Here is a 52,100-nt window from a genome sequence, read left to right as displayed (position 1 = left end):
ATGTATGTCCACCGATTATTCCGAGACCCGTGGTCCGATTTGAGTAATTCTTTTTTTGTTCGAAAGGAGCTACTTCCAAGTTGGTCCCATATTAATCTGGTTCTGATCTGATTATGGGATCCCTGAGGAATTGAGGGAACTCCTCAATTTTTAAAGGCACATGTATGGTGATTTGGGTGTTTTCATAAGCAATTTGATTTATTTATTGATATGTCCAAATGTGTTAAGCCAGAGACTATACTACTACTGCCAATTCAACTATGGGAAAAATAGTTTGGGAAGTGATAATTTGCTATACAATTTTCTGCGACATAAAAGTAAACCCTATGTAGATAGTCCGTGGTTAGAAAAGCAAAGCTTAAAGCAGATTGCGATGCAATCGTTTAAAAAAAAATCATGTCTTTACATATGACAAATCCAAAGAAATATAAACAACAGACTAATGACTTTTGTTTGGTTCGAATAGGTACAGTTGAAATCATTATAATCTCTGGGATTTAAACCTCGTAAGAAGGTAGGTACGAAAGTTGCACGAATATGTTCGACTTCGCTTGATGTTGCTGCAAGCTGCAACCTCGAGATATCACCAGGACCGTCGAGCAACGTGGATTCTCTCTTTAGTGCCTCTCAAACTAGTAAAGGTTGGCAGTCAGCTCTGCATATTTCTCCGCTCCATTCCCTGATGATACGTACAATACAACAACATACATTCCCTGACGTACAACTTTAAGTCGGCATATCATATTAAATGAAGATCCAAATTCGTTGCATTATCTTTTCACATGTTATATTGTGTAACATAACGGCTACTAACTGAAGCCATAACTGGCCACGCCCTACTAAACAAGCACTTACTAACCATGCGTGTTACAGATAGCCCCCTTTGCAGGGCATGCATGGAGGCAGCAGAAACAGCCGCCCACGTCATCCAGGGGTGGCAGAATATCGGGCACAATACCTCGGTTCGCCGGGGTCTCTCCCAGAAGTCGTCGGCAACATCAAGGGTCTGCTAGGTTGGAAGAGTTGGGTTGGCAAGAGTAGTGCCGTCAACCCATCACGCAAAATAGGCGCAATATATGACGTCGAGTTGCGGAAACCAAGCCCGCGAAAACCTATAACCTACAACATTGAAAATAATGAAATTAAATAGTAAAGTCCGTGCCAATCTCCTATTGGCACTGCCATTAGGAGACTATGATATAAAATGAGTTTTCGCACTCTCGATAGATCTGTCTCCATCGATAAGGATTATCACTGGCGATTAGTTACAGGAGCGATTTGTCTCTTAATCTTGATCTGATAAAGGCTCGGAAGTGACGTAGTACATCAACATCGCGGGTATTTCGACCTTCTGGCATAGTTGGTGGTCAAATCCCGGCAAGGGCATTTATTTGTGTGATAACCAATATGTGACTATGTGTTCCTGAGTCATGAGTATTTACTATTTTGTGTTCATTGTATCTTCGTTGTGTCTTGTATTTATTGTATCTTCGTTGTTGTTTGAGCCCACAAATAAATCAGTCGTCGAGATATACCTGTGTTTTCTTATGTACCGATTTTTCCATGACGGCTTTTCGAGATACCCTAACCTGAAGAAATCGAGAGGGATTCTTCAAAAAATTATAGGCATAACTATAGTGAAAATATATTATTTTTACTGTATTTTTTAATGCACGAATCATTTGCTCTCGGGAAACAATTTAAAACATTAAAATATTATGATCTTTTTGGTTCTCTAAAACGCCCATACAATGTACCTACATACTTATACTTACAAAAATGGGAATATATACCTACTTACAACAGCTAATTTAATTAAATATTCTTACTCAACTGTAAATTGACCACCATCAATCAAATAGTAAAATTACAATACCCCATTCATTTCAATGCTATCACATTGTCCAATTAAATTAATAACATAATATCGCCACTGAAATTAAATTTTCAACCCTTCAAAGCTATAACGTGGGCTCAGAATAAACGTAGCCATTTCTCATTTTAACCGTAGCAAAACTTAATAACCTCCTGAGCTGTATTCATATCGCGTGTAGAGCTAAGGTCGCCTGACTGAACGGAACTAGTATAAGAGTGACTTTAAGAGGGAGGTAGGTAACACAAAATTGTAGTTTATACATTGAATTTGTTTACAAAGCTCATCCTCACTTTCTTGACAAGTGGCAAACCAAGAACAAGCGGGCATTTCGCTCGTTTTTACCCAGAACGTGCAAGTTGTGGAATGAGCTACCTTCCGAGGTGTTTCCCTTTAATTCCCTTGCTCTATGACATGGCGTTCTTTAAGATGCAGGTATTTAGGGTTCTCAAAGGTTGGCAACGCATAAGTGGCTCCTCTGATGTTGCTTATGTCCAAGGGCGGCGATGACTGCTTTACATCACGCGGCTAGTCTGCTCGTTTGCTTCCTATTTACATAAAAAAAAGAATTTTACCTACAAATTTTGTGAGTGACATAAATAGCTAGCCAAAACAGCTACCGCCAATATGGAAGAATCAAAAACCGTTATCTGCATCTCTGTCGCTCGAATAAGCAAGAACGATAGAGACAGATACCTAATAATTATAAATTTTCTGATATTTACGGTAGGCCCTTATCGCAGACCGCATGGGGACGTCCTAATACAACGCGATTATCGCAAGTTCCCACAAATTTTACTCGTGCGAACGCGCGACTAAACATATTGAACTCTCTTAATTGACAATCGCAAGTTCGCACAAGTTAAATTCGCGCGAATTTGCAATAACCGCGTATAGGACCCGGGTATGTCCTTAAACTACGTCCAAAAGAGAGGTATGGGCACTGTCAATGACATCTCGCTTTGTGTGGTAGGGCACAGGACAGCGGATGTCATTCCAGATCTAGAGCAGAGCCCAACTGGGGAGGTACCTCCACCTTACAGAATACCGCAGCCAAATAACACTAGACCCTACTAATAGTGTTGTGTTCCTGCCGGTGAGTAAGGTTGCCAGAGCTTGAGGGAGAGGAGTGTTAGGGTCGGCAACGCGCATGTAACTCCTCTGGAGTTGCAGGCGTACATAGGCTATGGAGACTGCTTAACATCAGGCGGGCCTTATGCTTGTTTGCCACCGACGTAGTATAAAAAAAAATAGTCGCGTTGTATTAGGACGACACCTTACGCATTCTGATCGTCGATGAGCGATAGGAATAACTCTCGAACAAACGCAATAATTACGGTGCTCAACTGCTCAGTGCTCAGTGCGAGATTCGGAGAAATAAATGAGCGTCATTAAGTGTGCTACGCTTAGATATTTCATCCCCCTTAAAGAAGACGTTAGCGCAACGGGACGGCACCGATGTGGATTGTTCTCACGCGACGTGGCAAAGAGGAATCAACCAGAAGGTACAATAACTATACACGAATAATATTTTTTCATATGTAAACCGAAGTATACACGGTGGCTAAAAAATAAGTGCATTCCCGTTGCCAGGGAGGTTTTGGGGTTATACTCCCATAATAAAAGTTGCTCAGTATAATCCCAAAACCTCCCAGGTAGCGGGAATGCACTTATTTTTTAAGCCACCGTGTATAGTCTGCATCTTCTCAAATGATTTTTACGTTTTAGACTATATATACCGAGTAGTGTTCCCAAAAAAAAAAAAACAACGAATACATTTGTTCACATGTGCTTGAAAATATACGAAGCAGGGAGGTCGGAGTCGAATCCCGGACCGGGATTCCCGGTAAAGGAATGGATTATTGTGTTTATCACAAATATGTTCCTGAGTTATGGATGTCATCTATGTATTAACGTACCTATGTATTTATCTATCTAAGTATACTCATACTCATACTCATTTATTCATAATATTCTTAAAATATTACATGTCAAACATCAGAATATAAATTATTATATACATACTTAGATAGATAAATACGTCGTCGTCGTAGATAGTATCGTCGCTTAGTACCCGTAGTACTAGGCGACGATACTATAGGTCAGGGCGATCTGTGTAAGACTGTCACTGAATATTTACATATATATGTTATGGGTATGGGTTTATTATTAGATGAGTAAATCAAAAATTTCTTCTTTTTATTCTGTCCCGTCAACCAGGCGACAATAGCTACCACAAAAATACATGTTTAGTCAATTAAAATGCCATGAAACCAGCATTTAAATATTTTAAAGTGACCCAGGCGACCGTAACCATGACAATGAGTGACAAGAACACGTTGATTCACCCAGGTATAATACAGAAGTTTTAATAGGATTCAAACCAAATCAAAACGCCATTAATTTACGTTAATCATCCGAACGTATGTATGTATTATAATTATGTATCTATATCTAGTCAGTTGTTACAGATAATGTCACATAATATCCGTTTGCATTATAATTTGATTTTAATTGATTTCCAAAAGTTAAGACGAAAAAAATAAATTATTCTTTTTTTTTCGAAGACATTGCTACATGCCGCTACTGATTTTACTCTTTGAACGGGACGAGGTATGTACCGGACAAATTATCGGCGCTCAGAGGCGATTCCCGCGTTTGTTTTTGCCGACTGTGTGTTTTTGCGGCTGAAGACTAATGGCCTATGTTCTCGTTATGCTTACATATGTTACATTCTCAAGCAAAAGGTACCACATTGTCGCTTAACATAAGGACGAAATTTGCTTATATCTTTATACAAATAACCTGTCAGAGTTCCTGTTATGGCAAGCGACAATGTGGTACCTTCTACTTGAAAACGACACATATGTTTCAGTGATTATTATGGACTTACATTAATTTACAGGGATTTGTGAGGGATATTCCGGATTTTTTGAAAAGGTTAGCTAAAGATAAAAACGCCTTATAATTTGCCGACAAAAAAAAAAAGAAAATAGTAGATACTAGTATACCTATATGTACCTATAGATATAGGTACCTATAACATAAGAAATACACCTAAGTGGGTTTCATGGAAGTTATCTTATCTTATAGTTTCGGGGGCCCTTACGGATACACTTCGACCCATAGGGATCTTTTGTGCAGTTACCCCCTAGGAAAGATCCGTCCGCTACTCAAGAGCCTTCCCCACCATCTCCATATGCCGGATGATGGACCTTATGGGTAGCTTTTTGAATTCCTTTGGTACCAGGTAGCCTGTTCCAAAGTCCTTCATTCTTTGTCTGGCGAGGGCGTGACATTCACACATAAGGTGTTCTATTGTCTCTTCCTCTTCGCCACACATACGACAATCGGTGTTGTCAGCGTGGAAGCATGGAAGTTACTTGTACCTATATAGGTATATACACCCAGTGACGTTCGGTAATTGAATAAGTCCTTGCCTTTACGATATTTATTCATTGGTTGATCGCTCAACTTTTCGTTCCTATTTAACAATAACTATTGTAAAGATTCGTATGCATATTATGGGATGAATAAATTAATTCGACTTTAAACGTCCCATTCCACTCAATCTACCTTGATCCCCCCTTGGAAAAAGGAATAATTCAAATGAATAAAAATATTTTTCCGAGAAAGTATAAAACATCATTTCAAAGTGTGTTTGTCAATCTGAATTTCCAATTTCAGGTGGCATGGGAACAATAGTGCATTGTACACAAAAGAGTGTTGACAGCCGGATTGTGAGCGAAACAACGCACGCGGAAGAGCTCAAATTAACTTCCATTTACTCGTATTTTGCTTGAAGCTATGCTCGGAAATGCAACCTTGTCCGTTGCATTTAAAGTTTTAATTTGTGTTGAAGCTGTTTGCAATATTGACTCTGCTTAAGTTTGTGCAAGGTTGTTTGCTCATGGAAAAGCGACGCCAAATTTCCAACAATTTGACGTATTTTGCCATTTTTATTCAGCCAAGTGCTGGGCGTTTATATGTTTCGTGTTGTACATAGAGTAACTTATACTAGAGCGGTACTGTCATAGTAAAATTTGTAACCCCAGTAAATTCACTGCCATCTGTCGACACACTTTAAAACTAAAAATAGATATTTTTAAAAATAAAATAAAATGTATTTAGATATGGATAAATGATTTTTTTTATTTGCATTAATTATTTTTATGATTTTGACCCATGTTCTTTCACTGATATGCGTAAAATTGTTAAATAACAAACGAAACCGTCAACGCTATCTATACGACAGTTGGCCAAAGCTAGTAGCGCCCTCTGAACGAGAATCAAATTTTCTTGATTTTCGAGGCACGTTTTTTCCTTAGACTGTATCCATCTATTACGGAGTTATATCTATCTTTGGTGTTGTATAATACCTAAGTGCATGATGTTATCGATATTCTGTATTTGATTAGCGTTTTTAGACAATTAAACAATGCCTATGTTTTTGCGCGTTTTTTATGATAAATGAATAAAATAATGTTCTGAGTGAAATGTACATATAAGTAAGTAATTCATAATTAATTTATTTGATTTTTCCACTTATTAGGTATACCTACAAGGTATATTAAATGTATAGGTATATTAGACTCGGCAAGGTCTCTTCTTAGTACTGGTCACATTCACTTTATTGAAATTGAAATTATTTATTTCAGGCACAAATGCCATGTAGTGTTAGTACAAAAATATTATTTAGCTACCTATATCTATGTTAGTGACTAGTGTACAATAAATTTTATTGGAACAAATTAAATAAAAATATTATAGTAACAAAACTTATAAACTAAACGTAACTAAAATATACTACCTATCCTAAACCTTAACTAAAATAAAAATTCACCCCTCGGTAAGGTGCCGTAGATGCTGGCAGCATTACCCCGCTGAATTGCAATACTAATGCGCTGTGCGAGGAAGCTGCCAGCCCTACGGTCCCCAGTCACTTCCACCAGCCTCTTTGATAATGCTCCGAAAAATTTCAGGGCACCGGGACCCCACGGGCCGAGTGTTTCCACACCAAAAGGGGTAAAAAGATATTCTTGGCCGACACAGCTGTACTTGGCCCTTTTGTAATATGTAAAACAATATTAAACCCCAAACTAGTGAGTAGTAGTAGTACTATAATAATGTATAAATATATTATTGTCATGTCTCGTTTGTTTGTGCTTACGAATAAAATTTTATTCTATTCGATTTTATTCTAAAACTACTTAATACTATTTATTTGGATGATGCGTTGGGTTCGTGTTATTGACTTGACTCCAACGCCTCATCAGTGGGCAGTCTACTCTGTCAACAAATGCGTTTAGGACTTTAATGTGACCTACGTTCGTTATGAAAAACTGAGTAGGTACCTATCTACCTACTTAATTTACTTCAAAAACAAGCGTAAAACCAATTTTCTAATTAAATTCATATTTATTTATGGACTGGTAGATATTTGGAATATAAATACTTGGAGAATATATGTTTTATTGGTCCACGTTTCAATCACAAATCAAAACCACTTCTTACCCCAATATCCGCTCGGGGTTGCGGACGTGGAAATTTGTACCAAACTAAATTATTCAAACTAGGCTGTGAGCTGGGAACATAACAGGAAAACATAAAAAGTACGATATTTTGAAACATTGGTGGTGTAAGATATCATGGTGTGACTCGATTTTAGTAAGTCTTTATTTTCAATAGTTATCTGGGGGCACGGCAGTGCCCCCGCCAGTTCGAGCACCACAGAGAGGCATGGCCGTACCATCTTTTTCTCGAAGCCACTCAGGCCATTTTCAACGTTCTGTAATTTTGTGTTAGTTTAAGCTAGAACCCTGAATTTCCCTGAACCCTGAAATTATAGAGAATACATGCATGGACAAGTACGAGCGAATTGCACGATAACTAAATGACATAATTCAGATATCATTCTGATGTCAGTGTACGTTCGAATAGGCCTGTAAGATTGCCCACAAAATGTCTAGTCGGCGCTACGTAAACTGCATTAAATTAATATCCGTTTTACAGGCGACAAGTTTCACTCGTAACGGTTCTCGAGGCGTACCACAAAAGAGCTGTTACATTTTATGGCCGCAATCGCAACCTCCAGATAGTACTCCTGCCAACAATTAAAGGGTAAAGATAAACCCGAGGCTTTTCAGCCTTTGTAAATAAGACTGCTGTTATAATTTTAGACACGCGTGTTTCATTCTGTCTTTGTGTGTTGAAATATAATTTATTTTTAGTGTTACACTAACAATATGATTTGGTATTATAAGATTTGTTTAAGGATAAAGACAATAGTTATTTGTGCAACAAGAGAGGAAAGCTGGTTTTTCTTGCGAGTGTTTACTTTGAGTCCCGAGAAAGCGAAAGATTCTATGTTAGAATCTTGAGCGTAGCGAGGGACTCAAAAACACGAGATGTAAAATAACTTTGCTCTCGTGATGCACACATAATTTTCCACCTCAGTAGTGAGAACATATTAAAGGTTTAAATGTATTTCGAATTACACAGAATAATTCAGAGAAAAAAATTATCAAAGTATGAAGTTGCAGTTCATGGCCTTCACTAAATTAAAAAGCTACTTTGTTTCACTCCCTGGAGTGAGGAAAGTGTCTTCATTATCATATTATACATATAACCTAACATTTTTATGTGGGTTGTTTCCACTGAAATATTACGTATGAAACAAGTAGAGTAGGTAAGGAAGTAAATGATCGTTTACAAATAAAGGATGACTCACGTTAGACCGGACCGTGACCGGGCCGGAGCTTCCGGCGCTTACTTTTCTATGACATGACAGGTGATCACGTGATGCTTTCCATAGAAAACGAAGCGCCGGAAGCTCCGGCCCGGTCACGGCCCGGTCTAACGTGAGTCATCCTTAAGGCACAAATAAAATAAAATTAACAATTAAATATCACAGAATATAGGCAACAGCGGCGGATATATTACTAAAAAGCAATTTCAGACAACCTATGGCATCGGTAGATAAAATAGTACTTTTCACCGTGACTGTGCTCGCAATTTAAAAGGATTTACCCCAAAGTCTGTGTTGACCCGACCAATTGCTGGCAATTACCGTACCGTAGGTAACTATCGTCCTGACTTGAAACATGGGGGCCTCATTGCCGAATGTACGAGTACATTTGACGTGCTAAAATTAGATCAAAAACGTATTTGTCGAGTGCATGTTTATGCAAGCGAATGTTTAATAATACTTACCTACTAGAAAGTCCTTGTTTTTACAAACTTTTATTTAACTTACGTTTGTTTTTAATAAGTTTGTTCGGGTCAAACATGTAAGCCAAATTAAAACTTCACAAAAACATAAATGTAGTTGGTCAAACCAAATTGTCGGTAAATAAGAACAAAAAAAAAACTATACCTACTCATCCTTTTCTTTTGGGCGCTAGTACTAGTGTAAGACAAAGATAGTCTGATTCTCTCTGTCTATGTTTGAAATGAGACAGTCCTTTGACAAACCATAGTTTTATATAATAAGACCATAATGTTATATCCGCAACGCAGAGATTTTAGATTTAATTGTAGTTTTAGGTAAAGTTTGATCTCACTGCGATGCTATTAGTCAATGTTATGTACACCATAATATAACCTTTTAAAATGTTGTTAGTGTAAGTTATAATATGTATATAAAACGCAGGCTTCGTCAGGTGAACACAAACTCACAATCAGCTACAGGCTACTAGGTACGTCATAATACAGCGGTAAAATCTGCAACAGGCTTCGTCACCTTACTCTAAAAGTGTACATAAAAAAAACCCTACAAATAAAAAAATACCTTCTAACACAAACATACAATCACACACTTCAGAAACATATGTAAGTTGGGTGATTCGATGAGGTTCTATTCATATTTCTATTTTTATTAGGTATCAAATTTCACTGCCAGTTTTCTTTATCAAATTTCATATACGCCTTACAGACAGACGGACGGACAGACATGATGAAACTGTAAGGGTTCCGTTTTTAACATTTTGGCTACGGAATAAAACCTTCTACTGCATGAAGCATATTATTAAGACTAATGAAGATATATTATGCTAAAAGTAAAACCTCGGTAAAAGTTATCCCAAATTCATTCAACAATTTCAAAATTCGAACGTCATTTTACCGAATGCATTAAAATGACAACAAAGAAAGAGGCATTAAATCAATTACATAAAATTAATGCGTTCGATTTAAACCAGTAAGGGCTAATAACCGCTAATTCCTACCACCCATTGTCCGCGTGATAAAATTTTATCAAATATCCACAAGTAATTCCTTGTAGCTCGTATGTCAGTAAAAACAGTTATAGTAAAAAGTGCCCTGGTTAGTATGATATAGAGTTTAATTTTGAACCGAAATGGAAAAGTGAAATGAGATTGAGACAGTATTGAGTGATACGCCGCACGATCCCTTTGATTGTGCACACAAATGGATTGGATTGGTAGTAAAAACCGGCCAAGTGCGTGTAGGATCACGCATAATAGAGGCCTTAGAGGGTTCCGTACCTTCATAGAATACCTACAAAAAGTTAAAAAAGCAAAATGACGTATTTTCGCGGTACATAAGTCGTTTTAATACAATAATTCTTTTAAAAAAAACTAAAATCTCATTAAGACGATAGGGGACGACGGTGCGAAAACGCCTTTTCATACAAATGGAGTCCCCATTTTCCTTTCTGGATATAAACATTACCTATAGAAAATATTTTTACACAATGTAAATTAACCATAGCTATGCCCCTTTGTTCGTTTTTTTCCTTATTCACAGTAAGGAGCATTTAACAATTTGTATGGTTTTTTTTCGGTCCTTTACTGAATTATATGTATTATTACCAAATCGAAAAAAGTCAAACGAAGGGTTAAGTCAAGTTAAGTTAAGCTATGGTTAATACGTATATATCAAAATGTGTAACACGTAACAATTATCAAATGCTTACTCAATTTAATTTTAATGGATCTATCTTTTATACTATTTAATTATTGTACAGTGGTACTACGTAAACGAAATTAATAACTAGCTTAAATCTAAAATAGGCCCTTGAGGCATTGTACCAAGGATGCTGGCGGCATTTCCCCGCTGTATCGCAATGCTGATACGTTGTGCGAGAAAGCCGCCAGCTCTTCGGTCACCAGTTACGTCAACCAGACGCTTCGCGATTTCTGCAAACAACTTATGCGCGCTGGGACCCCATGGACCTAGAGTTTCAACTCCAAATGGAACGAAATGATACTCTCAAATAGTAACGTAACAATAGTTTTCATAATGTCAATATCCAGAGAGGAAAATGGGGACTCCATTTGTATGGCGAAGCGGTCTTCTATTAATGGCTCAACCGATCATAAAAACCTTTCAAAAATAACAAAGGATAAGTCTTCACGAAATAGGCGAAACAACACATTGAATTTTAAGCTACCTCGAGTATAGGAGGGATTCATTTGCATCGCTTTAATTTACAATATCTGGGAGACCGAGCTGTGCTCGGAAAACATATTAAAATGTGCGTTTTCCCAGACATAAGACCTAGCTAGATCGATTTTTCGCCCCCGAAAACCCCCAAATAGCAAATTTCGTCAAAATTGTTAGAGCTGTTTCCGAGATCCCCGAAATATAAAAATATATAGATAGATATATACAAGAATTGCACGTTTAAAGGTATAAGATTTACTCGCCAAATGAACCCTCCACTGGACGATGTCTTATTTAACCAAAAAGGTTTTTACCCCGATACAATCCCAATTAAATCTTGGAAATCGAGCATAAAGCAAACAGTTTAGACACGTGTAACAATTAACAAATAACTGGGGCTGTTTTCGTACGGGTTTCCCTAATGGATGCCTCGTGACAATTTTCCAAATCCGCAAACATGAGAAGCAACGTTTCCGATACAATGAGTACGTTATGCTAGGGTTACTTAACAGGTCAACGACCTTTTTTAATTCAGGCGGTCACTAATTTATTTATTTAAACCTTTGGGAAACAGCCGAAAACAACACACATAGAAACTCAGATAACACATTCACAAGCCACACAGTTTCCACTAATGAATGATAACAGTTATTAATGAGTGCTATTGTGTTTTTGTAGTTTTATTTGCACTCTGTAACTGCTGGTTTGGATGTCTGGGTATAAAATAATAAATCGTCAATAAAATCACCATTATATAGGTTGAAAATATGAGCAGTTTGCTGTTTTTATTATAGCAGACAATAGTATTGTGGCGTCCCCACTAGCTGCCACTGTCGACGTCATCTAACAGATGGCGTTAGGGAGCTAGAACGCAATTAGCTAGAAACCTACATCGCGCTTACGAAGTTTCAAATGTCACTTACTATATATATACTCCTTCTGACTAACTCTCAGTGGACTTCGGTCCCCAGGCATAACACCCGCCTGGAGAGAGTACTCTCTATTGCCCACTCTCTACACCTACCACAATATAAATACGAATTATGATAATAATGAGACAGTATACGGACAATGTTGTAAAATCGACCTTCCCTTAGCATGAGTTGAGGTTGATTAAAAATAAAAAAACCGGCCAAGTGCGAGTCGGACTCGCGCACGAAGGCAAAAAACGGCAAAATATTGCGTTTGTTGTATGGGAGCCCCACTTATATATTTATTTTATTCTGTTTTTAGTATTTGTTGTTATAGCGGCAACAGAAATACATCATTTGTGAAAATTTCAACTGTTCTATTACGGTTCATGAGGCCTGCGGTGTCAGCATGGTTGCATTCTTATCACCTGTCACTATGCCTGTCACTTTCGCACTTACATACTTGTTAGAACGTGACAGGCATGGTGACAGGCGACAAAAATGCTACCGTGCTAAGCCCGCTTGACAGAGGAACGGACGGACGGACAGTGAAGTCTTAGTAATAGGGTCTCGTCTTTACCCTTTGGGTACGGAACCCTAAAAAACCAGATATCTACTGGGTATAAAATAATAAATCGTAAAAAAAACCACTAAAATACTTTCAAAATATGAACAGTTTGCTGTTTTTTTATAGCAGACAATGGAAAATACATCAACAATGAGACAGTGTAAGGACAGTATGTGTAAAATCAACCTTTACAATTTTATTTTACTGATTGTTAAGACTCGTATTTGCCTGCCCGGTATAGTGGGTTGTTTATGAAAAACTTTATCAATTTTAATTGCATTTTCCACTAGCCGCTGGGGTGACTGATATTTTCGGCGAGATTAATTAAAAAATTATAAAGCTTCCCCTCACGGTATTGTTAGCCTCACAGAGCTATATCGCGAAAAAGAGAAAAAAGCGAATGTAGCATGATGCTTGATTGCAGTTACGACTGTTCAGTTATAGGGCAGTGTAGACGCCCGCCAGTAATTGCACGCTTTTATTGAGGCACTGTTTGATTTCAAAGCCTTTCATTGTGTAACTTACTTATTTACCTTCGTACGATTCATTTATTACTTTTTTGGTTTCGACATGATAAATAAACGAAGTTTTTTGTCCTCGTCTCAACTTGGGCAAAAATGCTTTCGTATTATGTCCGTCGGTTACTGTTCTTTACAGGTCGCATTTCTTATCTTGAATTTTTTTGAGCAGGTCGTATAAAATATTACATGGAATTATTGTCTTTTTCAGTTTTTGGATTTTATTAAAATAGCGGACCCTTGGTGGTCGCCATCTACCGTGACATCCCAGGTAGCAAAATGACGTAAAATGACGGCATTATTACGTCATTATGACGTCGCTGACGTCATTTGACGTCATTTTGCTACCTGGGATGATATCTACCGTCAACGCATGAACCACGAGTTGGATTTACCAAAGATAGATATAACTCCGTAATAGATGGATACAGTCTAAGGAAAAAACGTGCCTCGAAAATCACGAAAATTTGATTTTCGATCAGATGGCTCCACTAGTTTTGGCCTACACTCGTATAGAGGGCGTTGACTGTTTCGTCTGTTATTTATAATTTTAACGCATACCAGTGAAAGAACATGGGTCAAAATCATATAAAAATAATGAATGCAAATAAAAAAATCATTTATCCATATTTAAATACATTTTATCGTATTTTATAAATCTTAATTTTTAGTTTTAAAGTGTGTCGACAGATGGCAGTGAATTTACTGGGGTTACAAAATTTATTATGACAGTACCGCTCTAGTATAAGTTACTCTATGGATTTACTCATAGAGCACGAGAACATCGTCAGGTTCTGTAAGTCGCAGCGGCTGAGATGGGCGGGTCACCTTGAAAGGATGCCGGACAAGAGGGCAGCAAAAGTAATGACAAGGTGGACGCCGCAACAAAAAATACCGCATAACAGGCCTAAGAAGCGTTGGATGGATTGTGTAGAGGAAGATCTAAGGAAGATGGGAAAGTTTACCAACTGGAAGAAGGTCGCCAGGCACCGCGACAACTGGAGGAAGATTGTGGAGGAGGCCAAGACCCACAAAGGGTTGTAGCGCCAACGGAAGTAAGTAAGTAGGGTGGTCGCCAGTGTCTACAGTTCACAGAGCCGCTGTTTTTTTTAATTGTTTTATTGGTAGACACTCATAGTGTTAAAGTATATAATAACCAGTCATTTTTAGGGTTCCGTACCCAAAGGCTAAAAACGGGGCCCTATTACTAAGACTCCGCTGTTCGTCTGTCTGTCACCAGGCTGTATCTCATGAACCGTGATAGCTAGACAGTTGAAATTTTCACAGATGATGTATTTCTGTTGCCGCTATAACAACAAATACTAAAAAGTACGGAACCCTCGGTGCGCGAGTCCGACTCGCACTTGGCCGGTTTTTTTAAGATATTTTTTTTATGAAAGCACTACTCAATCTTTTTTTTGTTCATACATACTTCTTCTTACTTAATTAAACTTATACTTACATTGTATACCTGAAAACTTGACGGCGCAAGAGCATTAGGTACTATTTATTTAAACTTTATTGCACATAAAAAGTGTACAACAGGCGGACTTAATGCCACTACCCGTACTGTACTATCCGTACTAATATTATAAATGCGAAAGTACTGTTTGTCTGTTACCTCTTCACGCTTAAACCGCTGAACCGATTTAAATAAAATTTGGCATGGAGATAGTTTAGACCCGAGGAAGGACAGTTTTTATCAATCATCATCCCACGCAGACGAAGTCGCGGGCAGAAACTAGTCTTACATAAATTAGTTGTTTTGTTTTGACAGTTTTACTCTTAAAAACTGTAATAGATGTCATAAAGGGCTTCGTCACTGTTTCTTTAATATATGACATCTATTACAGTTTTTAATTTATATATAGTAGTGTGACTACTTAAAAAAACACAAATCAAAATATTTAATAAAATAATTTGATTTGTTCCCAAACTTGTTCAGTTTTACTCTTGTTAGTAATTTTGACGTCAGTAAATTTATAAACATTAAACTTAGATATCTCTAATCGAACAATCTATATCGTAAATTTTATTGTAATAATCAACGACAAAGATTAATATAGGTACTACTGAAAGTTACAAAAATATGTGATACGTTCATATGACACACTTAAATTGTCCTTTTCATGGTTTTGATATGCAATGTAGATCGTCTTTATTGATAGCAGCCCAAACTTCAACAGCAAGATAAACCTACCTCAAAATACTCTCGATTTGTTAACGCTAAGGTTCTGCGAAGCGTTAATAAAACGTAACGACTGGAAGGGTCTGATGATTTTCCGAAACAATGCCTCCCAGAGGAACCCGGGTAATTATGATTGAGCACAAAATGGATAAAAATAACTCGGGGCATTGTTTGAGACATAATTAGGGTTTGTGGTCCCAGCGGGCGCCGCGTAAAACGCAAGTCACACTTTCAACGGGATTCTTTGTCTTAAACAAACATTATCAGCAGAATTCGAAATAACAGTGAAAGGTTACGCAGCAAACACGCGGAAAATAATTTTAGGCATTTACGATATTTTTTGCGTCTGTGGGTGGCCACCGTCCTCGGGCGTCCCTCAATCTGCCTATGGGGCAGCATGCAGCAGTTGACTTTCACGAGGTTCCATTGTACATCTACCTTCACCAATGACGATCGGTCTGGCCTAGTGGGTAGTGACCTTGCCTGTCAAGCCGATGGTCCTGGGTTCGAATCTCGGTAAGGGCATTTATTTGAAGAATGGCTCCCACGAGATGGACAAAGGAAGCAAGGCGGCCAATTTAAAAGATGGAAAGACGACATCAATAAAATTGGAGGAACAGAATGGCCTAAAAAAGCCAACGACAGAGAGGAATGGAAGAAGCTGGAAGAGGCCTTTGTGTCACAGGACACGCTGAACAACAAACCAAGAAAATGATGCGAAGAAAACTGATGATGTGCAGTTTTGTCGCCAGCAATGAAGGGCTAAGAAATAAGAAAAAAGGGCATTTATTTATGTGATGAACACAAATATTTGTTCCTAAGTCATGGGTGTTTTCTATGTATATAAGTATGTAGTTATTATCGTCGCCTAGCAGCCATAGTACAAGCTTTGCTTAGTTTGGGGCTAGGTTGATCTGTGTAAGATGTCCCCTGATTTATTTATAATTAACGAGTTTAGACCAGGAAGAACTTGGCCATAAAAATCCGTTGCTGGCATACGTGGTCCAAAGGAAACCTTTAGCTTTTCAGGTCACTTATCCATTACGCTAAATTGGTCGGATTATCTTCGTCATGTACCAAGTAAACCAAGTAAGTAAATTTACTGTCAGTGTGTCTCACATACCTAGTTTATATCTAATTGAATGAACGTCTCAGGTTTAATATGCATTGATGATAAATATTAATATCCCTGCAGGTGAACGCAGACAGACTGGTTGCTCTAATTCACATAGACAGACGATCCGTCTGCCTTCCATGTATCTCAATTCTGCGGACACTAATTGATACCGTAATATATTTACACTAATTGATCATGAAATTTGAGCGCTGGTGGCCTAGCGGTAAGAGCGTGCGACTTGCAATCCGGAGGTCGCGGGTTCAAACCCCGGCTCGTACCAATAAGTTTTTCGGAACTTATGTACGAAATATCATTTGTTATTTACCAGTCGCTTTTCGGTGAAGGAAAACATCGTGAGGAAACCGGACTAATCTCAACAAGGCCTAGTTTCCCCTCTGGGTTGGAAGGTCAGATGGTAGTCGCTTTCGTTAAAACTAGTGCCTACGCCAATTCTTGGGATTAGTTGCCAAGCGGACCCCTGGCTCCCATGAGCCGTGGCAAAATGCCGGGACAACGCGAGGAATATGAATGAACATGAAATTTGAACTGTCAAGTGAAATTCGGACAAATATTTAGAATTTCGAAAACAATAAGTTTTGGGTCAAAATTAAATAACACCATCGTAATAATGCAACAATCTCAATGACTATGACTTCTCTGACAAGAGTATCGACGAGTATACGACTAAGAAGAAGAATAGTTAAAAGAAATGCTTCAACAACAATCATTATTGACACTCATCAATCAATCATTATTGGCACTGATTTAAACTTTCACGATTTTTACGCATTACGACGGATTAGGACGGCGTTGTCCCCGTGGTCTTCTCCGAGACCACGGGGACAACGCCGTCCTCGAAACGTCGGAGGTAAATTTATAACTTATTTTACGCGATTAAGTCCCGTCGTTGTGAATAATAATCATTATTTACTCTTAGGCCCACCTGCACCATCCCACTAACCCGGGGTTAAGCAGTTAAACCGTTAACCTAGTGTCAAATTGTATTGGTAACCATGGTAAGTCCAGGTTTAACCGGTTAACCCCGGGTTAGTGGAATGGTGCAAGTGGACCTTAGTGTTCTTATCTAGCATAAATTGCTTTCAAATAAAAATAGGGAATATTACGCGAACGCGTAGAGGGCGTCACACAATCACAGGGCCTACCGCGAAACACGAAAATCGAAAGTTCGTTTTCCGCCTGTATCACTCTTGCATATTCGATCGATAGAGAGGCAGACAACGAAATTTCGATTTACGCGTTTCGCGGTAGGCCATCGGTTTACAGACTTGATGCATCAACGTCATAGTGAAAACTAGTCAAAATAGCTATTTATGCAACAAGTGCGGAAATCATCTTTACGCACGTATATCATACAATGTTTTACTATGCATTGTGCGAGTAAATAAATACACATATCATGGCAAATAAGTTTAATCATTAAAAGGAGTGTTTTAAATCGACACGAGTTGCAAATTACCTATTCGCACGTGTATCGTACAACGTTTTACAGTACATATGGCCCTTTAAACTTTCGACATATGCACTAGTGCGAGAAAGTAGCACAATATGTACTGTAAAAAAAAGTTGAAAACAAAAAGCACTAGTGCGGAAAAGTAGAACTTTCCGCATGATATGGCTCCGTAGGAAACGCACTTTTCGAGCACATGCATTGTAAAACTGTTTAAGGTACAGTATGTATAAGTTACTCTATGGTTTTCGATAGGTGCTAGTACTGCACTGGCGGCAGAATTTTGCAGTATAATTGAAGAAATATTATATTTGCATATTTTAGATTCAATAGTATTATTGTTAATTACTGGTTCATGTTTAAGCCATAGTTTTCTTTCATTATTCATTTACAGTGTACTAAGCAATATTGTTTGTCTCAAATAGGCATTTGCGCCCTCCCCCCCCAGTTTATGTGTGAAACACACCTAAGTAAATGTCCAGTGGTGTAGAACCTACTTTATAGCTTGAATCGCCTCCTGCGTGTGGCAACACTGTTCTCTCTCTTCCTAGCCGCCATTCTTAGCGATCACATCAAAAATGTAAGAATTTTCAATTATGAATAATAAATGCAGTAAGAAAGTGAAGTTAAAGTTTTTATCTCATCCATATCAAGTCTCTCCATCCTCCAACATTTACAAATACTCCCTATTGTCAAAATAATTGGTTGATTATAATTTAGTAATGAGGGCTATCGTTTTTTTGCTCACCAGTTGGCGCCTCTGTTGATGGTGGTCCAAAAGACTAAAGAACAGCTGTCAGTCATTGAAGTGACAAGTGACATTTGACATTTCGAACTATGGAAAAGACCACCATCTACACTAGCGCCCCTAGCGGCGAATTCGTACGCGTTAGCCCTCATTAATAACGACGGAGAAGCCTAAGTCGTTGAAGGATCGATCCAAAGCTGGGAAGATTCTCGGTAAACTCGTGCTAATTCAACTAAACTTAAATCCGGCTTCGATCCTCATTGCTGCTGGATAAAGCCATAATTAAGGGCCTTCTCGATCGATTAAGTTAAGCCGAGTTTAAACAGACGTTAACTCTAAGAGAAAGGTTTACTCTGCCGTGAAATGGCATTAGGTTTTCGCGCGTTTTATGCCCGAGACAAGGCGAGTCGCTAAGAAAGGGGCTTTAACGGGAGATTGACTTAATTACCATTGTAAATTAGCGGAAGTATTTTTGATTGATATGGCACAAAGGGATTTGTTCGGCGTTTAGCTGCGATGTAGATTTGCTTGTTAAAAGTTGTCCTTTTTATGTAGCAATTTGATGAGTCGGGTTCATAATTTTAAAGTAAGATTAATATTTAATTATTTATTTCAATGACGCGTGGAGAATATGACTATAAATTCGACGAACTAAGATCAAAGAGAATAATAAAATTCACTTAGACCAATAGTAAATGGATTATTGGACATAATATGGATTATTTGTATCCGAAATAAATGCTTTCATTCATTCAAATAACTGAAAAATCATGAAATACATAAATAAAAAACACTACAATATATATTCTAGTTAAAATACAGAACGTAGGTATGTTACATAAAGGTATACAGGCTGCTCCAAAGTAAAAAATCGTTATTTGTTAATTTCTTCGTAACCGCTACACCGGTTGTTATGATACTTGGTATACTCGTACTGATTCTAAATACCCTAATCATTAGGGTATCTAATGTGACCCCAAGATGCCCATACAAATAAAAGGCAAAGTCTACAAAACCGTTGTCAGACCAGCTATGACATACGGGTCGGAATGTTGGACCATCAAAAAGACTCACGAACAGTAATTGCACGTCAACGAGATGAAGACGCTGAGATGGGCAGGCGGAGTAACTCGTTTAGACAAAGTCTGCAATGAGTATGTGCGAGGGTCGTTCAAAGTAGATCCTATAGATGCCAAGGTGAAAGAAGGACGATTACGTTGGTACGGGCACGTAATGAGGCGTGAAGAAACTCATCCCATAAAACGGGTCCTTAATCTCCCAGAACAGCCGAAGGGACAAGGCAGGCCACCTTCTACATGGTGGTCTAACATGCAGAGAGAGGTCCAGAAGCAGAACATTAACCCACAGACAACCCGAAATAGAATTCTTTGGCGCAAATGTACGGGAAGACCCGACCCCAGATAAACTGGGATAAGGGTAGGACAAAGAAGAAGATTAGGGTATCTAATGTATATGTACATTTCGGCTTTGTCCAATGGCTAAGGACACCCTGTATAGGTATTGTATTTGCGTGGTTTGGTATTTGCAGTCGTTGAGTTTACATTTGCAGATTTCAGATAAGTCATCGTACTCAGTAGTTGGTCGTACTCTATAAAATACCTAGTAAATGCCATTTCGTCGCTATACTTAATCAACCTCATATCTGCAACAATCATTTGATGGAAATGTCGCTTTTCTTTCATTCGGAATACGGGTGTTTTTGTCATCAAATGAGTGTTACGAGGTTGAGTAAATATAGCGGCGATTTATCAGTAGCAAACACGCACTGTCAGGGTCACAAGTTGTTACATGTCAAGGAGCAGTTAAAAATAACTGCAATAATTAAATCGGACATGTTTCCGTTGTTGGTATTGTCAAAGATATATGTAACTCCGTATAAGATAAGTAAAGTCTAAGGAAGAAACGTGCCTCGGAATATCAAGAAAAAGTTATACTCGGGTAGATTTCGTTGGCGACGTTTGGTATTTAACAATTTTAACACATATCAGTGAAATAACATGGATCATAGTGATATGGCATTCTAAAAAAAAATATCCATATCTATAAATATAGGTAATTTTTTCAATATTTTTATACATTTTCATTTTTTGTTTAATCCTTGCCGATAGATGACAGTTAATTTACTGTGTCCATAAAAACTATGACAATAACCCTCTCTATACTATCTGTTCTCTTTGGTATTGTACAGGGCACTTCCTACCATTGTGACTCCGTCTTCATTCCTTTTATGCTACCTATAAAAGGCGACGTAAGGTTGAGCGTACATATCGATAAATCACTATAGCTGGGATATTAAATTCGTCTATTTATATGTAGACTTAAAACAAAAAGTGATTAAAAAAACTTTTCTTTTATTTAGTCCCACGCTAGCCACTTTATATTATACTTACAGCATTCTCTTGACCCTTAACTAAGTTGTTATCGAAATGTCATCGTTTAGAAAACAACGAATTAAGTAATTATTCTGACGTCACGTCAGAATAATTACTTAATTCGTTGGATTGTACGGCGAAGTATAACCATTATTAAAATTTTGCGCCTTCATAACTATACCGATATAGTGACACTTAATTATCAACAGCGATAATATTAATGTACGTATGAAAATGGGCATTTATCTACGAACTAATGTTTAAAACAAGACCAAGACGTTGTGACTGTACGAGTATAGTGACGTAACGACTAACGCGATCGACCTTTCACTCAATGGCATGGATAAAACCAGCTGAGTGCATTACTAAGTGCTATTACACTTACATAATCATAATGATGCGACGAAAGTGTAATGTGAATGAGACTGGTAATTTTGTTACTTATTACGCACCTTCGATAGCTCAGTTGGTAGAGCGGTGGACTGTAGATGAAATAACTGTTATCCATAGGTCGCTGGTTCAAATCCGGCTCGAAGGATTTTTTTTAATAAGTAAATTAATACAAAATAAATGCGTATAAAATAAATATATTTTTTTAAATTCGGTATGACGTTAGTAAGTAATTTATTTCTAGCTGCCTTTTTGAAGGATGAATTCATACATATTTTAAAATAGCTGAAGGGTAAAGATCGCTTAGTAGTTGTAATTGTAGGCATAGGATAACGGGTGCGTACTGCGTAATATCTCGCCAGCGTTAAAAGCCACTTCATGCATTTTGTAAGGAAAAACGGATTTAGGATAAGGAAATAGAATAAACAGAAATACCGAAAGAATTCCGAAAACGTTTTTGTTGCGAACGCAAATCTTTTATTTATATAAAAATATTCCTTGCAGTAGCTAAACGCAGCCGACGGCTAGGTTAGTATTCGGAGGCTCTTTAAAAACACCAATAGGAGCGCTCCACATAATTTGTATCGCGGCCAATTAGAGGCACCTAAATTTAAACCACCTTCTTTAATGTTCAATTTTGCCAGACCAATTGCATCAGCCTCCATACTATAACCACCATCTACATTTAACCGTTTAGTTAAGAAACCCTTGTAACCAGTACCTTGGAAGAATTATATCAGTTAACTTCAAATCGAAGCCTTTTTATGTGTCGTCGAGACCTGCACGGCGGCTACATATGGTCCTTCGAACCGGATAGCAAGTTTTGACAAAAATATTTCAAAATATTTCACGACAGATTCATCGATGTTGTCAAACTATCCCACCCCTAAACCCAACCTCGCGTGACGCCCCATACCTTATGACATTATGAATTGACGTAATTCTATTCACCAAATGTCAGTTTGACCTTATGCTAAGTGCAGCTCGTGAATTATTTCACGCTTGGATGTTTGATCTCCCCGGGTTGCCCTTTCCTATGATTGCCTGTCAATTTGTTCGTAAATGTTTGGTGCATATTAAATGGCTTGAAGGCTGTGCTAGCGTACCTGTAACGATGTCCCTTTTGAATATTTATTGTTGGTCTGGTATATGATTTGTTTGACAACTATGTAGGCCAATGAAATTAGATCCAAAAATAGCGTTTTGAGGAATTAATTTCCAGCAAGCTGGAAATCGTTTGATCCTAAATGCGTGTAATCTGAGTTTGCTCCATCCCAGGAGGTGTGCATACATTTTGGGAGCCATTGTATTGTATTGTATTGTAGTTCGGGCGATTTTCCGCAACTCGACGACTGGCGCCTATTTTGCGTGACATGGGGGTGGGCTAGTCCTGCCAGCCCAGCTCCTCGAGGAAACCTATCAAACCTTTGATGTTGAGTAGGACCTCAGGGAGGTCTCTCGGGGATCCGAGATGTTTTGCCCTGTATGGGAGCCATAGGAGATAGCTTTTTCCTTGGATTGCCAAACCACTCGAAGTAGAAGGAATGGTCATACTAACATAATGATAAAGAGGTAAAGAGTAATGTGACTAGATATTACGTTTAATTGTAATTTTTACGACTAGCTGTTCACGACCTTATTCCTTTGACTATTGGTTCTTTTTTGCTTTAAATTACTGCAACTGTTGCTCTTTTGTTTAGCTGAATTGATAGTGGTGTAGGATTTCGGCGTATTATATGCACCTTCGATAGCTCAGTTGGTAGAGCGGTGGACTGTAGATGTAAAAACTGTTATCCATAGGTCGCTGGTTCAAATCCGGCTCGAAGGAGTTTTTAGTTTTTTTTACTACCTGATGTTAAGTTTAGCTCGTGACATATACCTATGTTTTAATCTTGGATGTTTGTTTTCTCCGGACTACCCTTTATTCGTCTGTCAAATGTTGGTGCATAAATATTATAGTATTTTTCACTGAAAGGGTACGCTGACAGGTGTCATCTTCATACAATTTATAACCTAAAAATGCCAAATGTCGCAAAATTGTATTGAGTTTACATCTATCAGCGTACCCTTCCAGTTTGAAAAATACTGAGTATCACCAAAGAGGATATAATATAATAGAGCGGTACTGTCATAGTAAATTTTGTAACCACAGTAAATTCACTGCCATCTATCGACACACTTTAAACTAAAAATGAAGATTTATAAAATACGATCAAATGTATTTAAATATGGATAAATGATTTTTTTATTTGCATTAATTATTTTTATATGATTTTGACCCATGTTCTTACACTGATATGCGTTAAAATTTTAAAATTGTTAAATAACAAACGAAACCGTCAACGCCCTCTATACGAGAGTAGGCCAAAGGTAGTGGCTGTATCTGATCGAGAATCAAATTTTCGTGATTTTCGAGGCACGTTTTTTCCTTAGTATCTATCTATTACGGAGTTATATCTATCTTTGGTATCACTGTGCCAATTTTGATCGTGTACATGCTTGACAACTTCATGTTTGTTATGTTAATAACAAAGATTAGTTTTTTATTTTTACAACATTTTCGCGATTCAACAAGAGCATGGGGGTTGTGGGAAAACATTATCATGGTATTTGAAATTAAGTCCAGCAAGATTGTGGTCGAACCTTGTGCTGGGCTTGGTCGGTTGAAAATAAAGCATTCACGAAGTAGAAGTTTTTTTTTCTTTTTTTTTTTATGAAAAGTTACTATGCGGTGGTTCGTTATTTCTTACAGCTAAATACTAAGTCCAACACATATAAAAAAACCGGCTAAGTGCGAGTCGGTCTCGCGCCCCTAGGGTTCCGTACTTTTTAGTATTTGTTGTTATAGCGGCAACAGAAATACATCATCTGTGAAAATTTCAACTAGCTATCACGGTTCATGAGATACAGCCTGGTGACAGACAGACAGACGGACAGCGGAGTCTTAGTAATAGGGTCCCGTTTTTACCCTTTGGGTACGGAACCCTAAAAATTATAATAAGTATATGCAAATCGGCAAACGGAAAGCATGAAAGCTACTTTAATATTTTGCAATTTTCTCGCTCTTCATGTAACACCGATCACGTGATCAGCCAATTTAACTCACTCCACAGACTGTTTAAATTTTTCAAGCGGTCGTTAAGGGTGTCGTTTGTATAAGAGGGGACGACACGGGACGGGTCGGAAACGGCGCCACTATCGCGACCACGACACTTTCTATTCAAATTAGGTACGACCGCGCACCAAACAAAAGAGCATCATTAGACTTTTTATACTATCTTGTTTTACATTGCTGCGTTCGCTCTGAAACGATGAACGCATCACTGTATGAATCAAGCAATGGATGTTGATATATGAATTGGTGTTATTTTAAAGGGATGATGGGTAGAAGGCTGTGTCTAAAGCACTAGACGACACGTCAGGCCGGTACTTCCGGACCGGCCGCTTGAATGCGTGCAATGAAAAGTTGTGTCGCACTTATCCATTCTAGATAGATAGATAGATAGGTACCATTTTATCATGGGAATTTTAAAGTGGATGTAAATAAAGTTTTGTTTTATTACGATTTGTAAGGTAATTAATGAAATATATTTGGTTGGAGCGTAAACATAGGACCTTTTGCTTAATGAATAAGGAATATTAAGATCGGTCACTTGAAATTGTTGGAACAAATTTGTATCCATATATTAATAACCACCAGAAAAGGTTAATATTTAGTACCGTAAAATGTACCGTAACTGTGCCGAAATTCGAAAATTAATTAAAATTTAATTATTATTATTTATAGTAGCTATGTAGATACCTGTACAGGGTGGCTTAAAAATCAAAATCCCGTTGCCAGGGAGGTTTTGGTATTATACTGAGCAACGTTTACTATGGGACCAACCATGAAATCGCGAAAAAAATTTACCCTCCCATAGAAAATGGACCAGCCAAAATGTATACCTATGAAACAGCCAAATTTTTTTGCGCACAATTTAGAGTGTGTTTTCCTGACCGTTTCCGATCCGTCCGATCCGTTTTGAAATATTCGTTACTTAGAACATAAAATCGATGATGTCTCCAAACCCATACATTTTTGCTGAATATGAAAGGGGTTCAAATTCAAATCGATAGCTCCTATAGTCTCCCGTCACTGGCCTTCTTTAGATCCATAGTGAATGCGACGCCCTGTATTTTGCGCTACCAGCCGTAGCGAACGAAACGCTTATCAGGCCAATTCGAACAATGATCTAGATATCAACTAGATATGAAACAGAAACGATAACGAGATATTTGAGAAAGTCATGTCTTTGACATTTCCGCGATTCCGAATGTCCTCTTGAACGATCTCTTTAAGATATTACTTAGACATCCAATGGATATCTAATGGATATCCCAAAACGTCACAATAATTGTAGCTTGAAATGACACTAGTTGAGAACTAAACTAAATCGTATCCAAAGATAGATATAACTCCGTAATAGATGGATACAGTCTAAGGAAAAAACGTGCCTCGAAAATCACGAAAATTTGATTCTCGATCAGATGGCGCCACTAGTTTTGGCCTACACTCGTATAGAGGGCGTTGACGGTTTCGTTTGTTATTTATAATTTTAACGCATACCAGTGAAAGAACATGGGTCAAAATCATATAAAAATAATTTATGCAAATAAAAAAATCATTTATCCATATTTAAATACATTTTATCGTATTTTTATAAATATTTATTTTTAGTTTTAAAGTGTGTCGACAGATGGCAGTGAATTTACTGGGGTTACAAATTTTACTATGACAGTACCGCTCTAGTATAAGTTACTCTATGATCGTATCTAATAGATCTCGTATTGTTCTCGTATCTAGTAATTATCACGTTGTTCGAATTGACCGGCATGTCTCGCTATCATTCTTTCATATTAGTGCGACAAAGAGAGAGGCATTTCGTTCGCTACGCCGCAAACGATTGTCATCTTGCCCCACCTGAATTGTGAAGCCACAACTTTTGACTACCGCATAATTTACGGGGCCGTAAATCGACTTCTGCTTCAGCTGTAAAATTCCAAAAACGAATAATAGACTTCACAGTTTACATATGGTGCTACTTTACCGCACTAGTGCGATAATAAGCTGATTACGCAACTATGTTGACAATTTAAAGGGCCATATGTAGTGTCAAACGTTGTACGATATATGTGCGAATAGGTAATCCGCAACTCGTGTCGACTTAAAACACTCGCTTCTGTCGTGTAATTTATCGCCACTCATTGCGAATTTCTTATTTTTCGCACTGGTATCGTAATGTACTAATATACCTCTTACTATTAATAACTCTTTGGTTGTTACTATTACTAACGCTGCACGAAAACACTTATTTAAATACGCAGTCACATTTTATTTACATTCAGTTACCCATTTAATTACCTTTTCTGATAATTCATTTTGCGTAATTAATGATAAAATTAAAAGGATAACACATCAGTTGAATAACAATTTTGTACAAATGTGTTACGTTAATTGGTTGGAAATTAGGTTCATACTTTATGCATTACATCACTTACTTGATAGTGGTGTAAGATTTTAACGTATAATATGCACCTTCGATAGCTCAGTTGGTAGAGCGGTGGACTGTAGATGTAAAAACTGTTATCCATAGGTCGCTGGTTCAAATCCGGCTCGAAGGGATTATTTTTTCACTACACTGGTAAAGGCTCTTTTGATTGTTCAAAAACTGATAAGAAAGTTCAATTTATTCACATGTGAGCCTAAAGTAATCAAATGCAAATTTTGAGTTGTTTTCTTATGTTTGCTGGTAGACTTTTATAAATTATAAATGATGATTTTGAATAATAAATATTTAATAACATTCATTTTGAATTGATTTGCTTTGATTTTGTTTGATATTTTAAAGTTAGTATTTTCCTTGTATGGTTAAAACTTTGTTTCATTTGCTGGCAGAATTTGTTTAACCCTCGTGCCTTGAAACCCTCGCAACGCTCAATATTCAATTTTGGAATCTTTCGCTAGCTCTGGTATCAATATATTTTTTTTTTAATTTATTTATTCACTTTAAATATTCATACAACTTTTGCCAGTATGCCACTATTGTAAACCTCTTTGGTTTATGTAATAGTTGGCGAGTTCGCGCGGTCCGATCCGCGTTTGCTTAATAATATTAGCACGAGAGGTTAAACAACAACTTTTCCTCCTTGTAAAAACAAATAACTATTGTAGATCTAATAATTATAGGATAGGTCTTTAACACGAATAAGTATAAATACACGTAGACAGGCTCTGTAAACTCTTGTCTGCGTATGATTAGAATTCTAAGCTAATTTTTAGGGTTCCGTACCCAAAGGGTAAAAACGGGACCCTATTACTAAGACTTCGCTGTCCGTCTGTCTGTCACCAGGCTGTATCTCATGAACCGTGATAGTTGAAAATTTTCACAGATGATAAAAAGTACGGAACCCTCGGTGCGTGAGTCCGACTCGCACTTGGCCGGTTTTTTGTACTTGTTGCTATTTTTACTTATTTATTGTGTTTTTGTTATATTTTTTATAAATACCTATTTACAGATAGATAAATTTCTTTTTTAACTTTCATGTGTTCTATACACGTATTATCAAGTCATGACGCGCTTTTTGATTGCACTGCTTATTTATTTTATTTTATTGGTATTATGCTTTATATTGTATCATAATCATTCTGCTTCCTAATTCCTATAAAGTATTTAAAATATGTTGGTTTCAGCAGTAAAATGTACATTTTACAACGCCAAGTTCATGATAATATTAATACAAAATCTAGGTTTTAGTGCACCCTGCACGCTGCAAGCATTTGCATATTAATTGAGTATTCCGATTTAAGGAGCGTGGAGATCCGAATGTTAAGTAACTATAACATCGTACGAGGACTGGGGATTATGGAGATTGCCCGTCCGTGCTCCGGCAGTTGTACCGGCAAGTATATCGGTGACGTGGTCCTTCTCCTAATAGTAGTGGCTCTGTGAGCTGTAGACCTCGCGATATGCTTCATAAGCTTAAAAAAGTAAAAATGCGAAAAAAAACCTAGGTACTCGTTGAGTCATTATCACAGCGAACTCACAAATCGTCTTAAGTGCCCCTATTGGCCAATTGCCGCAATCCATAGTTTCGAACGGTTTTCAAAAAATATAACAATAGAAAATTCTAAGTAACTACCGAATCTGCTTAGAAAATTTCACGAGAAGCGGTTGATACGAAACGGACATACGAAAGCATTTTTAGGGTTCCGTACCCAAAGGGTAAAAACGGGACCCTATTACTAGGACTCCGCTGTCCGTCTGTCCGTCTGTCTGTCTGTCACCAGGCTGTATCTCATGAACCGTGATAGCTAGACAGTTGAAATTTTCACAAATGATAACAACAAATACTAAAAAGTACGGAACCCTCGGTGAGCGAGTCCGACTCGCACTTGTCCGTTTTTTTTTATATTCGAGAAAGGAATCTTACATTGTTTAAATGATATTAAAAAAAAAAACACCATTACAGCTCGTAAAATCAATTTCTATTCATTGAGATTGGTATGCAAAATAGCATATTATCATCTAGTGTATAGTAATTTGATGTAAATATTAAGTTGTTTCTTCACTTTAGAAAGAACACTAGAACGGCTCATCGGCTTTCAAGGGTTTTAATATTAGCAACAACATTTTTGTCTTACTCCTTAATTCCTATCAAAAGTATTTTTATAGTATTTTCTTTTTTAAGGAAAAACAGCATCATTCATTTTATACATAAGGTTATAGGTAATACATTTAGGTAGATTGTAAGTCAGTGAAGTTTCCACTAATATATTAACACTTATGATTAAAAATATGCACAAATTTAAAAAGAAGTAATAAAAGTAAAGAAACGTTATTAATATTTTTTTTACAAATAAATAAATAATAAAAATAATAAATATAGGACATTCTTACACAGATTGACTAAGTCCCACAGTAAGCTCAAGAAGGCTTGTGTTGTGGGTACTTAGACAACGATATATATAATATACAAATACATAAATACATATTAAACACCCAAGACTCAGGAACAAATATCTGTGCTCATCACACAAATAAATGCCCTTACCGGGATTCGAACCCAGGACCATCGGCTTCACAGGGAGGGTCACTACCCACTAGGCCAGACCGGTCGTCTGATACACAAATAACGACTAATTCTAAAAATTCATGCACAAACAGTTACTAATTAACTATAAAGTTCTTCTTATTGCATTTACATAACTACTAAACTTTTGATGAAAGATGTCAGTATTCACAACGTAAAACCAATTATTCGCATTATAATTAACTGACACCTTAATAACGAACAACATCACTTAGCAATACAGTAGATGCGATCAATAACTCACCTATACCGTGGCATCTATCTAGCTTTACCATTCCAAATAACATGCCGTCAAAATGGCGAACTATTGTGTCTCCCGATACATTGTGATAACATTTAACTTGCGCGACAGTTCCCAACAATAATGGCAGTGGGAACGAAACTATTTAGCGGAGTTTGCTCCGTCAATAGAGGGCGCCACCTTGGGAAGGAATAATTCATTTAGTGGGAATTAACCCACGTCTAGTCGAGTCTCTAGCGCAAATATGCTGATTTTGTTCAAGTTTCTTGGGGTAAGTTTGTATAGCGATTGATTGCAATTGTACGAGTTTATAGTCATACAAATCAAATTATTCTGTTTTAAAGGATAGTTAATTATGAAATAGAGTGACAGATGATCAGTCTACTTTTTATATCAGAATGGTGACAGACAAGCGTGCGGGCCCGGACCTGATGTTAAGCAGCCACCGTAGCCTATGGGCGCTTGCAGCTCTTACGGTGGAGATACTTCTCTATTGGGCTGCTCCACATTCGAGCGAGATGACATGACATTTTGCTGTGACCTACCTCTCTTTTGCATGGACGTAGTTTAAGGACATATCCGGGCCCGGGTGTGTCTGATATGATGAGTGAGAGTAAACAAAGGTCTTTTTAACGGTGTCCCTATCAGGCACATTAAAAGTGTAAAATAAATTTTACCTACAGTATGTTTTTTGGCAGCAACAACAAATTAATCAGTATGGAGTATGGACCGTGGACTACTTCGCTAAAACGTGTTAACCCATGAGTTGCTATACTGATTACAGCTTGTACTGTGACCGGGGGTAAACCCGCCCTGACATTCACTTAATTACAAAGATTACAAGTTGACACTTTCGCCGCCGCTGCGATTTAAACTGAGTGACACGGATTAGCCATATATCCATTTATAAGTACGTATTAGGTAAGATAAAATAATAATAAGAGCGCACCGCCAACAAACTGTTACACAGTTTGGCGAAATTTTTGTAACGAAATTGATGAATGTTCTCTTTATATAACAATAAAAAAAAATAAAAAAAAATTTCAAGGTTTTAGTATTTTCACTGTAATGTTTTGTTTATCGTGCTGTAATTTTAATTAAGTTAGATAAAAAATGCGTTTTTTTTTAACATAAAAATAGCAACTGTTTGTAAGAAATTACACTCGAACAGCTATAAATTAAGTTGAAAATAGCTTACTTTATGATGGTGGAAGGTCCAAGTTTGGCAGATAAGTAATAATGACAGAAAACTCTTACACTTTTATCACATACCTACTGCTTTTCACATCACATATTATGAGGAAATCATTTTCATGATCGTGTTAGTGTTTGTGTTGATGTACATGTTCGTATGAGTTCATGGAAGACTCGGTTGGAACGAAGTTAAGAAAGGGTCGTGACGGAAACTCGTGACAGAAAACTTACACTTTTTTTTCGCCTAGGCCGATAAGGAACTTCGTTCCAAAACTTCGCAGTGCTTTGGAATACTGTTATGCTGTGAAATTAAATGAATTAAAAAATAAATAAATAAAAAGGAATAAATACATAGGTACTTTATATTATACAAGGTGTAATAAAATTGTGGGAATCCCAGGCACATTCGGTATCGTGTCCTGATTTGGAAGAAGTAGAAGGAAAAATTTTTTGACGCGAAAATTTTTTGTCCTTTTTATGGACTGGCCGACGTGGACGACATGCCCCATAGAAAAAAAAATTGCGTCTAAATTCGCATTTAAATATAATGATAGGAGGCAAACGATAGTACCTCGATTACCGTCACCTATGGACAAAAAAAAGGACAAATTAAAAATATATAAATAAACGTTTATTCAAAGATCTTACTTACAACTAAATATATATTTTCTTCTGCCAAACCACACAGTTGGCAGACGAGGCTCCTTTGCGTTTGTGTTAGCGGATTTGTTTGACCCAACCTACAGTTTCTATGTTGCCAATTGTGTACTTTTATAATTTAATGATCACATTCGTCACGCCTGGCTACTGTGACTGTCAACTGTCAAGGCAGTATTAATCAAAGCGACCTGCACTACACACGGGCCCCTTTTAATTATAAACGCCGTAATGATCATTTTTCATCCCTAATTGCCATTTCATATGCGGGCCACATTTTAGCTAATCATTATTTGGGTAAACAGAAATGTTTTGGGTTTTCAGTGGCTTTCGATTAATTCCAAGTGAGGTGTGTGACAATTAATTAATCCATTAATTAATTAACAAAGTAATCGTGGTTACAAATTAAGGTAAACTTAAGTAGATATAAGTACTACATGTCACATCCAAAATAATGTTTGTGAAATGTTTTCTTAAATTTTTATTTACAAGTTTTTTATTAACTTGCAATGTATGTAGGTAACTGTAGTTGTCAGTGGAAAAAGGTAGCAGATTTAAAAAAAACCTGCCAATTGCGAGTCGGACTCGCGCACCGAGGGTTCCGTACTTTTTAGTATTTGTTGTTATAGCGGCAACAGAAATACATCATATGTGAAAATTTCAACTGTCTAGCTATCACGGTTCATGAGATACAGCCTGGTGACAGACAGACAGACGGACAGACGGACAGCGGAGTCTTAGTAATAGGGTCCCGTTTTTACCCTTTGGGTACGGAACCCTAAATAATGTAGGGTTATCGTCCCATAGAAAATTTGAATTTTGCGCCTTTTTCTACTGACTAGATTTGCTTGACCAACTACATGTTTGTACGGGTCAAATCTTGCAAGTTTTTGACCCACTTCCGGACTTCCGGTTCGAACGCCATCTTGATAGTAGCCTCGTGGTTAATTCCTTTATTTTTTGTTCATTAATATTGTTAAAAGTGTAATATCGATAGCTTTATTATGTGCAGTGAATGGAGAATTAATCTCAAAGCGTGTTTAACCACCATTTTGGAGTCAACGGCCGATAGTCCACGTGCTTCTCGTAAAATCCAGCTATCGGTTTTACGAGACAACAACAACAATAACTACCGAACAACGTCGTGCTCTAAGAGCATTTGGTATTTCTACCTCTAACCGTGTCTGGCTAGAGCCCTAGAGGCCCATAATTTTATTTACCGTACACTGGCTGAAGAAAATCTAGAAATATTAATCCGATCCCACGTGGACCCCACTTTGACGTTGGCGAAATCATCGACAGTACCGATGGAGCCATACTACTTAAAGATTGATTGATTGATTGATTGACCCACTTCCAAGCTGAAAATTTGCATAGGTACGTAATTCGGGTGACAATGCAATATTATGGTACCATCGAGCCACCGATGCAGGAGGTGGCCATAGGAACTCTGTGATAAAACAACAAAACCTAATTGTGTTTGGGATATTTAGAATTGTCTCAATGAGTATTAGTTGCCTGTGGAAATAAAAGTACAGTTAGCGATAAAAGCTTGTACCAAAAATTTGCCACAAAACTTATTTCTATAGAGCCAACATTAAGCTTTTAGTTTGAGATTTGAATGATTCACGTTTAGTTATTTCACAAGACTTACCACGGTTATCACGTCCAGCGGTGGCAACATGGTGGCATTTTTATCGCCTGTCACTATGCCTGTCACTTTCGCACTTACATACTTGTTAGAACGTGACAGGCATGGTGACAGGTGATAAAAATGCGACCGTGCTTAGCCCGCAGGTGACTAGGTAATCACGTAATCACGGTCCATTTCCCGGTCGATATAAGTTTTAGTTTGAGTCTGCCCTCCTGAATATAGTCTAATTTTCGTGTGAATTTTTTCATATCATTTGCCCTTGACTAAAATGTGTAAAATTAAATTTAAAAACTACAATTCTGCGTTAGCCCCCTCTTAACCCATTCAGAGCTAATAACACGTTGTCGTTTGTGCCTCTACGAAGCATTTCCGCTACATACCGGGAAACCCATGTTATCGGCTACGACGTAGCGCTACGGCCGTAGCTCAACGGTGAATGTGTTAATATACTTATATAATATGTTATGTAGTAAGTTTATTTAGAGCGCTAGTAGCCTAGTGGTAAAAGCTTCCGACTTTCAATCCGGAGGTTGCGGGTTCAGACTACGGCTCTATCCAATGAGTTTTTCGGAACTTATGTACGCTACTCGTATATCATTTGATATTTTTTATTTTTTTTTATTTGATATTTACCAGTCGCTTTTCTGTAAAGGAAAATATCGTGAGGAAACCGGACTAATCCCAATAAGGCCTAATTTCCCCTGTGGGTTGGTTGATCAGTGGCAGTCACTTTCGTTAAAACAAGTGCCTACGCCAGTTCTTGGGATTAGTTTCCAAGCGGACCCTAGGCTCTTATGAGCCGTGAGCCGTGGCAAAAACCTGGACAACGCATGGAAAATAATGAGGTACTAAGTTTTTATTCATCCTTTTGGACCATAAAGGGGAATAAATAGTAACTTGCACCTGCATACGTACATTAATTAGATTCATTCATAAAGTGGGGATGCACTTTTACAGCTCGCTGTACCTGTAATACCTGTGCAGGTATAATAATGCATAGGTATTTGAACATTTGTTAATTAAAATAAAAACATTACGTTCATATCTTTATTTTCTAAATAAATATTATTTATCTAAAAATTATTTGATCAGGACAACCCTCACGTGCCTTTAGTTGCTTCCATTTTAAAAAGCGTTTAAGCCAACCCCTTGCAATAAAATAAAGTCACATTAGAAAACCACTCATGTCAAATACGAATACAATCACCAATAAATTTGACACGAAATTTCTATCAGATACGGGTATGAGTGTGGGTTGTATTTTGTATTCAGTGCGTCGTCAAGAAGACATCAGGGAGCCAAATATTGTAATGGTATAATGGTGTCAGGTGCGGTGTGCGGTGATGTCTACGGAGCCCAGCGAACAATAGCGAATTGTTGTGCCTAAGATTTGCCGGTTTCGATACTATTAATAATTTATTCGAAAAATACGTGTAAGTAAAATGTTAAAATATACCAACCTAAACCTGGTTGTGACTTGGTTTTAGTTTAGTTTACTTTTTAGTTAATTTAAATATAAATGGATGTATGTATTAATATGAATAAATGATCCTTTCTTCGTAGAATGAAAAAAAAAATACCTTACTTAATATTATAAATACGGATGTAACTGTCTGTTACCTCTTCTAGATGAAATTTGGTATGAAGAGAGTCTGAGGCCTGAGGAGGGATATAGGATAGTTTTTAAAAATCATCATCAAACCACACAGAAGCTAGTTTTTAAATATAGCTTGCTTTTTAGGGTTCCGTACCCAAAGGGTAAAAACGGGACCCTATTACTAAGACTCCGCTGTCCGTCTGTCCGTCTGTCCGTCAGTCTGTCTGTCACCAGGCTGTATCTCATGAACCGTGATAGCAAGACAGTTAAAATTTTCACAGATGATGTATTTCTGTTGCCGCTATAACAACAAATACTAAAAACAGAATAATATAGATATTTAAATGGGGCTCCCATACAACAAACGTGATTTTTTTTGCTGTATTTTTCCGTAATGGTACGGAACCCTTCGTGCGCGAGTCCGACTCGCACTTGGCCGGTTTTTTAGGGTTCCGTACCCAAAGGGTAAAAACCGGACCCTATTACTAAGACTCCGCTGTCCGTTTGGCCGTCTGTCCGTCTGTCTGTCTGTCTGTTACCAGGCTGTATTTCACGAACCGTGATAGCTAGACAGTTGGAATTTTCACAGATGATGTATTTCTGTTGCCGCTATAACAACAAATACTAAAAAGTACGGAACCCTCGGTGGGCGAGTCCGACTCGCACTTGTCTGGTTTTTTACACTTGATATAGGTATGAAAGTAAAGAAACCTACCTACCTACAAGGTGTGTGTAGTTGTAGTGGTATCAGTAGTGTGTTTTTTTATCATCTGCTTATAGGTTTCTATTTCTCTATAATTTAAATTATGTCGTTACGTTGTTTTTAAATAAATCGCTAATACAATAAAATAAAATAAAATAGTTTTTATTCATAAACACGCATACACCTACACATATATACACCTTCATAAAGGATGACTCACGTTAGACCGGGCCGTGTCCGGGCCGGAGCTTCGCTTACTTTTCTATGACATGACACGTGATCACGTGATGCTTTCCATAGAAAACGAAGCGCCGGAAGCTCCGGCCCGGACACGGCCCGGTCTAACGTGAGTCATCCTTAACCCATATACTTGTTCATCCAAACAGATGCACAACCTGTAAATTTTTGATATTGTCTTCGGTTACCGCGATAGTTACTCATGAAATAAAACTATGAAAACGGATTATATCGCATATATTGAATTTATAATACATCCCGACGTTTCGAACCCTTTACAACGTTCGTGGTCAACGGGTGACTGAGGAAAAACTACAAAGTGCAAAAAGTTTGTAGTTTTTCCTAAGTACCTAAGTTTTTGAACAATTTCCTTTGTATCTGGTGTATGTATGTAACCTAACCTAACGTTAATAAAATGTGTGCAAGTTTTTGATTTCACGGTAACTTTTAAAGATATCGGTAAAATCTAAAAAAAAAACTGTAATAGGCAACATTCCTATTGACAATGTCCGTATCGTCACAGCGCCGGCTCAGTGTCTACAGCGAAATCGAAATTTTCGTATCTGCCTCTTTATAGCTCGAATAGTGATAGAGAGGCAGATAACGAAATTTCGATTTTCGCGGTATGCCCTCGGCCCTCGGCCAGGCTCTTTAGGTCCCTGTAAGACACGACATTTGAAAACTGGAGCATACTCCACCGACAAGAGCCATGCTCTTAAATTATGATGGTATGCCCGGGTCTAGGCTTGTGATATGAAAGCGAAGTGACGTCACGCGAATCCCGTAACTTGATCTCAGTTTTATTGCCCGGTTCGTCGCTTAGTTTAACAGCTCCCGCGGTGTTTAGGCGGCCCCGAATGCCAAACACCGCATATTCATGTATGAAAATCAACCGCGAACATAGTTTTTATTGGTGTTTGGTCTGTTTGTTTAGTTAGATGGTACACAATTTTGGGGGTGTGGTTTTGTTTTAAAGCTTAGAAAGCGAGTTCGTACAGGGTGTATTCACGCTTAAAGGATGACTCACGTTAGACCGGGCCGTGTCCGGGCCGGAGCTTCCGGCGCTTACTTTTCTATGACATGACAGTTGATCACGTGATGCTTTCCATAGAAAACGAAGCGCTGGAAGCTCCGGCCCGGACACGGCCCGGTCTAACGTGAGTCATCCTTAAACCGCTGACACGACTTAGATGTGGTAGTTTGAGGCCCGAGGAAGGTCACAGGATAATTTTTATCAATCATCATCATCATCATGTTGTCTACCAGTTTAAGTTATAGATAAAGATTTTATTCAAGTAGGCATATTACAATGCGCTTATGAACGTCAAATAAAGCTACGCCGGCTCTAACCCTACACCTCTGCCCCGAGAAGATTTAAGTCCCCCCTCAATTGGAGGAGGGTATCCCAATATCGGACCGGCAACAAACTCAGCGGGACATATCTTTTCAAAACATTACATCTTATAATTAACATGCATTATAGAAAAAAAGAAAAAAAATACAATTTAAATTACTATAGAATATGCTTAACAAGTATGTACTTTTTCAATTGAGCAATAAAGATAATTTGTATTGTATTTGTATCATCATCCCACGCAGACGAAGTCGCGGTCAGAAGCTAGTACTTATATATGTTGACAGCTAACTGTTTAACGTTACCGTAGTCCCGTAGTCTCTGTAGCTTCAGAGTATGGTAAATTAATTTAATACTGCTGTTACATAAGCTGTTTTTTATCTCAATCAATGTCATGAAAACGATAATAAATAAAAGCTCAGGAAAGCTTATGCTTGCGCAGGTGTTATCACTGCTGTATTATGATTTTCTAATACAATTCATCATTTTGGGCACAAACATAGAGAAATAAGGAAGCTTGCTCACACAAAATTGCTTGCTTTGCTTGTTTGCTTGCTTGCTTGTTTGATTGCTTGGAGAGTGCTCACTCCATACATGAGTTTCTTTACTTAATAATAGTTAGTTATATGGGAGGTATGGTAAAACGTATTGTTAATAAGTTTGAAACTCTTACAACAATACTTTTCAAGGCCGGGATAACGCTAGCGGCTTGAAAAATACATAGGGTAGAAGATTATTTTAAATAAATTTTACGGTATTACTATTAGTTATTCTGTGATTGCGGATCTGATCAAACTTCTGAATGCAGTTTACCTTAGTAGTCGGCAATGTACGAGTGGCGTACGAAGAGAGGCCTATGCTCAGCAGTGGGCGATAAAGGGCTGATATGATGATGATGATGAATGTAACGTAAATTGCATGCAAGTTCTTGCTAGTCTAAACCTCGCTTAAGCTTAATTGTGCCATTTTTAACCAAAAGGGTACTTATTGTCGCTTGTCAGTAAGGCGCTATTTCAATATAGCTTAAATTAGAAATCAACCTTATCAACAAGCGACAATGTGGTACCTTTTGGTTGAAAACGTCACAATTATTTTTCTATGGCACAACTGAAAACCCGATGTAGTCGTCGTAGTCGATGTTGAAGAGACGTATACGAACATTGAACAATCATTTCTGTCACGTATCTTTCTGCGATACATACCGCCAAAAGTCACAATATGCGGCCGAAAAACTCGGCAGAGCATCGAGCGTGCCGTTCCGTTGGCACGCATCTCTTTTTATTGTATGTGGGGTTCGAATTCGGCGGGATTTTGTTTAAAATTGCATTTTTATATTTGGAACGCGATCCGACATGCCGGGTGACAAATACGCACGGCGCCGCTATGAATGACAATTGAAGCGATGTTTTTATTATGAAGACGATTCTATTTTTATGCGAAAGAAATTGTGGCCATAAAATGGTGTTGAAATGATGAGTGTCGTTTTTCACTGTCGGCGAAATGCGCTTTTATGGGGCAATTGTGTTTGAATGATGAAAGACGGTGATTCTTTGTGTTTTAGGGATGCTGACAAGCTTAGGGGTGACATTTATAATATCATTTCATTCGAAAATATAACCTTTTATTTTATCTTAAAATGGCAAATGTTTGGTCTTATTATTTTATTTTCAAGGGACTTTTTAAAGAAAACATTTTTTTATCGTACACCTTATACTCAATCGGCTTAACAACCTATAATAATCAAAAAGTTTATTGTTACATAATAATATGGTTTTATTACTTAGATACTATTGATTTTATTACTTAGAAAACTCGATACTGTTTTCTTTTAATTTATTAATATTTTTATCAAATTAAGGGATCAGAAAATAATGCAATGTGCTACTGAACTTCAGTCATAATTGACCAGAATTCATTTATTACTAGCTTTTGCCCGCGACTTCGTCTGCGTGGACTTAGTAACAGCAGCTAAAGTAAGTATAGCGCCTGGAAAAATTCTCATAGCAATCATTCAATTTGAGCATATTATGCACACAAATTAGCAGGCACTTCATTAATTATCTCAATTCCACCCCGCTTTTTACTTTCATAAGACATGATTTTCGGGATAAAAACTATCGTATGTCCTTCTCAGGGACTCAACATATCTACATGCCAAATTTCATCTAAATCGATTCAGCGGTTTAAGCGTCAAGAGGGAACACACAGACAGACAGACAGACTTTCGCATTTATAATATTAGTATGGATTAGGAGTTTATTCAATAGCTAAGTAAGACTAACTACTTTGGTACAACATAAAGTACTTGTATATTTGCAGGAGATCCCCTGGCACTAGCCGGCATAGTGGTGTAGTGGAGCGCACTATCGCGGTATCTTCGCGCTCCGCCGAGCGGAACCATTCTGCTCGATCACGCATTCGCGGATCTCTAAATATCCGTTTTTTTCCTTTCGACGCAGTAGGTGTACACACATAAATATGACATGTAAATGTAGGTACCCACTGACTAACAGTCCGCCGGACGATATCGGCCTGTCAGTTGTTCGGAACTGTCAAGTTTTTGTTCTAACTGACAGGCCGATATCGTCCGGCGGACTGATAGTCAGTGGGCCCTGAATTAAGCCCAACCAAAAGAGAATTAAAGGATCTGTCATAGAGACCAAAGATAGATATAACTCCGCAATAGATGGATACAGTCTAAGGAAAAAACGTGCCTCGAAAATCACGAAAATTTGATTCTTGATCAGATGGCGCCACTAGTTTTGGCCTACACTCGTATAGAGGGCGTTGACTGTTTCGTTTGTTATTTATAATTTTCACGCATACCAGTGAAAGAACATGGGTCAAAATCATATAAAAATAATTAATGCAAATAAAAAAATCATTTATCCATATTTAAATACATTTTATCGTATTTTTATAAATATTTATTTTTAGTTTTAAAGTGTGTCGACAGATGGCAGTGAATTTACTGGGGTTACAAAATTTACTATGACAGTACCGCAGTACCGCTCTAGTATAAGTTACTCTATGTAGAGACCATTATTATTTAAACTGTGTAATTAAATACCACCTCACTTCATTGAGTAAGAAATAAATTATTTAGATTGAAATTTAATTAATACCAAAATATTACTTTGCTAATCCGCGGAAAGATAACGTGCTATTATTATGAGTAGTGCGAGTATTACTATTTTGCAGGTGGTTTGTTATATTTATTTGCGTATTTGTTTTTGCGGTGGTTTTGAGTGTGGGAAAATAACATGTAAAAAAAATAGGCAACGCGAGTCGGACTCGCGCACCGAGGGTTCCGTACTTTTTAGTATTTGTTGTTATAGCGGCAACAGAAATACATCATCTGTGAAAATTACAACCGTCTAGCTATCACGGTTCATGAAATACAGCCTGGTGACAGACAGACGGACAGACGGACAGACGGACAGACGGGCAGACGGACAGACGGACAGCGGAGTCTTAGTAATAGGGTCTCGGTTTTACCCTTTTGGTACGGAACCCTAAAAATACGCAAGTAAGTATAACGGGTTAGCACTGATTGACTAGCACGTTATCTTTTCGCAGATTTGTAAAGTAATATTTTGTTATTAATTAATATGGATTTCCGCAAAGTAACGCCTGATTCTATTCATTATTTAGAAATTTAATTTGTTGGATCATAAACACTTCATTTTGTTAATTAATTATTATAGATATTTACCTCATCGAAACGTTCGCCTGAATCTTTTACTGCCTATAAATTTATCCATAGAAAACTTAGAGTATATAACTTAACGGAGTAGCCATTAACAGGCGTTTCCCTCTGTCGGCCAATGGTCATACACACTATGAACTGACGTTTATCTGACATGGCTTTTTTTACGTTACGTATACATTTCCCATTACGTTACGTATACGTTCCGTACGTTACGTTACTTTTTTATACAGAAAATGACAGACAAGGCGTCTCCGTTTGGTTATATCCTCTAAGATAGACAAGGATATGAATTTATTAATGTGATAACAATTAGAAATACATATAAAACTTAAAAAACTAAAACTAAAAATAAATAAAACTAATCTTAAAATAAATACCTAAAAACTAATCCCCTGCGGCCCGCGGCATGGTGCCGTAGATGCTGGCAGCATTTCCTCGCTGTATTGCAATGCTTACTCTTTGTGCGAGGAAGCTGCCAGCTCTACGATCAAGGATATTACATATTACCTACTTAAACTTTATAAGAACGAACCTATTCTAACTATTTTCAGCGAGTCTTATGAGTACTTAATATTAACAGTAACACTGTATCAATATTTCCTAAGTATAGGTGGAAATAAATTGCCTAGAAATGCTTCTATTGTTGTTGCACGCGTAGCGCGATCGGTTGGCTGCGTAGCTGTCGTTAATAAGTTATACTATTACCACATATTGCCTAAAATGCCATACGCTTAAATAAATAATATTTCCTAAAAATATTAACTATGCATATCAACTCGATTATGTACCTACATAACAAGTGCGTAAATCGAAATGGACAATAAGCTATTTATGACGAGGCACGATCGCCCTCAAAATTCAGGATATTCGATATCACCCGTAAATCGCAACCCACTGTTGTTTACAAATAATTAATTGTCGAATGCAACTGTAGTTCACTCACACAAACATGCATTTCCATAACACGAAAGCCAACAACAATCCCAATGGAAAACAAATTCTATTACGTCCCAAATAAAGTTCAAAAATGCTTGCTGTTTATTTTGGAAACATGCAATTCTGTTCGTAAAACGGAGAATTTAAAGTGGAATTAATTTTTATTCATTGTGAAATAGAGAATATATTGGCTTGGATTAGTTAAACGTATCCAACGCAGAGTAGGGCTGGTGTTTTGAATTCAATCTTACTAGGTTTGGGATAGAGTTGAGATTTGATTGGCTGTGATGGGCATGTGTTGGCTGCATCGATAAAGGGTGATGTAGGGTGGATCGGTGCAGCGCGTGTCGGTGAATAATGCGTCGCTAACGGCCGATTAACGTCCAGTATCGGAGGTCCACCTCTGACACGGACTATCGATACTTTCGCATATTTACCGGCGTTGCAGCAGAGTTGACGGGTGAGCGACTCATAATCCAAGCTTACCGAGTTTCGAAGATTCGTACACCTGTAAAGAAATTCAAAGGTGTACCTATATCCTATTCAACCCTTTAGGCAGTTGGCGTAGTAGGCTAAAGAAAATAATAGTAAGTCAGAATTTCCTTAAATGAGTACAAAGTGCTTTAGACAAAGATATATTATGAAGATTGATAGCGCTTACTTCAATTTTGGGAAGCTGAGTCTCAATGAGAGTGGCTTTTCGAAAAGGGTACTTACAACGTTGTCGGTTGTCGATATGACATAGTATTTATTTCGGTAGCGCCTTATTTACACACATCCTGATGCCCGATTAATCACATATTCGAAATCCTGATGCCCGATTTATCACATATTCGAAGCTTGTATCTTTTCTCAGGACTTTAACGCATTCACTGCCAGTGGGAGCTGTGGCGCTACGTTCGTAGCCGATAACACGTTTTATCGCTTTGTAGCGAAAACGCCTTCGAACCGAAAACCCACTTAGACCCACTAGCAGTGAAGTTGTTAACCATAGCTATCTCATACGGTTATGTGCCACACCATAAATCAATAAAGCCTGTCTCGTCGTTAATTAAATATATCCACTAGAGCTTAGGAGAATGCAGGTACAGTCAGATACAAGACTATTATTGATATATTCCATTACATTTTCTTAATTTATTGCACCCTGTAACAGATGACATATACTAAAAAAGTGACCAAGCCTTCCAGTGGCCGAGGCCGGATTCGAACCGGTCTTCAGGCTCTTCAGCTTATGTGGCTAACGCACTGGACCTCTAGGCTGTACCGTCACGGTGGTGCCCGTCCCAACCGTCTATTTATATATATATTTATTTATTTATTTTATTTATTGATAATGGGAAACAAACAGCGAAAGATGACACATATAGATAATTACACTTAAATACATACATAAGCCAAAACAGTTTCCACTACTGAAATTAGATAATTATGATTGCTCAGACAAGACTTGTTTGTACAATTCAATTAAACTATCTCTAGATCTAGTGCTAAAGAACTAAACAATGCGAATTTGAAACCACAAACGTGACATGCATTAATTTAACTTAATTTTACAATAGTAAACTATCAAAATCAATTATATTATTTGCCCTAATAGTAGCAGAGTTATATTATATTATATATAGTGTCTATAAAAAAGAACTTATATCAAAATATTTAATAAAAAAAATTAGATCTGTTCCCAAAGTTTTATTGTAGCCCTTTTTATTAGTTTTCTACCTGATAATAATAGTCGTATAACAAGGGTGCGTTCTAAGTGCGTTTCATGTAGCTTGCATTTTATTAAAGCTGATTTGACTCAGGACCCCAAAAGAACTTTAGTGAGGCGTATTTTTTAAAGATATTCTTTTATATATACCCAATCGAACAGACAAATTATGAACAAAACTGTAATACTAAACTAATTTTGGCCACTTTGTTCATTACTGTCGACGATATCACTTAAAAATCTCACGATTACAGTTTTTTTGACTGTCTATATAATTTATATTACGACTGAAATCCAATATGCAAATATTTCATCGAACTTCACAATTTAGCGAATATTCCGTTAAATCTTCGAAATCTGGCTAATCTCCTCCATCTCAACACATCTGTCGCAAACAAAACGCCCCAAACGGCCCTCGAGTTACTCCCGAAATGAATATTTATAAAGGCATCAACTGTTAAACTCGCATTGTTACAATTTTCACGTGACTGATGACGTCAGAACAATACTGGGATCTTGCGGTATGTGTACACTGCGAGATAATGTAACCACATATCGAATTGTGTGTAATAAAAGCTCAACTAATGAACTTGTATATAAAATAAAACTATGAAAACGGATTATATCGCGTATATTGAATTTATAATACATCCCGACGTTTCGAACTCTTTACAGCGTTCGTGGTCAACGGGTGACTGAGGAAAAATTACAAAATGCAAAAATACCTACATACTAAAATAATGAACAATCATAGACTACAAACTTTAAGGCTGGTTGTACATGCAAAATCGGTTCATAAGGCTAGTTATACACTATAATTATTTTTCAAGTAAAGATATATATATATATATATACCAGCCTTAAAGTTTGTAGTCTATGATTGTTCATTATTTTAGTATGTGGGTATTTTTGCATTTTGTAATTTTTCCTCAGTCACCCGTTGACCACGAACGCTGTAAAGAGTTCGAAACGTCGGGATGTATTATAAATTCAATATACGCGATATAATCCGTTTTCATAGTTTTATTTCATGAGTAACTATCGCGGTAACCGAAGACAATAACTTGTATATAAGTCAAAGCTGTTCATTTTATCAAAATTTTGAAACTTCACACTACGGAGTAAACTGTATGCAATTTAGCTACCTATAAATCTTAAATCAATATTTTAAGAAAGTAAAAATTTATACTACTAGATAAGTACATATATATTTTAATTAATTTATTTGAAAAGCAGACAAAAATAAGTGAGCAGAAGATAAGGTTTCAAGTACACACTTTATTTCCTTAACAACTCTCTCTAAAACATGTATAACAGAAATATGACTAGTAATGTAGCCTGTATCGAGTAGGCGCCGACCGGTTCTAGTTTTGCTCGGCCGGCCGCGGCCGGTGTGATGAGATGCGCCCACTTGTGATTCTTTGCAATTATTGTGTTGTTTACGAACTGGATATGTGCCTAAGTATCGTATTGTATATTTGATTATGTAAGTACTGCGGAATGGAGTATCGAGACAAACCATTCTGGTTTAACGATACTTTTTATTAATTACCATGTAAAATTTGTGATTTATCTCTAGTAAATAAAATAAAAAAATAGAATACTAAACTCATCAAAAAAATAAGAGAGAAAGAGACAAAGTTAAAAAACAGTATTAACGACTAACAAGATTAATACAAACAAATAATATCATAATAAAAGGAAAATGTTATACAGTCACAGTCACGCAACTAACTATACTTCCTGTCCTTGGAACCATTTTGGCATATGGATTATACACATTTTAAACAATCAAACAAAGCAATCAAAGCAAATAAAAAAAATCATTCTAACTTTAAGTATAGGGGAGAAGTCTCAAATGTGAAGCCACTGACAGACAGACCGAACATTGCGAATAAGGATGATGACTATGAAATAATATAAGTATTAAAACGTATTATAATAAACGTCACCGGTGATCGTAGAGCTGGCAGCTTCCTCGCACAAAGAGTAAGCATTGCGATACAACGAGGAAATGCTGCCAGCATCTACGGCACCATGCCGCAGGGGAATAGTTTTTAGTTATTTATTTTAAGATTAGTTTTATTTATTTTTAGTTTTAGTTTTTAAGTTTTATAAGTTATTTATTTCAGACCTAGATATACCTCATGTCATTTAAGTATTTTTATTAAGTTTAATAAATGAAAGTATTAAAATCAACATGAGCCAGTGTGCACCGCACCGAGATTAGTTTTATTTATTTTTAGTTTTAGTTTTTAAGTTTTATAAGTTAGTTATTTCAGACCTAGATATACCTCATGTCATTTAAGTATTTTTATTAAGTTTAATAAATGAAAGTATCAAAATCAACATGAGCCAGTGTGCACCGCACCGGCTCTTCGTCGTCTTCGTAAGGAATTAGGGAACAAAAGGCTTAAGTTAGCTCCAACGCCTCTTCTGTTTGTTAAGATCTGCGCTCAACAGCTGACAGCAGATCGGGTCCGTAAAGGGGGGTAAAAAGGGGGTACCTTTACGAATTAAGAATTGTATATTTTTATTAAGTTTAACGTTCGACACGTGTGCCTGTAAAACATGCGTCGTCAGCAATAAATTAAACTGAAGGGTGTACTCAAACTGACCAGCATTTGTTCAGCGACTTTAAAAAAAAAACATGTGCATTGATTTTTACTGCACTTTAAAGTTTATTCTAAGACGCAATGTACCTATTGCGAATTTTGTTATAAGTGTGACAAGCGTGAATGATAAAATCCTGTAAAATAAGTACGTATTTATATTTAACATGACTTTTTAAATATTTCATGATTGGTCCCGTTACTATATTTACTCGAAACTTGTACATTACTATGCACATTGCATGATTGGAATAAATTAAATAAATTATTGGAGCACTGTAAAAAAAACAGGTTAATTTCACTTCATTGGTATTGGGCTCAGTTATTATAGAAACAACGGGCAAAGTAAACAAATTGAATATAAATGAATGGTGTATCGGACTATCTCTTCCGGTGCAAATCGTTTCCGTTCATAGTCAATAACTGCGAAACTACAACGTGTTCGTAACGTCGACGAAACTTGCTTAGAAATGTTGTCATTACAATAAGTGACGACATTCCGAAGCTAGTTTATAATATTATTTGGAACTACACTGCTACAGTCTTAAATAAAAGTTATGATATTTCAAAACTAAATATTTCATATTATTGCTAATTTGTATAATGTATAAACAAGGTATATATATTATATTCAAAAATATTACACACAAATATATAAAGTCACTTTTATGAGTTCGTGGCGTCCAAAAGGGTTAACGGACATATACAATTAACCAAAATAAAAACGTGTAAAACTGTTTTTACGACAAAATCGTGATCAAATTCGTCAGAATACCCCTGCGCCATGATATAAAACTGAAACGAAAACCAGTAAGTAAATATTTCATTAACGAATTGATTTTATATCCGTCTATTTGTTCCGGTCCGTCTATTACACAATTTCACTTCGTTTACTAAAAATACTGCCGAATAATATGTAATATAAAATATGTGCAAACAAAAACCGTGAACTGAAACTTTACGATCACGTTGTTAACAATATATAAACTGTTTAACATTGCTGTAAATTTATTAAATTTAATTGAGCAACTAGCGATGTACCTATAAATACCATATCGGTTTTTAAATACGCGAAATTTAATAGGCAGATACCTAGGTACCTAAGAACGTAATAATATTTACTAATTTAATTTAAATATCCCTAAAACTAGTAAAAAATAATACCCAAGTAGCCTAAACATTCAAATATTTATTATCGGATTAACAATTATTATTATTCAAATAAAAGTAAAACTAAAAGTAACTAAGAATAACAACTTATAAAAAAAAAAAAAAAAAACTACTCTTAATTAAAAAACAAAAAAAAATTAAAATTAATAAAATTAAAATTATTTAAATTTATTAAAATTAAGTAGTATTTAATTGGTCGAATTTAGTAATTAATACTTACTTTTCAAGAAAGTTTACATTTGATTTAGTTTATGTAAAATCTACAAGTTCCATCGTATTGATAAGTAAATTCTCAATCTCATCTTAAATTTGAAATAATGGCGTAATTTAAGTTGGTTTCTTAATCCGACAAACCAAAGTTTTCCTTCTCTAGTTAGGTAATGAAACTAATTATACCCAACTGCATGCGATATCTCCTTAACTGCAAGTGTTGCCGAGATTTAGTGCGTCCATTTATAACGCTTGCTTTATGGCTGTACAGTCAGCTACATTAAGCCAACGTGTCGCGCACCGTAAACACGTTCGTTATAGACTAATGGGAAAATTGTTGTTTCACCCATTTAAAAGCTGTATTAAAGTAAACTTTTCTAGACACAATTTTACGAAGTATTCTGTAGGTACATTATTGGTCAGATACTTATAATGTGGTCTATCGCGAATTTATTTTTCATATCTCATGCTCTGAAAGTGGATCATTGTTGTTCTAAAAAGTACGCAGAAAGTGATACGTTTCGGCTCTAGTACAGAAAAGTGGTGTACTCCTCTGCGTCCCCGTCCCACGAGCAACTGGGTGGAAACAAAATTGAAAATTAATCTCTTTATTTCCCCGCCTGGAACAATTGATAATTGTTCTAATTTTACTAATCCCGCATTGAATCGTGTTTTATCGAAAATAAAAAGTAAGAGGCAATCCCGCTGACTTTGATACTATAGTATCATTATAAGGAACAAATAATTTTGAAATTACTGCAGTTTGTTAAAATATGTGTATTTTCGTAAATATTGCAATCTACTAAATGGTTTTCGCTAGAGGTTATATATCTTCACACATGAAAAGTCTCCGATTGCAAGTAAGTCCTTAGGAAAAAAATCATGGCCGTAGGTCTATTAGGTACTTTAATTACTGATTTTGCAAAATTGCCTTGTCTTCTCTTATTTGGTTTCCTCGCATTCGATATAAAAAGTAGAGTGTTTAACTCGGGTTAAAGGCATCATTTCCGTCTCGGATTATTGGCGCTCTCAATGCGTTCGAGCGCCAAACTACCTCGACAGATTTGGGTGCCTCTTAACCCTTGGTTAACAATCTACTATTGTTTAATTTCATTTCGACGTATTGACACAGTGCATTTGTCCGTGCCGATATTGGATGTCGGATATGTCCACAATATCAGAAACACACAACTTTATCCTAATAACAAAAAGTTACCTACCAGAAATAAGTATCTTTAATCATTTATGCGGCGCATTTCTTCTGTATCTTAATATTTGCAGAACGCTAGTAAAGCTTCCGCACCGAGTGACATCCGGTCCGGCGATTCCGGCTTGTCCGGAAGTTTTAAGCATTTTCCGAGACAAATAACTTATATTATGTTGTCAAAGGATTAAAAATATAACTGTGAATATTTTAACTATACTGTGTAATATTTTAACTATACGTTAATGTATTTTTACTAAAATAACTTTATTACTAAAATCATAGAGTAACTTATACTAGAGCGGTACTGTCATTTTGTAACCCCAGTAAATTCACTGCCATCTGTCGACGCACTTTAAAACTAAAAATGAAGATTTATAAAAATACAATAAATGTATTTAAACATGGATAAATGATTTTTTTTATTTGCATTAATTATTTTTATGATTGTGACCCATGTTCTATCACTGATATGCGTTAAAATTGTTAAATAACAAACGAAACCGTCAACGCCATCTATACGACAGTAGGCCAAAGCTAGTAGCGCCCTCTGAACGAGAATCAAATTTTCTTGTTTTTCGAGGCACGTTTTTTCCTTAGACTGTATCCATCTATTACGGAGTTATATCTATCTTTGCTAAAATAAATAAGTAAGTTTTATTTCTGGCAACACGTAGAGTACAGTCGTACAACCATATCAAACTACAAATTAAAATGCCAAAAAGAAATACTTAAAAATAAAATAAAAGTTCAACAATAAAATAAAATGGTTAATTTAAACTAATTACATCACACCTAAAATAACACCAACTGAATATAAATAAACTACGTAAACTATTTATGTTATTAAGAAATCTTAAGTTATAAAAATATAACTCACGTTTAAATATTGTCCATATAATAAAACCTGAAAATTAAAATAATAGGTTTAACTATCAGCTCTTTATTCTGATTATTTAAACACAGTATTTTGAAGCACATTAATACTTGATATGATACTTATTAATAGTTGCTTTATGGGTTACATTTTAAATCAGGCAGACGAAATGGATATTAATTATGATAATATTACATAAACACATAATGAAAGCTAAAATAAGAATTCATTTACCGGTTTTGATAAAACATTTTATAATTTTATTAATGTAGGTACAGATGTAGTGCATAACTATTTTACAGTACATATGGTGCTACTTTCTCGCACTAGTGCGTAAACGAGCACTTTTTGTGCATATGTCGAATGTTTAAAGGGCCATATGTACTGTAAAACGTTGTACGATGACGTTGTAATTCCTCTTTTCTGCACTTGTATCTTAAATAACTATTCCATCGTTTTTTGCACGGAAACGTATGAACGTGTCTTGCTATTTCTCTCAGTCTCGGTACAAAAAGTACTAAGGTTGACTGAACTAGCATGACAAATACGAACGCTTCCGAGACAATACGATGGAAAACAATTATGCACCTGTATCTGTATCATCGGGGCGAATTATTTAATAGGATGTGGCTTCAGACAAGGCCAGTAATAATAGAGATAACCTTTAAGTACAGATAAGTAATTTTGTGCCCACCAAGTAATCTTATTGACGCAACGCAAAACACGACAAGAGTACCGAATTTTGTTAAGTTTTTATTGTTTGTGTACGTTCCATATTCAGATGTGAGCCTGTCCTATCTATGTTACAACCCTATAGTTTTATTTTTATTGTTATATTAATTAGGGGTTTCTTACAGGTGAAAGAAAATTTGATTATTATATAGATATTAGATTATTTAAAACTTGACAGTTTAAAAGTGCTTGTTGCTAGGCCTATTTGAATAAAGAATATTTTGACTGATTAAATATTTTATTTTTCTTTTTTTAGGGTCCGTACCCGAAGGATAAAAACGGGACCCTATGACTAAGACTCCGTCTGTCTGTCTGTCTGTCTGTCCGTCTGTCACAGCCCTATAAAGAAGAAAATAATAATAAAAAAAATATAATTCAGCTGTTTAGCCTGTTCATGGACACAAGACGCCCCACTTGAGTTTTGACAGCTGTTCCAAATTTAAACTCATAACTTTACAAAAATCTATACTGCAGATTTTACCTACTACCACAGACGAGAAAGTTCTTATAGTAACATTGGTTGTAATAATGCTGCTCATTGCCTACGGTTTCAGGATGTCGAGTCAAGATGCCAGTACAACATAGGTAATATTTAATAATAAATGTGGAAAGTTAAGGGTTAGCAGCTGTGTGCTGTCGCCGAAGAGCGATGCACGCGTCGACCGCAGGTCGCCGGGCTAAGTGACGGATCGGGACCCCCTTACGGTGCGTGTCCTTTTGTTTACCGTTCAAAGTACGAGCATCTTGACAGTACAACACGAAGACAGAACTTTGTTAACGTAAAACTACACAGTTTGTGGTTCTAGTGAAATTATTTAAATAAAATACGTAACTATAATCATAATCATTTATTTGCACATAAAAAGGGTTTCACATAGATATTATAAAAGTTACATGGTCTAGCCTTTTTAGCTGTTTTTGGCAGCACTGCCGTGTCAGACGTATCTCTGCTATCTTTAGATAGCAGAGATACGCCTAACCAGTGCAAAATGAAACTAGACACTATGCTTTACATAATACTTAAACAAAATTTCAAAAAATGTCTTTAGTTACTGAGATATTTCATGTTTTAAGATAGACGTTTTCGAATTTTTGGACATTGAGTTATGCGTATCTCTTCTAACTCAAGTTAGAATAATTATGCGTAACTGTTCGCAGTTTTTTTACGGCAAACTGGATATCTACTATCTCGAGTTATTATAGTTTCGCGTAACCACACGCAGGTAGTACGGCGATAGGCGGCTCGCGGTGAGGCGGGGCGCGGAGGGAGCGCTCGTCGCTCCTTTCCACGTGTATTTGTTTATTTGTGTCGTTTTCAAGCAAAAGGTACCACATTGTCGCTTATCATAAGGACATAGCCCCCACAGGTACCTACTTACAAAAATCTTAACGTAAACTAAAAATAAAAAGTGACAAACACAAAAATAATTGAATAATAGTTATACCTGACAATATAATATAAGTAATGCACGAGTACTATCTTGTTACATACTTCTGTAGTAGTTTCTTTCTTTTGTAGAAGATAACTAATAAATGCATAAAAAGTAAGTAAAATTATGAACATAATTTTTTTTACTCTTTTTTTATTTT

General features: G+C 36.7%; 3 non-coding genes across 3 annotated transcripts; all 3 read left to right on the top strand.

The window, feature by feature from the left end:
• Window positions 1–21,640: 21,640 nt before the first annotated feature.
• Trnay-gua (transfer RNA tyrosine (anticodon GUA)) lies at window positions 21,641–21,727 on the top strand. The gene is given in 2 exon segments: window positions 21,641–21,677; window positions 21,692–21,727. It is a non-coding gene; the product is annotated as a tRNA-Tyr (tRNA).
• Window positions 21,728–23,320: 1,593 nt separating this feature from the next.
• Window positions 23,321–23,407, top strand: Trnay-gua (transfer RNA tyrosine (anticodon GUA)). The gene is given in 2 exon segments: window positions 23,321–23,357; window positions 23,372–23,407. It is a non-coding gene; the product is annotated as a tRNA-Tyr (tRNA).
• Window positions 23,408–27,153: 3,746 nt separating this feature from the next.
• On the top strand, window positions 27,154–27,240 carry Trnay-gua (transfer RNA tyrosine (anticodon GUA)). The gene is given in 2 exon segments: window positions 27,154–27,190; window positions 27,205–27,240. It is a non-coding gene; the product is annotated as a tRNA-Tyr (tRNA).
• Window positions 27,241–52,100: the final 24,860 nt, after the last annotated feature.

The sequence above is a fragment of the Cydia strobilella genome, chromosome 5, assembly GCF_947568885.1.
Source record: "Cydia strobilella chromosome 5, ilCydStro3.1, whole genome shotgun sequence".
Taxonomy (NCBI): Eukaryota; Metazoa; Arthropoda; class Insecta; order Lepidoptera; family Tortricidae; genus Cydia; species Cydia strobilella.
Note: the sequence above shows the minus strand (reverse complement) of the source record. Positions and strands in the feature narration are given on the sequence as shown.